This window comes from Hoplias malabaricus, unplaced genomic scaffold (genome assembly GCF_029633855.1).
Source record: "Hoplias malabaricus isolate fHopMal1 unplaced genomic scaffold, fHopMal1.hap1 scaffold_264, whole genome shotgun sequence".
In the NCBI taxonomy this organism is placed as follows: domain Eukaryota; kingdom Metazoa; phylum Chordata; class Actinopteri; order Characiformes; family Erythrinidae; genus Hoplias; species Hoplias malabaricus.
Window position 1 is genome coordinate 1 of NW_027100794.1, and position 50551 is coordinate 50551.

Genomic DNA, 50551 nt, shown 5'->3' on the forward strand with positions numbered 1-50551 from the left:
TACCTAGTTCTGTTGGAGATAAACTATGCCCTTTTTTTCAAAACACAAAGGCTGCATTTCCTACATTCGCCTTCCCACAAAACATCTAGATCCCCCACTTTCTGGTTTCCGGCCTGCAGAGATGTGTACTTGGGAGGAATCAGGGAAAAAAGACAAGTAGTGCTTGTACTCTGCAGCACCTCGCGGTGTTTGCAGTCTAACGTCAAGTTTATTATTGTTTCTCCCGTTTATATATATATATTTTTTTTAGTGATACTTTCTTGTTGAAGCTATACGACACCGCTTCGGCGGTTGTGCCATTATGGCATCTCACAAGGCACATAGTGAACGCCAAGTTAAATACTGGGTGAAAATCACCTTTACTGGTTTAGGTGAACCTCCTAACAGAGACTTTGTTGGCGATTTGATATTCCAGTCTCATTGGCTCCATGCAGAAGATATTTATTCTTTCATAAGCCTTCCAAACAGGAGAGATTTCGAGCTGTGTTTCAGAAATGAACGAGGTATTCGTATTTTTCTTGAAATCTATGGAAATAACCCAAAAAAGTGGGAGGATTTTCAGATTTTCTCACCTGTAAGCCTTGATGTTAAAACAATCATTGTCAAGTTTTGGACGGGGAGAATTTCAGACGAAGATGTTGAAACATACTTGCATCGTTTTTGTGATATTTTGAAACCTGCAGTCAAACCAGTCGACAAGTTTGGTTTATGGTATGGCATCAGAAAGTATCAAGTGAAACTTAAGAGAGACAGTAATGGCAGAGAATTACACATTCCTAACTCCATATCTTTGGGCCCCCACAATGGTAAAATATCATATCAAGGCCAAGTGGCAAGATGTTTTATTTGCCAAGAGGAAAATCACCAGGCCAAAGATTGTGGGAAGATTAAATGTTGGCAATGTGGTTCCTTTGGCCACAAAGGAAAAGAATGTAGAGAAACAGCTATATGCTCACTATGTGGTGCGGAAGGGCACAATTTTTTTATGTGCCCTAAATCATATGTAAATCGCTCTAAAGCAATGTCAAGACTCTCAGATATGGTTACTCAAGAACAAGAAAATATACCAAGTGAGATGGAACAAGAAAGAGTTGCAGTTGGAAGCAAAGACTCTGAACAGGAACAGATACCATAAAATGCTGATCAGAACGCAGAAGGAACTTCTCATATAGAAGAGTCTGGTCACATCCAAAATCAACAGGTGAATGGAGGAAATGAAGTCAATAGCAAAGTGCAAAAAGCGGATGAAGATGGAAAAAGCAACAGTGGATCTTCAAATGATGACAGTAGTAACAGCAGTAGCAGCAGCTCTTCGTCTGAAAGTTCTGATGAGGACTTTTCCAGATCAGATAAAGACTCGAGTGGAGACCTCTCTTCTGAGAACGTAAAGGTATCTCCATCTTCAGGACAAAACATTCCTATTGATCCTGCTTCTACAATGTTGCCGACAACTGACTTTAGAAAATCTTCAATCTGCAATCAAGGACAGGACACCAATAAGGGAAATATATTACAACAGAAAAAACGCAAATTGTCACCAAGAAAAGTAGGTAATGCAAACAAAAAAAGTGTTCTAAAAAAGAAAAGAAATCAAAATCCATAATAAAATATGTCCACTGTAGGTATTAGAATAGCCACTTGTAACGTAAGAGGAATTCAGTCTAAATTAAACAAGGAGAGAAAATTAGAATCCTTAAGTAAAGAATATTTAGATTTAGTTTGTATTCAAGAAACAAGATTAGCTACATTAGATGATATTAATGAAACAGGAAAACTATGGATTAAAGGACCCTCCTATTTTTCTGTTGGTGATTGCAAAGCAGATGGTATTGGTTTTCTATTTTATAATAATTATTTCCAGATTATAAGAAGTAGAGAAATTATTCCTGGAAGACTAATGTGCATGGATTGCTTCCACAGTGGTAGAAAAATGAGAATTATTAATGTTTATACAGCACAAAGTACAGTAAAAAAAATCCAGCTTTTTAAAAAATTGAAAGTGTTATTGTGTACAGGTTTTTTGACAATTGTTTGTGGTGATTTTAATACAATAACAGATGATATAGATAGAATAACAATAAATCCAGCAGCTATACGAAGAGAAGGTCCCTTTTTAAAAAGAATGATGTTAGAACAAGATTTTTCTGATGTTTTTAGAATACTATACCCTAATAAAATAGATTTTACCAGATTTAGTACTATTTGTAAGACCAGAATTGATAGAATTTATATAAATAAAGGGTTAGAAGTTTATACTTATAAAACAAAAATGATTATTGATTCTGATCATTTAGCTGTAATCTGTAATTTAAATGTAAAGGGTGAAACTAAAAAGAATTATTGGAAATTAAATACACAAATTTTAGAAATTCCTGCAGTATTATTAGATTTAAAAGGAGAGATTGATAGAATAAAATCTTTAAAAATTTTTACTAAAAATGATCGAGAGCTGTGGGAAGTTCTAAAAACACAGATAAGAGATTTTTTTAAAGGAAAATGTCGGACGTACAATAAGGAAAAAAATGACAAATATAATTTAACAATGATGCAATATATTAAATTAAAGTGTACAAAGAGAAGTGATGAAGATGAAAGTATTATGTCAAAATTGAGGGAACAAATAGATTCAATGAATAATGATCTATATTCAAATCTACAAACTCTAGCAGGTGCTAATATGGAGGAAATTCATAATAAAGCTAAAATTATGTCTGTATACACAAAAAGGAAACAAAGCTCTTATATTGGATCAATCTATTCAGAAAAGGGTAAAATTGTTAATCAGCCTGACGAGATTAGAAAATCTATTCAAATATTATGTCAAGAGATGTATAAAGAAATTAAAATAGATAATAAACATTTTAGAAAATACTTAAATTTTGAATATAATAATGAGTATGATTTTTTAGCTGACAAAATAATAGAAAGTGAAGTCATTACAGCAATAAAACAATTAAATTTAAAAAAGTCTCCTGGAAAAGATGGGTTACCTGCTGAATTTTATAACAAATGTATGTATGATATTTCCCAATTATTAACTAGAGTATTTAATGAAGGTGTGGAACAAGGATTTATGTACGACACCTTTTATGAAGGTGTGATGTCACTATTATATAAAAAAGGTGATAAAAATATCAATAATTGGAGACATCTCACTTTAATGAATATTGATTATAAAATTTATGCAAAAATTATTATGAATAGGTTGCAGGATGTTCTTGATGGAATTATCACCAAAGAACAGACCTGTGCTATTAAAGGAAGATTGATGTGGGATAATTTAGGTATTTTAAGAGAGTTAGTTTGTACTAAAACCAATGAATCCTTTTACATAGTTGCTTTAGATCAAAAGAAAGCGTTTGACTATATCTCTAGAGAATATTTATGGGAAGTGTTAAAAATGTATAAATTTCCATTAACTTTTATTAGAATGATTATGTGTCTATATGTTGAGTCTAAAATACAGATTAATGTAAATGGACATTTAACTGAACAGTTTAAAATATATAGAGGTGTTAAACAAGGTTGTCCACTTAGTGCAGCACTTTATGTTTTGGCTATAAGTCCATTAATAATGAACATTCAAACAGACCAGAGGCTTCAGGGTGTTAAATTAGGAGATAAAAGAATAATAATTACTGCATATGCTGATGATATAACAGTTTTTATTAAATCTCAATCAGAGTTAGACATTATTTACGATCATTTTAAAATTTATGAACAAGTTTCGGGGGCACAATTAAATGTAAATAAATCAGAAAGTGTCTGGATAGGAGATCCAAATAATAAATTCAAAATCAACATTCCTGAATTCCAAAAAATAAACATTTTAGGAATTTATATAGATAACACAGGTTGTGTAGATGCAAATTGGTCTCAGAAAACAGAAAAAGTTCAAGAAGAAGTTGAGAAATGGAAAGATAAAAAACTAAATTATAAGACTAGAATAGATATTACTAAAACATTTATTCTATCAAAGATTCTGTTCTTAGCATGTATTTTCCCTCCACCTGATATATGGTTAAAAAAAATTAATAAAATATGTGTTAACTTTATATGGAATACTACGGAGCCCCTAAAGGGACTGGGGGGAAAATAAAAAAACACTATTGATTTTGCGTTCCCTCGCAAATAGTTTTGCGTTACCTCGCAAATGTTTGCGTTCCCTCACAAACATAATTGCGTTCCCTCGCAAATCGTTTTGCGTTCCCTCGCAAACACAATTGCGTTCCCTCGCAAATACTTTGTGGGCTCCGTATGGTACAGTACTGTGCTTACTTTTGATTGTGTGCTTGCTGTGTGTGTCAGGTGAACTATGGAGCAGCTCGCTGAATTTTACTTTGATCTTGGACTGAAATATAAAGACATTGCATCTCTTCTCAGCGGTAAACATGGATATGTTATTGGGGAGCGCCAACTGAAACGTTTGTTGCGGTCTATGGGACTTTCTAGAAGGAAGGATTACTCTAATCTACATAGTGTTATTACTTTCGTTCAGTCGCAACTGCAGAGCTCGGGACAACTCCATGGATACCGATGGATGTATGCTAAATGTAGATTAAATGGGCTTCGAGTGAGAAAGGAGGATGTCCGTTTGATTCTCAAGGAGTTAGACCCCAGAGGGGTCGCACTCAGAAGAGCAAAGAGGCTGTGTAGACGGAATTATTTTTCAAAAGGACCAAACTTCATCTGGCACTTAGACTCCTATGATAAGCTGAAGCATTATGGAATTTGCATCAATGGATGTATAGATGGGTTTTCCAGGAAAATAATCTGGCTGAATGCTTATACTACCAGTAGCGACCCAAGGTTGGTTGGAGGCTATTACATCCAAGCAGTTCAGCGTTTGGGGGGCTGCCCAGAAATCGTGAGAGGAGACTGTGGGACAGAAAATGGACACGTACGTGATTTTCAATTTTTCCTCAGAAGGAATCGCCATGGAAGCATAGAGAGCTATCTGGATGGAGCAAGCACAGCCAACCAGAGAATAGAAAGCTGGTGGGGTTTCTTAAGGAAAGAATGCATGCAGTTTTGGATAGCTCTCTTTGCTGACCTCAAGGAAAGGGGGCTCTTTGATGGAGAATTTCTGGACAAAAGCCTTCTTCAGTTCTCCTGCATGGGCCTCATACAGGTGAGTTGATGAATTAGCTATTTGATGGGTGTTGATTTGATAAGTGCTAAGATGGTGTTTGATTAAAGAGGCTGAACAGTTTATACAGACTAAACCATATCCTAATCTGTTAAACATAGTATAAATTCATTAATTCATTCCTTCATTCATTCATTATCTGTAACCACTTATCCAGTTCAGGGTCACGGTGGGTCCGGAGCCTACCCAGAATCACTGGGTGCAAGGCAGGAATACACCCTGGAGGGGGTGCCAGTCTTTTACAGGGGTTGTTAAGCTGGTTATTTTTTTTTTATTATTTATTTTAGCAAGGCTATAAATAAACAACAAAATATTTCTAATTGTTTGTGTACACCCCTTTTAATGAATACATTCAGCTACTTTAACTTGCACCAATTGCTGACAAAGATGTGCCAATGTACACAACTTGTCTAGTCCCTGTACAGAAGTATTGGCAATAGAATAAGACTCTCAGGAGCAGATAAACACAAACCTGTTGTCACCATAAATAAAGCCATATGGGAACTAGAAGCATATAAAGCCCCCAGCATTGAGTTCTGGAAATGTGTTTTCTGGAATGATGGTGTCCCACCCAGTACTTTTGGGATGATTTGGGGAGTTGTGGATGAGGCAGGGTGCTGAAAATCCAACATCCTTATTTCACTGCATTGCTTCAAATCATTGTTCCAGTAGACAACCTTCTCTGTTCAGTAGTTCAGTAGACAGTTACTTCAACAAAAGCAGAGAGGCAGAGTCTTTCAGAACTAAAAATGGGGACTAATATATATATATATATATATATATATATATATATATATATATATATATATATATATATATATATATTATAAAGCTGAATAATAAATATACAGGTTATGGAGTGACTGGAAGGACAGTCCACATTCTACATGTCTCCTTTAGTAAAGAGTCCAGGAGCTAAATTAATCCAGACCTGTTACCCACTGAAAACAATTATAACAGACACCCAAACTGTTAAGCACCTGAAATCTTAGCAAGAATGGTGAAATTGTTATTTCACAACTACAGAACTTGGTCTTCTCAGTTCCCAAGCATACAGCGTTTTGGGATAAAACACAAAATGATGCAGCACATAGGTAAATATGCTCTCATACCAAATTTTCTGTAACCCTAAGCTGGCATCAAATTCAAAATAGGTGAATGATTTGCACAGCATCCCCACATTTCTGGAGATGGTGTTTGTCATTACCGTATATTTAAGTTATATTTAAATTTAATAAATGTGCAAAGTTGGCGGCACGTCCTGGAGGTTGTGTGTTTGAGTCCCGCTCTGGGTGACTGTCTGTGAGGAGTGTGGTGTGTTCTCCCTGTGTCTGCGTGGGTTTCCTCCGGGTGCTCCGGTTTCCTCTCACGCTCCAGAAACACACAACGTTAGGTGGATTGGTGACTCAAAAGTGTCCATAAGTGTGAGTGTGTGTGTGTGTCGCCCTGTGAAAGACTGGCACCACTTCCAGGGTGTGTTCCTTCCTTGCGCCCAGTGATTCCGGGTAGACTCCAGAACCACCGTATCCCTGAAGTGGATAAGGAGTTACAGACAATGAATGAATGAATGAATAGGCAAAGTTGGCACTGGAGATGTTTGTACGTTATGTTTATTGGTAAAAGTATATGTGTCTAATAATTGTACTTTGTATTTTAAACATTGTAGTAATAGGGACATTGTTAGGGATTGTAATACTGAAATTAATTTTGGTGTTTTCTGGTACATCTTTTAAAACCTTTTTTCTAGGATGAGCTGGATGACACTGCAGACGTGTGGGATTCGCACACCATCAGACCATCAAAGAATGACAGTGTTCCTAGTGGCCGGCCAAACACAATGTATGGACTGCCAGAACTGTATGGAACCAGAGACTTTCTTCATTCAGCTGAAGATGAGGACATTCATACATGCAAAACTGAATGTACATTTCGCCAGTCAGTGCCATGTGATCCAGATGTATATGACCTTTGTAATATAATTATGGCTGAATCCCAGTTGACACTCCCAAGAGATCCATATCAAGCTATTGATTTGTACATATTTTTGAGAGATGTTATAAAATCATCTATGTAGTCGTTTTGTAGTGGTGACACATATGATCATAAGAGCAACATTTTATTCTTTTCATTTCTTTAAAGTAAGATTAGTGTGTTAAATACAAAAGCATGTCTGATAGTCCTCAGTGAAATAATATGATAGAAAATGTTTCTCTTTTGTTTTGTTGTTAAATGACATTCGAAATTTGTATACAGTCTGTACGCATATTCTTTTCACATACTTACATTCGAATGAGACATGTTGCCTTTTTGGCCCAAACTGCAGGATCAAAAAAAAGAAAAATCCTCAGAATAAAAATATGTGCCTTATTTTTTTTTTTACTAATGTAAATGTTTAAATTCTGTAAGAGACACACTCTAAGGACAAAATATTGGGAACTCTTAGTAAATTCAGGTGTTTCATTCAGTCGTATGCTACAGGTGTATACAATCAAAAACCTGCCCACAAAAAAGCAGCCCACATTTACAAACATTTGTAAAACAAGTTATTCTAAAGAGCTCACTGAAATTGAGCATTGTACTGATGTAATAGGATGCCACCATAGCAACAAGTCATTGGTGTAAGTGGAATCATTTAGGAACCACAGCAATTCAGATCACTAGATTAAAATCACTGTCCATTTTATCAGCTCCACTGACCACACAGGAGCACTTTATAGTTCTACAGTTACAGTCTGTAGTCCACTTTGCATAATTTGTTTGCTCCTTTCAACACTGTTCAATTGTCAGGACCTACATAGAACCGGTATGATATGGGAGGTGGATCATTCTCAATGACACTGTAGTGGTCTGCAGTGTCTGTAATTGCAAAAATACAAAGTGCTCTATTGTCAGTGGAGCTGAGAAAATGGATAGTGAGTGTAGAAACAAGGAGATGGTCATGATGTTGTAGTAAACAAACAGAAAAATATTTGAGTTATAATTCCATTTATTTAAATGGGAACATGGCTTTAAAAGATTCCATCCAACAACAAATATCAAAATTTGAATATTTTGTAACTTAAATATATACTATATATATATAAAGGTACATTAAAAAGGGACATAATGTACATTGTAAATTGTTACAGGCTTTATAATAACTAAAGCCAGTTTATTTTTAGGTATATTAAAACACAACCTGACACAAACGTGTGTATTTGCACTTTTAACAATGCACTGAAAAAACAAAACAAAACACTTTCTTAGCAAGTAAAACCATAAATCATAAAATAATAAATCTAATAACAAAACACCTTTCTCATTTTGCGATTGCTGTAGGCTTATTTAGCTTTTTATATGTTTGCATGTTTATTATTTTTATGATAACTTAAAACAATTTAAAAATGAAAAACATTAGGTATTTGTTGTAGATTTAAAATGGTTTCACATATCAAGATATTACTTTTGAGGCAAGGTAAACAAATCTGTGTAGATGTGCAACATTAGGAACAAATATAACTATAATAACATTTATAAGTCTGCATGTGCAAGTTTACGCCAGATGTCCAGCAGATGGCTTTTTTATGTCTTATGGACAGTGTTAATTCCAGCAATGGAGCTTAACTGAATAAAACTCATTTCATTTAAATTATTGGTACTACCTTAAAATAAGAATACATGTATCTAATATGTATACAGGTAAACTTATTAATGACTTTTAATGCATTAACAACATTTAATAATCATTAATAAACAGATTTTAAATTATGGATAAACCTTTATAAGTGTATTCTTATTCTAAAGTGGCACCAATCTATTAATCATTTTATAGTATGTCCATGGAAAAAAAATCACCAGACAAGATGTTATCAAATTCTGTGCGAAATTCTGGATAGGAGCTATATGTTGAAGGAACTTCGAGTACAGCTCCACAAGTATGAGCTACAGGCCTTCGGCTCAAACCAGATACAGCATTGAAACTTACATCTATCTTCTCTGTGCAAATTACAGATGAACCAGTGCAAAAGCGTAAGAACATCTCTAGTTTACGCTGATCAACATTTCTAATGTAGCGCTGCAAGTAACTGAATGTTGTTTGCTCCTTTTGAGATAGAAACACAGAGGATGTTTGTAACATTTCACAAACTTTTTTGCTTGTTGGCCTTTTGCATGCATACAGATGCATCACACTCTCTTTGTCTGCCAGATTCAGCTGTGCACTGGTAAGACTATGAGAGAAACAGTCCATTATAAATTTTGGCTCTTGAAGAATGGCTTTATGTGCCATTGTTTCAATGGCAATGCGTGTGTTTTCTTTGCAAGGAAGGCTGTGTGACCCCATCCTTGAGAAAAGGTCAAGCAAGTCTTCCTTGTCATCATCTCCAATTCTGCCTTTAAGTGCCTTTTCAACAACTGATAGCTCACTAGCAGACAAATAGTTGAAGAAAGAAGACATAAGGACATCTTCATCCACTGCATCAATTCCAAATATGCAAGCTAAAATGAAAGCCTTTGATAGTCTCACTGGAATTATACCATGATCAATGTAACCCTTTGCCCAGATTCTTCCAAGTGCTTGCCACTGTGCTTCAGAGAAATCAGGTCTCAACCTTGGCACTCGCTCTTCTTCACCCTCACACTGTTCCAGAAATTCTGTCCAGAAAGCAGTGTAAACCTCCCTTGAAACTCCATTGTCATCCAGGGCCCGCTCATTTTTGAACTCCATCTTTAGACCAACTTTCATTATTTTGCTGTCCATGAATATGTCTAAAAGGTCATCCACAACGTTAACCCGACGTATTACAGCATACCGTTTCTCAACCACTGATTCTGCAGGTGCAAAAGACTCCTCTTGTGTGCAAGAAATTTCTATGTTTTGCTGTATAGAAAGATAAGGAAATTCATAAATAAAACTTTAGTGAGACAGCATTACTAATGCCCAAATTTTGTATGTAATTATTCTGACACATACAAGGCACTAATTCTCACCCTGATTCTTCTGGCCAATGCTTTCAACTTTTATTATTATAAATAAAAAAAAGCATAACTATATACATTAATGCACAAATAATATCTTGAATCTATTTCTATATTTACATAAATTAACTTCAATTTGAGCTATATCTGTATTCATATTTATTTATTCATACATTTATTTTTGTATTTCCACATTCAACATTTGTTTATTTACTTCACTTTTTCTGCATATGTGTCTTCCTGTATTTCTGTCTGTATGAGGGCCGTCCTAAACTTACTCTAAAGCAGGATTGGTCAGCTTGGCATACTAGTACATGGCTCAGTGGCTCTTCTGTCCTGACAGTATTACTGACAGATTGGGAACACAACAGAGACATGCTGCTCATACAGTGACTGTATAAAACGGGGTAAAAGCTCTCTCCATTCTTTTATCTATACATTCTATCCATGCTTGGCAGAGGCATTGCTAGATTTATGAACGGGGACTAATCTTGCAGGAACACAGACAGCTGAGGGACAGCAGCAATTCTGTCTGTCTCAAACAAATCATCTTAACTATCTGTCTTTATAGTCTTAACTTCAAAAAAAAAAAAAAAAAAAACACATCTAAAGTGTGAATAGAGTTGTTTTGACCTGTTTTAACACAGTCACTGTGCTGCTGCACATCTGTACATATCGTTCATGTCTCTGTTGTGTCCCCAGTCTGTGATATGTGATAATACTGTCCAGACAAAAGAGCCACTGAGCTGTGTACTGCTTTGCCAGGCTGACCAATCCTGCTTTAGGATATTAAACATAGACATAGAAATACAAGAATAAATAAATGTAGAAATAAAGAAAGATTTAAATAAATATAGACATATAGAAATAGCTCAGATTTTACTTCATTGTGTAAATACAGAAATAGATTCAAGACATTTATTAAAGTATCTGATTTTTCTTATAATTTATTTACTTACTAACATGCATACTTATTTATCATGTAACTTTGGTCCACAATCCTGTGGGCAGGTTATTAATTATGCCCATTTTGGACACACAAACAGTTTAGCATTTTATGGTACACCAAGCATATAGACTTCTAAGCAAAATATTGTATTCTCCTAGACCAACAGCGTTTTAATTTTCTAAGTGAAAATAACAAAGTCTACAAGTTAATTTCTTAATTATGACATTCTCTTAATATTTAATTGTGTAGTTCTATTTATTGCCTGAAATTAACTAAGCAGAATAATATATATTTAAAATTTGCCTTTTGCACATATTTCCAATATGTTTCTGTGAAAATGAAAACCTTTGCATTAAACTATGTTAGATACATTTGCTCATTGCGATAGTAAATTATACTAAATTCAAATAATCAACTTATTTTGCCACTTAATCACTGGATTAGGAAAACATTATTTGTATTTACACTTGTAATCCATATTACCAGATCAACTGACCACACAGGAGCACATTATAGTTACAATTACAGACTGTAGTACACCTGTTTCTTAGAATATTTTCTTGTCCCCCTCTCCCCCTGTTCCTCAGCGCTCAGGACCCCCACAGAGCAGGTGTGATGTGGTGGTGGGTCATTCTCAGCGCTGCAGTGACACTGACGTGGTGGTGGTGTGTTAGTGTGTGTTGTGCTGGTGCGAGTGGATCAGACACAGCAGTGCTGCTGAAGGTTTTTGAACCACTCTGTGTCACTGCTGGACTGACAAACTGCAGCAACAAATGAGCTACCGTCTCTGACTTTACATCTATAGAACTACAAAGTGCTCCTGCATGGTCAGTGAAGCTAATAAAATGGACAACGAATGTAGATACAATGTATGTGTTCCTTATGCAGTAATCATTCAGTGTATAAGTTGATGACTACAGTAATATGTGAAAAATAATTTTACAAAATAAAGCCATCAAGTCCATGCTAAGAAGGTTAATGAAGAATTTCAGCTAAAACTTTAAACCAGAATTACCCTTAATCTAAATAAATAAATAACATTGATATTGTATGAGTCACCTGTACATGTTGTAAATCTTCTGCATTAACAGGACCCACTGATGATGGTGATGGAGGGTCATTTTCTGTAGATACCACATCTTGGACTTCATTCCTCTCATCATTCTGTAAAACAAAATTAATTAAACATGTGAATATGATATACAAACTACTGGACCAACCAACCAAAAACAGCGACAGACATTCCTTCATTGTTATTACCTTTGTTATATCCTTGTGGTTATACTCAAAATCCCACTCTATTGTTGATGCAAGCTCATCAACCGTTTCATAATATGGGTGTCCAACTTCTATTTCTGAATCTTCTGGTATCAAAATCAATTGTTGCATTTCATTGTGTGCTTGATTGTTGAATTCAGGCACCTCATATTCTCTAGGAGTGTCCTGGAGTTCATGTGAGGACTGCACTATGCCAGTTTCATTCAGACATTCTTCTGCATGAGACGAAATGTGTATTATATTCTCATCTTGAAAGTCCTGGGTGGAGTGCATGACTGCATAGCTTCTACCTTCATTTGGTGTTGAATGTAGGTAATTTAAAGGCCCTGGGACTTCATCAGCTAAGGTCTCAGAGGGTGCAGCACTGCTATGCTGGTTCTGGCTGACATCAAACATCTTTTGTCTTTTGTGTCTTTGTAGTCCCTGTTCTTTCAAAATCTGTAAAATATTAATTGAATGTTAATTCTCAATATATTCAATAAAATAAATTCATTTCATAACGTGCTGCTGACATGTATTTGCACCATTTACTTTAACTTAAAAACTTAAGACAGATTTTTTAAAATAAAAAATAACAACCAAAATCCATATGAATATTTGTCATACCACCTGATTAAATTATTCCTGAAACAGGTTTTATCAATCCATTTGTTTTGTTGACAATTTATAAAGACACATATTTTCTGGCCATTGTCAATGCATTTCTCCCAGTTTCCTAGTAATTGTTGAGGCAGCAATTCAAAAGCACAGAAACAATAAAACTTCAAATACCTCTTCAGTGAGAGATCTGTGAGGTAAACTCTTTGAAGAAGGCCATTCTGTGTTGTCATCACTGTCTGAAGATGTTTCATGGATCATGACTGAAGAAACTTTTTCTTTTGTGCAGATGTAAAGTCTCAGCATTTTCAGTTTACATTCTTCATAGAGCTGGAAGAGTGTGCTTTCCATAGAGACTTGATTTCTTTTAAAATCACAAATTGTAAATGTAAAGTCCTCTTCTGCTCCTTTAGGTGAGTGGCCATTTTGGAAAAAAAGATTTTTTCCCATTTCCATAATCTGAGCAACTGTTGTATATTTATCAAGCAACATATGCCTTGTTCCACCTCCATTCCTTGTCCTCACTTGATGATAGTCATTTTTGGAAAAGTGAAGCCACCCAATTTCGAGTCTTCTTGAGCTTTTTTGTGCATTCTTATTGTTATGTCTTGACATCCCGTTTTCCAGTGTGGTTGCTATATCTGGCTCGTGTTGTTTTGACCCAGTTCTTCTTGCAAAGATTTTCTGTTTCAGTCTTTCTAAAAGAGTTCCTTTGTCAGCACAAATATCTTTCTGTTTGCAAAAGGAAATAACAGCCAGCCGATCACCGTATGACCTAATATACTTTGCCCTTTCTTCATCTGTCATAATGAGGAGGACAGACCTGTCAATCTACAAATACAAAATACAAACATTACAGATTTGCTTTATATCAGTAGAAATGCAAGTAACACACCTGAATAGACAATCTGGATTACAGATATACAACAGAGAACATTTATATTCTACAAAACAAAGACATATATTTACTACAGTCAAACATTTACAGATATTCTGAATATCTCTGAAATTCCACTTTGACTGTAAAACTCAAATATCAGACCCCAGGGTTTGGTTTAATGCCAAAATCTTCATATCAGCTATAAAATAATTTAAATGAATAATCAATACATAGTGTTGTAAACTTGCTTCTGTCTGTGATTTAACACATGTGGGCTTATGCTGGCACCATACCTTGTGGAGTGCAATTATATTTGATTGGACAGTGACGATATACGTCTGGTTTCATTTGATGAAATCCAAGACAGAATTTCTTAGGAATGTGATGACTGTACCTTGTCCCTTTTCATTTTATCCAGGTCCTCCTCTGACACTCCTCTTGACCTCAGGAAACTTTCAAGGTCCTCCTCCATTTCTAGGTCATAAGATTAAAATCAGAATTATCAGCTTCAGGTTTATTCCATTCCAGTGATTGTTTCTAAGCTCTCGATCAAAGCCTATACAATTCAGACATTTAGCTACATACAAAAGCAAATCAAAATGTAAATGATTGAATCACCTACATGCCCCTGTGCTGATTAATAGACTAGAACATCTATGTTATAGCCCAAGTACAAGATTACATTTACAGATTCGTTGCTAGAACCTACAATTAGACAATACAAGTACAGCTGTGAAATACAGTGTTATCAGTATAATCTGGCAGCATTATATATAGTGCAGCAGCTTAAATGATACTGAAAAGCTAGCAGCTAACCAGTGTAGTACGGAATGTGGACAGAGTCATAATAAGTAACAGAGTTGGATGGATTTGTTAATTGCTATGAAATGAGGATGAGAGAATTTAAAGTGCAAGCGCATGGACAAAGGTTATGTGAACAGTACAGAGATACAGACAATAAACAATGTTTCTAAACAGTGGGAGTGAATGGAGAGTGAACACCTAAATAAATGTTTAGCTATTGGTAGTGTATTGGAGTAATGTGTGTATGTGTGTAAAAGTCTTTTCTGGCAGACAATTGTATCCCGTTTTTACAACTCCCAAATTGTATTCCGTTTTTACAACTCCCAAAGAAAAACAGAATTCCCAGATAAAACGAAACGCATGGTGTAGGGACCGGCTCGCTAGCTCCACAACCGTGTCTGGAGCCGGCGCGATGAGCCACGTCTCTGTAACAATCAGTCCGCAACGTGTCCTGAGATCTCTGTGTTGAGCCACTGCCTTACACCCTCCATCTTGTTACTGAATCACCGTATTTTTGTGAGACTTTGCTTGGTAAAGGCTTTTTATTAAGATTCTTAGCTTGAACCCTGCCCCAGTGCGCCGTCCACATTTTTTCTTTCTTTCACGAAGCCGCCTATGTCTCATACACCTGTTACTATGGTGATACTTGGAGCTTCGGCGTTCTGACTAGCACTTTCAGGATGAACGTATATAAACTTGTTGTTCACAACTTCCTCTGATGTTAGGCAGTTCCTTACAGATGTATGAACGAGTCGCACTGGCAATTTATTTAGCTTAACTAACTGTGTTTGTAGAGATAAATAAATACATATATAATATCTGTTTCAATTGGCTGGATTTACCTGGAAACTGCAGTGTCCTGATGTGTTGAATGAGCCCCAAAGACAATTGTGTATAATTTGCGAGGGAACGCAAAACGATTTGCGAGGGAACGCAATTATGTTTGCGAGGGAACGCAAAACGATTTGCGAGGGAACGCAATTATGTTTGCGAGGGAACGCAAAACGATTTGCGAGGGAACGCAATTGAGTTTGCGAGGGAACGCAAAACGATTTGCGAGGGAACGCAATTATGTTTGCGAGGGAACGCAAACATTTGCGAGGTAACGCAAAATCAATAGTGTTTTTTTTATTTTTACCCCAGTCCCTTTAGGGGCTCCGTAGAATACAACTAGAGAAGTTACTAAAAGACAACTGATTTATAAAAGACGTGATTTAGGAGGCTTAGGTGCTATTGATTTCTCTATTAAAACAAAAATTTCCTTTTGCAAAATTATTCAAAATGGATTTCAACGACAAGTAGAGTGGATAGGAGATTTGACAAATTGGAAATCTAAAGAAGGTAAAGCTAGAGGGTCTATTCCATATTATAAATTAATCTTTTCAGATTTTATACATAAATACAATGATTTGAACATTGATTGGATAAATGCTTCAAATAAAAGCATATATAAAATAGTGAGTGATAAAATTTATGGACAGAATTTTGAATTTAGAGAACTAAATAAAGAGGAAAATAAAATATGTCTAAAAAATATGCTTAACAAAAATATATCTGAGACTATTAGAGATACAACCAGGTTAATAGCAGTAAGGAGGTTACCAGTCAGACTTTTAGTAAAATGGAGTTGTTTTATTAAAACTATAAAGTGTCCAATGCCATTATGTCAAGAGGAAGAATCTCTGGATCACTTTTTATTAGAATGCTATAGGTCTAAAGAAGTGTGGGAAAAAGTAAAGGATATAGGTTTAAATTTTGATGTAAATATTAAAAGTATCTATTATGGCATTTTTGATTGTAATATTGATGAATATAAATGTCATTTTATGTGGTATATTATATGTTTGGTAAAGTCTAAGTTGTGGAAAACACGATGTAAAATGACAATAGAACAGTCTTTTGTCTCTAGTGATGCGGTTGTGAAGAGTATTAGGACTGAATTAAAAAAACAAAAGACTCTTAATATACTTTTTAAAGACTCTATTCTTTGGGACACTCTAAATATATGAGACTGTGCTCGTTTGTATGTGTAATTAAATGTTTGGATGTATGAGTATATAATTTATGTAAGCTGGAATTTTGGAAGGACTGTACATATATTTGTATTAATTAATAAAGTTTATTAATAAAAAAAAAAAAAAGGAAAAAAGAATTTCGTCTCTACGCCACACGGGGCAGGAGATATAGGGAGATATAGCGCCACCTTCAGGCTGATCGGGCTGATTCTTTGCGCCTGAGTAGCGGGAGGGTTTACTACCAGTTGATCAAACGACAAGTCTGTAGGACCTACGGTTTGGGATGCCCCTCGCGTTTCATCGGAGAAAAAGAAGAAAAAAACAAAAATAAAAGAAGAAAAAACGGAACAAAAACTGGGACTTTTTAAAAATTATTTCCGTGTTAAAATCAAATAAACAAAAGTGAGGAACCCAGAGGTAATTATACGCCTCATGTTTGTAAGCGATACCCTGCTCCGTTCAGTACGATTACTCACGTAGAGGCTCCGGCTGCGTCCCAAATAGCGGTATACACCACATAGCACTTCAGATAATTAGATCACTACACGCAGACTAGAAGGTACACTACTTCGACGCGGAGACGTGAAGCACATAGCCAAATACACGTTGTTTTTAAACCTGTCTCCAGAGAGCATTATTTTATGACTTAAAATGTGCACTACCTAGGGTACTGGGAGATAAGTTAACTTCGATGTCTGTGACCTGCAAACACCACCAGAGCTCTGACATCTCTCAGAACTTTACACATTTTCAGACACTATTTAAACAGCAGATGGAGATTATAAGTCTTTAAGAGACGTGAACATTATATTTTCACCTTCAATTCTCTTTAAACTGGAACTAAATAAGTGTTTAAATGAAATAAACAGTTCTGATGATGAACAGATCACAGCGAACACAGCTCTAGATTTTCTGATCATGAAACACACACATTGACTTCAGCCCCCGAGCCGACCTGTGACAGGTTCTGATATTAACCCAGTGCTGAACACCCTCTCTGGCCATGTACTAGTCACAGAGGGTATCTCTTCTTCTCTCTTCTTTCTCTCTCTCTGCAGACCCAACTGCATCTGGGTTTTTTTTTAAAGTCACTCAGTAGTGCACAGAAATCTGTTAGTGACCAATGTAAATGTGCTTTATCAACAACACCCAAAAAGATGTAGCTCAATTAACAAATCTCAAAGTAAAAAGTAAAAAATTAGTAACAAATCTGCTTTACTGACTGCGATTTATCAAGTCACACTGATCACATTACTTGCTTTGTCAGAATCCACAAATCTAAAAGGACCTTAATGTCCAGACAGCATTAAAGGTGTTAACAAACATCTGCTCAGTGCCAAAGACGGTGGAACGGAACATCTTTATCTTGTTCACTGCATTTTGAAAACATCCCACCATAAGATTAGAAACGGATTCATAAAAATGTTTAATCAAAAGTTATTTAATTTTCTCAATCCATTTATGAACTCATAAGGAAATACTCATTTATATTAATTTACAAAACAGAGTTAAAAAAAGCAAATGTCATAAAAAAATATAGACAAAAAAATCTGATAATAAAATTTATTTTTTTTTAAATTATTTTTTTCTAATATTTTAAGTCCATTCAAAGCGTTTGAGATAGGCCTCCCAGCCCGCTCTCCTGTACTCCTGTGCTGCCTTCACTCTGTCCTCACTCTTTAAGATCCCACGGCCCACGATGATGATGTCTGAGCGTCTAGAACAAATGACATCATCTGGTGTAATGTACTGCTGCCCCAGACCATCACCTGGAGGAGAAACCAACAGGAAAGTCAGCAAATACAACACCACTTCTGCATTAACTGGGGAACGCATTGTGGTGCATGAACCTGAATGTCCAAATGATCAGTAGAGTGTCAGTACAAGGTGAGAGTTTCTGATAAAGTGGCCAGTGAGTGTCAGTAGAAGGGGGGTGTTTCTGATAAAGTGGCCAGTGAGTGTCAGTAGAAGGGGGGTGTTTCTGATAAAGTGGCCAGTGAGTGTCAGTAGAAGGGGGGTGTTTCTGATAAAGTGGCCAGTGAGTGTCAGTAGAAGGGGGGTGTTTCTGATAAAGTGGCCAGTGAGTGTCAGTAGAAGGGTGGGGTGTTTCTGATAAAGTGGCCAGTGAGTGTCAGTAGAAGGGGGGTGTTTCTGATAAAGTGGCCAGTGACTGGAAGTACAAGGTCAGGGGTCTAAATGGTGACCAGTGAGTTTCATCCTAAAGATTATTCCAGAGCTACAGCGCCATCTGGGGGTTCATAAACGAGCTGCAAATTCCAGTTCTTGTGCAAACAGGAGCTCAAAGAGATGGATGGTCAGTGAGAGATGGGATGGTCACGTACCTCCGCTCTGTAACTGCACCCCTGGAGTCATGTGGATGTGCTCTGGTTTACAGCTGACCTTGGACTGGCTGATAAACCCGAACACAAATTTCGGGAAATCATCTGCCATCTTCACCTGGGAAAGAAACGGAACAGCATCATCAGGTTCAGGTTCAGAAACGGAATCATCTCAAACCACACAACAGAAACAAACAAGACTTCACAGCTGAAAACGTCCAAAAAAAATAAAATACAATGTCAGTGCATCATTGGTGTCATGTCTTTTTAATGTCTCTGAACTGCTCCACATCTGTCTCACACCTGCACTCACATCTGGATTCTGTGGCTGATGATAATCTGACCCACCTTAAAAGGTACATATTGTACCACTGTATCCACAAGTGAACATAGTTCTGTTCTTGGCAAAACAGGGCTTTTTGTTATAAACCACAATCTTCCAAAAGTTAATACATTTCGGGCCTGATTCATGAAACCTTCGTAAAAAAACAATAGTAAACTACGTGAATTGTACGAAGAAGTGGACATTCCCAAAGAATTGGTGCCAGATTCATGAACACTACGTAAACAGCAGATATTTTTAGTAGAACGTGTGTATGTTAGTGAATACCCAACGTTCGCAAATTGGGAGGATGTGCACATTTCTTTGTCGTTAGATTGAGGAGCCGCTGAGAAAAGCCTTACTCTCCACAGAATTTTATTTACTGTCAAATCTGCACTTTTTAGTTTCTTTCTATGTATATTTTTGCTCATTTATGGGGAAAGTAGCAAGACATTTGTCAGATTAAGATTAGTTATAGTACTGTGTAAAATGTTTAGTTTGAGAACATTACGTTTAAGAAGCCATTATCTGAGCAGTAAGAGAATATTTGCTCAAATAAAAATAAAAATAAAACATTATTAGTGATATTCTGTGTTTCAATGTATGGTTTAACCCTCAGCTTCTCTCCGTGTGGCAGTGCAGTTTAATTTGAGGTTATCATTTTGTTAAATAAACTAAAATATTTGCAGACCCCTGCACATTCACTTAAGCTTGTCCCGCAGCTGCACGGAAGGTAAAGGTGTTTTATTCTTGACACAAGCTCCTTCTATGAGTTTTCCCTCATCTGACTCTCTGTGGAGTCTCTCATAGAGGGATAACTGCCTGTGGATTTGCTCCTGATTTACAAGAGTTCCTTTAAATGTGTTTGTTTTGATGAAGCATGTTATAAAACATCGGTGGTGCACGACCACACAACACTGCGATTGTAACATTTTACCGCGTCAAATATAACATTAGTTTAAAATCCCTGGGATGACGCTTGGATGATTGGAACAGCACAGGGTTGTAAAATGTTGCATTGTTGGATCTCGATAGTGAACTGACCAGAGACATCACTCAGATAATAAACTATAAACCTGTGTCATCTCCAAAGACGTTGAAGTTCTGTTAAATCCAGCAGCAGCGCAACACCAGCCAATTACACGGTTTACAGACTTCAAACTCGTTTATATTACAATGATCCACATTAAGTAACTGTCTGACTGCACGAGTAACAAAATAATTCAGCGAACAATAGCCCTTTAGCTACTGGAAGTCGCTCTGAATGAAAGGCCGTGTTCGGAAGAGGACTGTTTTGTGAAATTTCATTTGATTATTAATTAATTTATTGTTTATTTATTTAGTTTGTGCATTTTTATTAACCTTTATTTAAAGTTCAGTCATGTAGCATGATACTTTCAGCATCTTTCCGACAATTACGCACACTGTGTTTTCAGGAGCAAGTGTAAATTTAGTTTGTTCCTACGAACATTTACAAAAAAAGTGATTCACCGACGAGTTACGTGCAAATTCGCTCTGCTCACGTTTCATGAATAAGGTCCAATGAATCCCTCAGTTCCATAGAGCTCTCTCTTTGGTTAAATATTAAATGTAGAGTCTCACCACAGACTGCGTGTACTCTGTCGTGGCCAGACTGCCCTGAGAGCTCATCTCAGCGATGAGGAGACAGCCGTGGCCGAGGGGCTGACCCACAGCTTGTAACCCCTTCACCACACCTGGACCTGGCACAGCGTGGGCATTCACCATGTGACACCAGGACGAGATCTTATACAAACCTCCTGAAAAAAAGAGAAACACACATGTTTTGTCACAGTAAATTAAGCTGGAGCCACACATCAAGCAGCAGTTAAAATTAAACGTAACAAGCTCTTCTCTCCACACAAACCTTCGTACTGGAGTTTGACAGTGTTCCCGATGTCTGCAAACTTGCGATCCTCGAAAATGAGGAAATCATGTTTCTGTGCGAGCTTCAGCAGCCTGCTTCCCGTCTCCGGGCTGAAGTCCTCAAGGATGTCCACGTGGGTTTTCAGTACGCAGATGTAAGGGCCGAGAGTGTCGGCCAGCTCCAACAGCTCTTTGGATTGGGTCACGTCTGCGGACAGGCACAGATTACTCTTCTTCTCATCCATGAGGCGCAGCAGCTTAGAGGCCATTGGACTGACCCCAGGGAGAGTGGCTCGTTCCCTGTAACTCAGCTCTTTACACACCCTCTTCTCCTTCACCTCTGGGGAGATGCTCCTTCCTCGTTTCGAGGCCCTTCTGCTGGTCCCTGGAGGTTTAGTGAAGGTCTGGTTCCCCTCAATAAAAGTCTTCACTCTCGTGCGTGTGGCTGCAACAGGCAACATTTATTCACACTTTAATAAGAACTTCACAACAGAATCAGTTTATATTTACTATTACTTCTACAAAATAACATTCAACCATAACTTGTTCATTAATAAATAACTAGTGAATATATAACTCAACTTGAAAAAACTGAAAGTAGACACTGACTACGAGTTTGTATTTAATTAATATTTAATAGACAATGAACAATAATTTTTTTAATTTCTTATTTTGCAATTGATTGTAAATCCTGAAAATGTACTGCACTTAATCAATAACTGATATTTGTTCATGAATTATTGATAACAGACACTGAATAACTGAAATTAAGATATTTAAAAATAGAAAACCCATCATAAACAAACAATATCAGATACTGTGCTAACATTAGCACTGAGTGTGGTAATTAGAACGGAAGAGAAACTGACCTGGGTCGATGCGTCCGGCGTCCAGCAGTACATCCAGCAGGGTGGAGATGTTAAAGACCGGGTGGAGGGTGATCCCCTCGGACTCGAGCATGTCTCGTCCTCCCTGCTCTCGGTCCAGCAGCACCACGGCGTCCTTCACCTTTAACCCCTCCTCCTCCAGCAGCCGAGCCGTCTCCAGCACACTGCTGCCACTCGTCACCACGTCCTTAACAATCAGACACACGTCGCTCCTCACCATCCGCTTCGTCCCTGAGAGGACAGAGAAGTCTCAGATCAAATAAACCAGCATTTCACTCAGAACCAAAGGTATACATTTGTCCTCAATCAAAACTATGTGGTGCCTCACATCAGAGGGGTTTACGCTTGAACTATGACGCTTGCTTGAAGAGTTTAATTTGGAGCCGTTGCCTATTGGTTAGAGAAGAGGGCTTAGGGCTGAAAGGTTGTTGGTTTTATTCCCATGAATAACAGGAAAATTGGGGACGGTGGAAGTGAAGGAACAGCACTGTCCTCCTCCCTTAATCCATGGCTGAGTGGCCCTTGAGCAAGGTACTGAACCCACAACTGTGTCCCAGGCCTGGGGATGGCTGCCCGCCACTCTGGGTGTGTGTTAACAACTTCTAGTGCACTTGTGTGTGTGTGTGTACGCGCGCTCACTACCGCAGATGGGTTAAATGTGGAAGACATTTTCTGTATGTTGTACAATGACAAATAATTGCACATTATAATTTTCATTAATGTATCGTTTGTCAACTACACAATTGGGGCGGCACGGTGGTGCAGCAGGTAGGTGTCGCAGTCACACAGCTCCAGGGTCCTAGAGGTTGTGGGTTCAATTCCCGCTCCGGGTGACTGTCTGTGAGGAGTGTGGTGTGACCGTATGTGTGAGTGTGTGAGTGAATGTGTGTTGCCCTGTGAAGGACTGGCGCCCCCTCCAGGGTGTATTCCCGCCTTGTGCCCAATGATTCCAGGTAGACTCTGGACCCACCGCGACCCTGAACTGGATAAGGGTTACAGATAATGAATGAATGAATGATGAACTACCCAATTATTATTAATCTTCGTTTAATTATGCATTATGTCAGGACATCATGTTCTTTTACTTCACTTCCATCTTAAATTGTGAAGCAAATACATTTTGGCACCTGATGCTACTGCAACATTTAAAGTGAAATTGAATGTTTTAAACAAAAAAATCTGTCAAATATGCATCTGAATTCAGCTCCCATCACAGTCCCAGGAGTGTATGATAAAATACTCTGATATCACTGCAGACTGGCAGAGCTGCTTACTAGCCTTGGCTCAATAAAGGATTTTTTATAGAAAACTGTGATAAATTTCAACCAATGAAGATAACATTTTTTTAAATTACTGTAATCTGTGATAGTCAATATTAAAAATGAAGACACACAACAGTAAAGAAATATATAACAGTAATTTAGCAGTCATCAACCAGTCTATTGCTCGGTGCACGTTGGTTGATTGCCCCTCATTTAAATAATAAGCCTTTTCCCACATAAAAATAATTAACCCCTAATATCAGTCCACACTCACTGGTGACTATGTGGAAGTCTGACCCCATGACTTTAGACACAGGAGCAGATAAACTTCCTGTTGTAGGAAACACAGGGTGTTAGTCCTGCATGTGTCAAAAACAGACTCAAAGCATATCTTTGCTTTTTACATAAGCTTTTACCACTGCTGTGCTGCACGCGGCCGGTGTGAAAATCTATGCTGATTAATATAGAGGTGTATAGCAGCGTGGTAAACATGTCTGTTGTGCCGATAAATTCCATAGGCTGCAACAAAAATGCTCACTTGCCTTTCACAAATGAAAGGCCTTGTAATGCACACATGGGGTACTTGACTTATAACACAATATATTATCGGTTCTCACAATAAGTCTGGAGAACTTTCTGGAAATTCACATTACTGCCCAATCCTTCTACTTAAAGAGCACAGATCATAACCTGGGAATGAAGCACTGTTCTTTTCTTTGTGTTCTGATGTTTTCTGTTTCTCGTTTCCCAACATGTTGCTTTAACCAGGCTGTTTCCATGTCCCAAACACCTCAAAGTGTCGCACTGCCACAGATCAGATATGGATCAGATGTCAATACCACATATGAATGTGGAACAAATCTGATTTTAAAATGTCAGATTCAATGTGATTTGTGCTGTTCACACAGTGCCCACCCAGAGAGCAGAGTAGAGTGCCTCATTGTCTCGCACTGTAGAAGTAGAGTTAAGAGATGAATGATTACCATTGTCCTTGGTATTTCCAGTGCAGGTGAGTACGGGGTGGTGTTGGTTGGTGGTGTATGGGTCGCTCCACACATGTTTGGACTTCTCTGCAGCATCTACAGCATGTTTATTCAGCATTTCGTTCACCTGAGTGGAACAGGGTGAGAGTGTGTGTTAAGACACAGTAAATGATTTCATCATGAAACAATATATATGAATCTCTGGAGCACTTGCACACGAGCTTAACGTCACCCTTGCCCAATGCCAAGTGTCAGCTAGAGGAGTATCCATGGGTTACAGTCAGATTTTGTTTTCTTTTTTTGCTATGGGCACCATATTGGGGAAATCTCTAGTTTCAGAGCGCAGTACAAATGTAAACAGATGGGAAAGACAGATACATTTATCTCATACATGTGGAGAGTCTCACAACACTTAGAAGACCATTACTTTTTTTTTTGTCCGTGAGGTAAAGGATCCCACAGTGTTGCATAAGTAGAAAAAGACAATTATACAATTAGCCACATTATCATTTTCTTTACAGAATCTAAAGAAAAACTGGTAGAACTCCAGACTCGAATGCGTTTCTCTGGTCTTCTGTCTGAATCTGAGTGAACTATTCACACACAGATCATATGCAATATCAGTAATTGTCTAATTTCTCTCCTGTGTTGTTTTAGTGTATAAGAGACTACAGACACAAGCCACATATTGCTTTGTCTCAGTCTTTTCCTCATTTAATCTGATATTACTGGTAATCCTAAAGTTTAATATATAATATAATAGTGATCAGTGAGAGTGGTTTCCACAATATTGTGCACAACCTTAGGCCGAATCCCAACATCTCACTACACCCTGTGTATGGAAAAGTAAAGGTCATAAAATATTATATATTATATATTCTGCACTCATAGTGCACTATATGTTTAAACTATTGTTTAGTGAGCTATAAGGTTCACATATCCAGGTCGAATTTGTTTCTCATTACTGTCTGGGTGCAGTATTACTAGTTTTGTCATCTGTGATGTGCACAAAGTGTAGGAAGCATGGTTCAACATCAACAACCCAATCTTCTCTACTCACTGACAGACCAACAGAGCAGTGTTTACAAACGTGAGGGGGATAAATGAATGGGTCACAGATCCATTCTTATATTTCTTCAATTATAACATCTAAGTGAGGACAAAAAGTGTATATGTAACGTACATGTGAATGTAATAATAAAACAATTTAAACATCACTTTAAATACGACCTAATAAATATCAAAACACAAATCTACAATAGAAGAAACGGAGAAGTTCCCTGAAGAAGAGGAACGAGGTACAACACAAGCTTTATGGGATATTATGCCTCTTCCATATCTGGCTAAGACACCTCTAATCACGCCTGCAAGGCAGATGACGCACAGTGACGAGGGTAGGTGGGCCCGCCCCTCACCTATAACCTCTGGACACTAGCGTATCTCTTCAGTTCTTATGCTCTTCACCTCGCTAAGAACACCTTACACTTCTCTGCTAATCTAGCTAGCTAGTTAGCTCTTTTCCTTGGCAAAGATACTACAAATAGCTTACTGTTCCAATAGGAAAGAACGGCAACAACCTTACGTTGGTGAGTCGTCTTTCCGCAGAGCGCTGTTTTGGAACGTCTTTTGCCTTCTTCTCTTGAGCTCGCTTTGCCTAGTCTCGGTGCTAGCCCGTTTAGTTTTGCTAACGGCTATCTAAATGAGTTCGCAAGCAGGTACCCGCCACGGCAGGAAAGTCCCTCGCCCTTGTCCTCAAGGGTGTGGGTTCGCTATTCATGAGAAGGACCTGCATGATGCGTGCCCAGTTTGCTTGGGAATCGTTCATGCTAGGAGGGCCTTAGTGCAGCCTGAGGCGTACGAGTTCTGTCACCGGCTCAGACGTTCTACCCTGGAGTGCAGGGTGTCGTTTGTTAAGAAAATTCTCGGACAAGCAGCTTTGGACCGTGAGGATCCCGTTTTCCCAACAAGTTGAGCCTTCTCACTCGGACGCTGAAGAGGCTGAATCAGTGGGTGAGTCGTGTATTAGTTGGTCTGAGCACATGGAGAGTCTGGGGGACGTGTGTGAAATGGGTTCGCCATCACCGGCTCACCTAATGAAGCCCCGGATCCCCGAGCCCGCAGCTGAACTCGAGGACGACGACCCTTTTGATCTCGGGTTAGATGAGCACGGTCTCTCCGAGGACGAGCAGGAGGACCTACCGGCTCCTCTCGTTGCAGCGGCTTCAGGGGGGAAACAGGACGAGGCGGACATGTCCTTTATCTCCCTTTATCGCCGTGCTGCTCAGAAATTGGACGTCCAGTGGCCCGCTCCTTACACAGCCAAAGCAGCTACGAGATTCTCTGGGTTTTTTCTTTCCCCGGTCCCGACAGCGGTGAAACACCGTCTCCCGCAGTTTCCGGACTTCATCGCCGAGCTAAAGTCCTCATGGGCTAAACCACTGTCGACCCGTATGACGGCTCCGGGTTTTGCTCCATTTCTCGACATAGAGGGGGCGGAGGAGACAGGTCTGCTGAACGCCCCTCCCATGGAGCCTTCACTAGCAGCTTATCTCGACCCATCACACAACCTAGGGGTAGCAGGACCAGCCGTGCTTCCCTCTAAGCCCTGCCATTTTTCCTCCTCGCAGCTGGATAAAGTTTACCGCGCGCAGGCAGGCACAGCTAGGGCTATGAATTCAGTCATCCTTCTCCAAACATATCAGGCGATGTGTTTGGCCGAGCTCGGAGAGCAACTGCCGGCGGAGAGCCCGTTAACCGCCTTGCTTAACGAGGTCAGAATTGCCTCGGATTACATCCTGTGCATGTCCCGCTGTGCTGCACTGTCGCTGGGCAGAGGAATGGCGTCAACGGTGGTGGCTCAGCGCCACTTGTGTCTGACTATGTCCGATATGTCGGAAAGAGACAGAGTGTCTTATTTGGACGAACCAGTTTCATCTGCAGGTTTGTTTGGTCACTTTCTCGAAGCCATTCAGGCTAAATTCAAGATCAGGAAAAAGCAGACAGAGGCACTATTCTGCCAAGAAGGGAGGCTAAGCAGAAGCCAGCGTGGGTCGCTCGTAAGCCTGCCACTCCATTTCTCGCTGGGAAGAGGTCTGCACCAGCAGTTCTTCCGGGGAAGCAGCAACCACAAAAACAGGCCCTGCGTCACTCCGCCTGGAGCAGGGGTCCTCCACCTGGACTTCAGAAGGATTCAGCGGTGAGGAGGAAGAAGCCTAACTCATCCTAACCTTCAGTTCAGTCTCCAAGGCTCGGAGACGCTGCAGCCTCTCCCCTCAGGCCCCTCAAGAAGCGCCACCCTTCTCCCGTACCGGGGCCCAGGCCAAAAAGTACACGTTCTACCCCAGTATTGTTCACAAAGCACCTGTTCTGCCCAGACACGTGTGCACAAACATCCCCTCAATCCTTTCCCAGTTCTCAGGGGTGGGTGGGTTTCCCTCAATGTTTACAAGCCCCCAGTTTGGGTGCAATAAAAGAGCATTATGTTCCTCGATGTGCCTTAATAAAGTCTCATTTTGTACATCAGGAAATAAAGGTGTCTGTTTCAAGCACAATAAAAGATCTGGCGTTAGTGAGCCCGAGGAAGCATTCTGTGTGCTCCCCAGCTCAGCCACAGGAGGGCCTCATTTCCCCACAAATAGGCTGTTATCACGGCCGACTCGCAGCTCATGCAGCAGAGTGGCGCGCATGCGCAGTCTCTCCTTGGGTAGAAAGGACCGAGTGCGTAGGGTACCGTTTACAATTTCGAATTCCCCCTCCCTGTTTTCCAGCATGGTGCTCACCCGAGTATCGGGCAGTGCTGCAGCGGTCCTCAAGGAGGAGATAAGAAATCTCCTCAGCAAAGAGGCAATAAGAGTGGTGCCTCAGACCGAATCACGAATGGGCTGGTACAGCCGTTACTTTGTTGTGCCGAAAAAGGACAGGGAGCTCGCCCAATTTTGGATCTGAGAGTGCATTTGAGCAAGCATTTGAGAGTTTTCACTTTCAAAATGCTAACTCTGCGCCAGTTCCTTCGCTCGATTGGCCCGGGGGACTGGTTCACGTCCATAGATCTCACAGACGCATATTTTCATATAGCAATCCATCCAGATCACAGAAAGTATCTGAGGTTTGCATTCGAGGGAGTGGCGCACGAGTGGCTCGTTCTCCCGTTCGGGCTTTCTCTAGCTCCTCGCACTTTTACGAAGTGTATGGAAGCAGCTCTCGCCCCACTGCGGGGGCGAGGAGTGCGCATGCTCGCGTATTTGGACGACCTCGCTATAATAGCGCGGTCGAAAGTGAAAGCTCGGACAGATACAAACGCTGTGCTTTCTCATTTGAAGCGGCTGGGCTTATCGGTCAATTTAAAGAAGAGCTCTCTAATCCCCAGTCAGAAACGTTCTTTTCTGGGGTTAGAAATATGCTCGCTCTCCGGCCGAGCATGTCTGTCAGAGCGCAGAATATGTGACCCTTCTGTTGTGGAGCAGTCTCCACCTTCTGTCACTCAGGGCGATGCATATATACCAGGTTACCTGAACCTGGGGGCAGACCTCCTCTCCAGAGAGGGCCCTTCAGCGCGGGAATGGTGAATCAGCCCTCTGGTGGCAATGCAGAAATGGGATCGATTTGACAAGGCCAACGTAGATCTCATCGCATCCAGAGAAAACATGCACTGTCCTCTGTTTTTCTAACGGACCACAGCGCGCCCCTGGGAGTGGATGTGCTGGCACACCCGTGCCTCCAGTATGCGTTGCCTCCAGTAGCTCTTATATTGCCAACACTGGAGAGGGTGCGCCAGGGAAACCTTTCCCTAATTCTGGTAGCCCCCTGCTGGCCATCGAAACCATGGTACGCAGAGATAGTCAGTCTCCTTGCAGGGGACCATTGGTCTCTCCCTCTTCACAAGAACCTCCTGTCTCAGGCAGGTGGAGAAATAGTTCACCCTCGACCGGAGTTGTGGTGTCTTCACGCTTACCCGCTGAAAGGTCAATGTTAATGGCTCGTGGCTTACCCTCCAATGTAGTTGCCTTTATTCAGAGTGCAAGAGCAGCCTTTACAAGAGGTCTGTATGCATTTAAATGGCATGCATTTGAGCTTTGGTGTTAGGAGAGGGAATTGGTCCCTTTCCAATGTTCCAGGAGTCTGTGGACATCAAGTTCGTTTCATATAAGACTGCTCTACTCCTAGCTTTAGCATCTGCAAAACGGGTGGGTCAGTGTCAGTGCACCCTTCTTGTACCCAGTTTGCACCAGGGGACACTAAGATGACTCTGTGTCCTAATGCCAAGTGCTAGTGTCCAGAGGTTATAGGTGAGGGGCGGGCGTGATTAGAGGTGTCTTCAGCCAGATATGGAAAAGGCATAATATCCCATACAGCTTGTGTTGTACCTCGTTCCTCTTCTTCAGGGAACAGTGGTTATATGCATAACCTAACGTTAAGAGATTTTAGATATTGAGTCGTTTAGCTTTCCTCCTCACTATAAATATTTCAGTTTCAACTGTGCGAGCGAGCTATCCGTTATAAACTAACTGACCGAACACTTAAAAGCACTTAAAGTCTGTTTCGAAGGATTGGCGAAGTACGGCGCTATGATAGACACCAAATTATTATTTATATTTTAACATATCTCAATAAACACTCGTTTATCACAGTAAACTAGAAACAGTCCCCTTAAATCAATAGCTAATACTCCCGCTCCGTTCGTTTACATTCAAACTGAGAAGCGCGGGAACTCCAGTGTCGCGATACAACAGACGCCAAGGGAGACACAATATGACTTAAACATTTATAAAAGAGAGATTTATGAGATTAAGAGGGGGTATTATTTTTAATATTGTTTTTCCCTAGATTCAACACAATAAACGTATTATAATAAAATAGTGAAAATAACTTAAAAATCGTAGTTATCACATACATTTCTCCTTTCCCCCTCGTGGCACTGTGTAACACTGTATGGAAATTAACGCTTGATGTACGCGTATCCTTAGTTCCTTCTTTATCGTATACTGTACCAAACGAGGTAAACATCGAGTGGGACTCGCACTTGGCCCAGTTTCAGAAAACCGTAATCAGACCTAATGCGGATAAATGGAACTGACCGTATGTTTTGTTTTCCGGAACACCTCGACCAAACTCGGACCAGACATGCCGCGCCGGCTCCGAGTCCATGCCGAGTCCCCGAGTCGATACCAGACCTGGCCGGAGTCCACCGTGTTGGCTGTGTGTAACTGATTTGTGTGTATCTGTGTTGTGTATGTGTGTGTTTAACTGACCTCATTGCGTAGATCTGGGTTTGAGTCCATGACTTGGAGGTCGATGTAAATTGGAGAGAGGAGTCCACTCTTCAATTTAAACTGCCCAAACTTCACTGCTTTCGCATCGTGGAGCTTCAATATCAACTTATCAGTAGCCATCGTCTTCAAATAACTAAAAATAATACACACTCACTCAGTCCTCTTACTTTACCCTCACACACTGCTCTCGCGTTAACGATGAATCGCACAAAGAGGCTTCAGAACATGTGGCAAGAACTGTATGAAGCGCGTAAAGAGGTTGGTTACGTTACGTTACGTTGCCGTGACGTCACCGATAGCGCCGGAAGCGGTTTGAGTTTGCCGGTGTGGAAGCCAAGCACAGTGGAAAAATGGTGTTTCTTAACAAAAATTAATTAAGTCATAACTGTCGCATCTTTGGTAAACATTATTGTATTTATTTAAACATTGACTAAAATCATACTGACAAGTTTTTTGACCTCTATCACCATTACCCTCACATCAAAAACAGATTATCTGGGTGGATGAATGAATGAATGAACCACATAAAATCAAATTAAGGTGTTTTTATTGATATATTTGGCAGTGATTATTCCCATGCAGACACTGTTGCATGAGGCCTTCACAAATATTTATTTATTTATTTTGTGCTTCAAGGCTTTATGAGGCTTCATTGGGCCATCGCTCTGAATTCATATTGAGAGGAGACGATTTACACTTGTAGACAAAACAGAGATGGTTTATATCGATATCGGAATTATATAATATCGACTGAAATTTAGAAATATATCGATATATATAATTTTTGGCCGTATCATCCAGCCCTAATCGTATAGGTCGCAACTACATCACAAATTTTTAAGAGCAAAAATAATATCCATTATCGTTATCTGACTTATGCAATGGCATCATCCAGTTACCCGTATTACATCATACGCTCTTTACCTGAGTTGCTTTGACACAGTGAAGAGCTCTGAGGTGGAGGAATTTGCTCCAAAAAATTGGAGTGACTTCAGTCGTGTGGAGGGGGTGTTGTAAGAAAATATCAGATTTACAGTAAAGCATGGTGTTACATAAATGAAAGAAGTCTTTAACAACAGAAAGGGTAAACACAGCTAATCCGTTTCACCTCCTCAAGCAAAAACTCCGGCAGAGGAAGAGGAAAATACAAAAACGCTGTTCAACAGCCACTGAACCTCCACTGACTCTGCCCAGACACTACACTGTATTGGTTATTTACACTGAAGTGTTGTTACTTTTTGTAAACTTGATTACATTTGCTGTTTGTACACACACACACACACACACACACACACACACACGAGTTCGGCACTTTGGTTTATTTATTTATTTGAACAGTGGGCCATGATATAAACTATGTCTTTCTTTGATTATCACCCCTCACACCTATCCATCTAGCCCATCTCCCCCTTCCTTCGACCATCAAACCTTCTCTTCACACTTACCCCACCTCTCATTCTTCTCCCGATTATCATATTCTTCATCCCCCTCATTCTATGTACTCCTCCTCTCACTCCTCGTCTTCCTCCTGCTCCTCCCCCAACCCGATTATCATATTCTTCATTCCCCTCATTCTATGTGAAAAATAAACTCCAGTCAACGCCGAACTCCAGTCTCCTGACTCTTCGATGCCGAATTTCTAACAGCCATAAGTGTTACTTAAGGGTTTACACATTTAAACTGATTATAATCCAATACTGTGCTGAGTACAAAACAGATACAGTCCTATAATTCTGTAATCAAATTAAAATAATGATTGTAGACATGAGAGACTTAGTGGATTTCATAAGTCTGCAGTTCACCCCATAATCAGATTAACACAAATATATCATTAAAATATCAGGAGTGCTATGTATTTCATTTTCACTGAAACGTAATGTTTTAAACTACAACTAGTGGAGGGTACCTAGTTCTGTTGGAGATAAACTATTTCCTTTTTTTAAATCACAAAGGCTGCATTTCCTACATTCACCTTCCCACAAAACATCTAGACCCCCACTTTCTGGTTTGTGCCCACGTGCTGCGTACGCCCCGCTCATTTGATGGCCTTCGGCCTGCAGAGATGTGTAGTTGTCTGAATGTCGTCTACCGAATTTGAGCAACTTCAAAATATATTGTTTGAATTTTTTTATCTGAATTTATTAACCCTTGAATAATAACAGTGAAAACGTGTTCTTGAAAATTCGCGAGATCTATTCAAGAGCAGTTATATTCAGATGCAGAATTTCAGTGCAAAAAGATTCAGTGCTACTACAAATTCAAAGGTGGTAATATTTCAAAGTCTGATGAGACTTCCATAGAGAACCGATTCAGAAGCTCTGAAGATTGTAACAAATCTTTGTACAATAATGAATTAATTCAGTCAGTCAGTCATCTTCTGGACCTAATTCAACCTGAACATTGTTGTGGTCGGTCTGGATCAACGAATCAATAAATGAATCAATTAATTGGTCAATGAATGTCAGCGTCACCGGTGATGACCTTTTCACCTGAGAGTAGTTTTTCAGCCCGTTACGTCCTCATTTAGAAATAGAAATGGAGTCTAATCTAGAGTTGTGTGTGTGTGTGTGTGTGTGTGTGTTCAGTCAATAAAGCACCTTTGTCCTGACTGGTGTGATTATATTATGGTTGTTCAGTGAGTGAAATAGAGAAGGGTTGATAGTTCGGATTGTGACAGAAGAGGTTTATCATCACGGAGATTACAGCAGCAGCTTAAAAAACAGCTCGTTTTACATCATACATCTATAAAAATAATGATAGGATGTATAGCATTTATATTTATTTATTTTCAAAAGTGCTTTAATACAGAGCCCCTGAAGCGACATGGTGAGAATTTCTTTTTAGGGAAAATTCTAGTAAGCACCACTTAGTAAGTCGTGAGCAGCACTTTGTATGTTTTTCTGTTTCTACAATGTGACGTGACTCCAAAAAGTTAAATAGGTCTTTGTCCATGATGGAGGAGTTACAGCACATCCTCTCCTTTCCTGCCATGTCGCCAGACAGAGAGACAAAGTAGTGCTCACGACTTAGTTAGTGGTGTTCACGAGATTTTTCCCTAAAAAGAAATTCTGACCATGTCCCTTCAGGGGCTCCGTAGGATTGTAACTGTAAACAGTGCGCTAAACACTGAGAATGTATTTACAGTTAACATCCAGGATTTTTATCAGTCCTTTATTAAATTAAATATGGTGGTGCTGGACATATTTAACAAACACGTGATGGCTCTTGTGCAGCGAGGAATCAGGAAACAAACATGATCCACACACTGTATTCTTCAAAACAATATGTCAACACATTTACTAACAGAGGCCTTTCACAAACCATCGTGAATTAGAATCCTTAACGTAACAGGCCTTTAAAGATAATATAATATAAATAATATAACAGGGGCTACAAAGTTGTGCGACAGGTAGTGTTTCTGTCACACAGCTCTGTCACACAGCTCCAGGATCCTGGGGTTGTGGGTTTGAGCCCTGCTCCAGGTCACTGTCTCCAGAGTTCAGAGAACGGATGCAGCTCATTAATCCGCTAAGATATCTGACTGAGAGGTGTTAATACACTTGTTCACAGGTGTTCCACAGTGTGACAGTGTGGACTTTACCATGCGTCAGTCAGCGTTGTTTTTCCACACTAAGGTCTGATGTTACTTTAAAAACTTTGAATTTACACTCCTTTACACTCCATGTGCACTCGCTGGATCAGCCCAGTCTCTGTGTGCCCTTACCCCGTGATTTAAAAATGAAGCACTGCTCACCTCCACTAGTGCATTATTAATGTGTTCACTGCCACAGTTGAGTTACAAGCAGAAGATATATTTTACACAATAATAAATGAATTAAAGTGGTAATGTTTTATTTTTTAACTAATCCCTGATAATCTTACAGGCATCAGTATCTGTAAAGAAACACCGCTGAAAACCCCTGACCATTCTTCGTTTATTCAGCAATGTTACTGTCCCTGTAAGAGCCAAGCCCTATGGCGTTATTTTTGTGCCACAATTCTGCACGCGCGCGCGCGGATATTTCGAACGAGCAAGAAGGTTTCTGCGCGCGGATATTTTTGAGTGAGCAAGAAGGTTTCTGCACGCGGATATTTTTGAGTGAGCAAGAAGGTTTCTGCGCGCGGATATTTTTGAGTGAGCAAGAAGGTTTCTGCACGCGCGATGTCTCTGATCTCTCGATGTCTCTGGCGCGTATGTCCTTCCCACTTGGCGGTCAAACCATCCAATCAGAAATGTCATTTGACGTTTCTGATTGGCTGAATCTGAGGCACTTTGTAATTGGCTGTAAGTGGGTAGCGAGCGCGCAGGTCAAAGACATCGAAAGAAACCTTCTTGCTCGTTCGAAATATATGCGCGCGCGCGTGCAGAATTGTGGCACAAAATTAACGCCATAAAGCCCCACCCTCAACGATTGGGGGGGGTGACAAACGCCCGCCAACACGTCTTTTATATGAAATGATGCGGGTTAGCTAAGTGTTAGTCATTTGAGGATGGAAGGTGTTAAGAAGTTGATATTGAAGCTCCACGAGGTGGAAGCAGTGAAGTTCGGAGAGTTTCAACTGAAGAGTGGACTTTTTTCTCCTATTTACTTCGACCTCCGAATAATCGTCTCTTACTCAGAGTTACTCCGAGAGGTTAGTAACGCACACACACACAAACGTTAGTTCGGTCTGGACTACTAGAACTAAAGGATTCCCTTTATGTAATCGCAGAGTTACTAGATAGCTGGAGCGGTCTCCAGAGGACAGTTATAGCACGAGGAGCCGCTGTTCAGATGAGTTATACCCTACAATACTTTGGGAGTCGGATATGGATGAGAAACTCAGTTTCCCAGTACCCAGAGCTCAATAGCACCACTTTAAACGTATATCACGACACAGCGAGGAAAACACAATGGTGAACTAGAGGTCTGCATTTACAGGAGGAAATGCGAGATGTTGCGCCGCTGAAACCCCCGTCCCCCAATCCGCGTCTTTCCCGCTTAAAGCGAGGTCGTCGGTACGGAAAACCTGCGTGGGTCACTAGGCGACGCTATGGTGAAGGTGTTGACCGCTAAGCTGTTGGTAGTGGGATTTTAAGAGAGCACTCTTCCGCAGCAGTTTGCATTGGACTCTATGGAGCTCCGTAGGCCGTGAATGGAAAACGAAACATTTTGAATTCCATCTTTAAAACAATTCCACCTTAAGAAACCCAGAATTGTAGTGAGATGTTCAGATCGCAGGCCAAAAGAGTCTTAAAAGCAAAAAAAGATGGCCAATACATTTAAAATACCACATTAAAAAAATTTCACCTTAAGAAACCCACAGTTGTATTGAGACCTCCACCTTTAAAAATGACCACTTGAAATAAAGCTTAAAATGTTGAAAAGACAGCCAGTATATTGTGAATGAAGTATTGTAAAAACAATTCCACCTTAAAAAACCCTGGATAATTAAGACGTCCCCCTTAAAAATTACCTTTTAAAGTGTTAGAGACTGCCTACGTCATTCACACCTCTCAAGTACATACCTCTTCAGGCCGGAGGCCCGCAAGTGGGAGGGGCGTACGCAGCAAGTGGGTAGAAACCAGAAAGTGGGGGTCTAGATGTTTTGTGGGAAGGCGAGTGTAGGAAATGCAGCCTTTGTGATTTGAAAAAAGGGCATTGTTTATCTCCAACAGAACTAGGTACCCTCCACTAGTTAGAGTTTAAAATATTACATTTCAGTGAAAATTAAATACATAGCACTCCTGATATTTTAATGATATATTTGTGTTAATCTGATTATGGGGTGAACTGCAAACTTATGAAATCCATTAGGTCTCTCATGTCTACAGTCATTATTTTAATTTGATTACAGAATTATAGGACTGTATTATCTGTTTTGTACTCAGCACAGTATTGGATTATAATCAGTTTAAATGTGTAAACCCTTAAGTAACACTTATGGCCCACTGTTCAAATAAATATTTAAAGCAGCTCCTTTCCATTAATGGACATGGGAGAAAATGGTGCTAATAATTTGTAAATAATCATAATATTCAGTAAACCTCCCATGAGTACTCAGTCATAGTGGGTGTATATGACACTAGAGTCAGTGCCTGTAGCTACAAGGTGAACTTAATAAGATGGAAACTCACTGTAATGTAGTTATTGTTTAATGAATTCTGAGATAGTGGTGCAATCTTTCAGGAAATTTGGCCGTAGCTCGAAAACTTTACCGTACGACAAGGACAGTCTGGCGCTCGAGATGGTGTAAACATTTTTGCACTTTGAGCGAGAATTGATGGTGTAATGACGAGTTAAAAACAGGCAAAGTTGAAAATCTGCGTGCCGAGCCGCTCTTAAAATACATTGAGCTCTATGGGAGTAAAACCATCCCAAGTGTCAAACAAAAGTTCATAACTCAAGAGTGGTATTCTCAAATGGTCTGATACTTACAAGTTTGAGAAAGGGCAAATTTCTCTACCATTTAAAATTCAAATGAAGTCTGTAGGTGAAAGTTTAAGGAAGTTATGGTGAAATGTTCGGCAGAAAATTGAAAAACAAATAAAATAATTTCAGTGCATTCCTATGGGAGCGTACCCACCCTCTGAACAAATGCTTATAGCTCGGAAAGATTTCCCCACATCACTTAACCACATATACCGTTGCTACAAGGAGAGTATGGGGATCGATATGGTATAAAAAAAATATGCAGATTAAGTGAGAATTGAGCATGTTATGACGAGTTAAAAACAGGAGAAAAGTTTAGAAACCGCACTCTGAGCCGCTCTAAAAATACATTGAACTCAATGGGAGCCGAAACCGTCCCTAGTGCCGAACAAAAATTCATAACTCAAAAACCGTAATTTCAATAATGCTCAAATTTACAGGTGCTAGAAAGGACAAGTTTCTCTACCATTTAAATTTTTTTAGAAGTTTCTAGGTGAAAGTATGAGGAAGTTATGGCGAATTGTTCGGCTGAAAAGTGGGGAAAAAAAAAGGTTTTCGGGCAGAGATCCTTCAGTGTATGACATCACCCCACTCTAAGAGCCTCCTATTTAAATGAATGGATGGATGGATGGATTTTGAAGGAGGGATAGAAAGAGAAGGATGAGTGCAAGAGGTCTGAAAACGGACATGATGGGACCTGGTACGGTAAAATTATGCAGGTTCCTTACAAATGTGGCACCATTTCAAAGGGAATTGAACACGCTCCAACGGTAGAAGGTTTATTGCCAAAAAGCATTGTTACAAAGAAATAACCTACCATTCACAATATATATATATATATATTTTTTTTTTTTTTTACTTTTTTTGTGCCATGTTTATATTGTTTCATGCTGAAATTGCTCTAAGATGTGCCTTTAGTGTGTTTTTACACTCTTGTTCACACTCTCACTCTTCCTCTCAGGTGTCCAGACTGCTGTATGAGCGCGCTGAAGAAGCTGAAGCAAAGTTCGACTGTGTGTGTGGCGTCCCGTACACAGCTCTGCCGCTGGCCACCATCATCTGCGCCAACCACAACCACCCCATGCTCATCCGCAGAAAAGAGGCCAAGGACTATGGTAATCATTCATCTCCTTATTATACTTCTACCGTGCAGAGACAGTGTGAGACGATGAGGAACTCCACTCTGCTCTTCCCTCATCACACAGCGTAGTCCAGGCCAATGTGATTATTTGTCAGATTTACATTTCAGCATTTAGCAGACACTCTTCTCAAGAGCATAATTTCTCAGAAGCATAATTTTAATATTTTTTCCCCCGCATCTTGCCCTTCAGGGCTTTCGTAGTCCTGTCTCTCATTCATGAGAAAATAGAACTCTTGGAAATTTGTATTAAGTGTTTTTATAAAACAAACAATTGTTATGGAGGCCAAAGCTGCTTTGAATAGTGGCCTTCATCTTGTCTGCATTGTTAGGTCTTGTGTCATCTTTCTCTTGACTATGCCCCATAGATTCTCTGTGGGGTTCAGATCAGGTGAGTTTAATGACCAGTCATTGGTGCCAAGTCCTACTTGAAAATGAAATCCACATCTCCACAAAGCTTGTCAGCACAGGGAGGTATTAACTGCTCTAAAATGTCCTGGTAGATGGCTGCGCTGACTTTGAACTTGTAATAAAACAGTGGACCACCAGCAGAGGACATGGTTCCAAACCATCACTGATTGTGGAAACTTCACACTAGACTCAAGCAGCTTGGACCGTGCCTCTCCACTCTTCCTCCAGACTCTGGGACCTTGATTTCCAAATCAACTTTCATCTGCAAACAAGATGCTAAGCAACAGTCCAGTCTTTTTCTCCTCGGCCCAAATGAGACGCTTCTGCTGTTGTCTCTGGGTCATGAGGCTCTTGACACAAGGACTGCGACCTGTGGTGGCTCTTGAAGCACTGACTCCAGCAGCAGTCCACTCCTTGTGAATTCACAATCCTTTCAAGTTTTTCCCAGTTGCTTGTGCACCTTTTTCTACCAAACATTTTTCCTTCCGTTCCACTTTCCATTAATGTTCTCGGATACAGCAGGAAGGTGTCAACGTCTGCCATCTGTCCTTCAGCAGTCTACCCCATGATCGTGGAGCCTACTGAACCAGACTAAGGGACAATTTTAAAGGCTTAGGAAGCCGTTGCAGGTGTTGTGTTGATTATTCTAATTTTCTGAGATGACTTTAGGGTTTTGGGCGGCACGGTGGCGCAGCAGGTAGTGTCGCAGTCACACAGCTCCAGGGGCCTGGAGGTTGTGGGTTCGATTCCCGCTCCGGGTGACTGTCTGTGAGGAGTTGGTGTGTTCTCCCCGTGTCCGCGTGGGTTTCCTCCGGGTGCTCCGGTTTCCTCCCACAGTCCAAAAACACACGTTGGTAGGTGGATTGGCGACTCGAAAGTGTCCGTAGGTGTGAGTGTGTGAGTGAATGTGTGTGTGTCTGTGTTGCCCTGTGAAGGACTGGCGTCCCCTCCAGGGTGTATTCCCGCCTTGCGCCCAATGATTCCAGGTAGGCTCTGGACCCCCCGCGACCCTAAACTGGATAAGCGGTTACAGATAATGGATGGATGGATGGATGGACTTTAGGGTTTTCATTGGCTGATGGCTATAATCATCAACATTTAAAAGAAATAAACACTTGAAATGGATCACTGCTTAATGAAACAGAGTTTCATTTTTTAATAAAAATTAGAATATCAAAAAGTTTATTCAAGGTGCAAGTTTGGTGTGTTCTCCCTGTGTCTGCGTGGGTTTCCTCCGGGTGCTCCGGTTTCCTCCCCTGGTTCAAAAACACACGCTGGTAGGTGGATTGGAGACTCAAAAGTGTCCGTAGGTGTGAGTGAATGTGTGAGTTTGTGTTGCCCTGTGAAGGACTGGTGCCCCCTACAGGGTGTATTCCTGCCTTGCTCCCAGTTATTCCAGGTAGGATCTGGACCCACCGCCGCCCTGAACTGGATAAGGGTTTACAGACAATGAATGAATAACTTGAGATGCACATGTATGTCAGGCACGTGAGCGTTTTATTGCAGCCTATAGGAGTGATCAACACAGTCACGTTTTACCAGGATGTTTCTATATTAATCAGCGTACACACGTGGACAAAGTTATTGGTACCCCTTGGTTAATGAAAGAAAAGCCCACAATGCAATAGGGATAATCTCACCCTGGAGAGGATTGTGAAACAAATCCCATTCAAAAATGTGCAGGAGATTCACAGAGACTGGACTGGAGCTGGAGTCAGTGCTTCAACAATCACCACCACGCACAGACGTATACAAGACATGGGTTCTGCCATGTATTTCAAAAGTCAGAAGCAAAAAAAAGAAAAAAGCAGAAACAATTTCACTTTTATATAAATCTTTTTAAAAGGCCATGTCGCCCTCACACTTCACTTACACTAAATTAAACACTTTAAACAATGTCATAGTTCAAGCGTAAAACCCCTCTGATGTGAGACACCACAGGTACATAGTTTTGATTGAGGACAAATGTATACCTTAGGTTCTGAGTGAAACGCTGGTTTATTTGATCTGAGATGTCTCTCTCCTCTCAGGGACGAAGCAGATGATCGAGGGCATTATCAAGGCAGGTGACGTGTGTCTGATTATTGAGGACGTGGTGACGAGTGGCAGCAGTGTGCTGGAGACGGCTCGGCTGCTGGAGAAGGAGGGGTTAAAGGTGAAGGACGCCGTGGTGCTGCTGGACCGAGAGCAGGGAGGACGAGACACGCTCGAGGCCGAGGGGATCACCCTCCACCCGGTCTTTACCATCTCCACCCTGCTGGATGTACTGCTGGACGCCGGACGCATCGACCCAGGTCAGTTTCTCTTCCGTTCTCATAGTCCTGGACCTGCAGCTCTCATCATTAGTGAATCCAGCTGTTATTCTCCATAGAAAACATGAGAAAACACTGGATGTTCTGAAGCAGCTGCACATGAGCCTGAGGTCACCGTACTCAGTGCTGTGTGTCAGCTCAAGGGGCAAAAAACCCTCAAGCTCTGGGGTGTGGGGCAAATAATAAACCCTCGATAAAACAGCAGCACCGTGAATAATTCAGTGTTTACTTTATAAAATACATCAAATACAATCAGTTATTCAGAATCTAATATCAGTTTTTATATGTTTAAATATCTAATATCAGTTATTCAGGATCTGTTATAAATCATTCATGAACAAATATCATTTATTGATTAAGTGCAGTGCACTTCTCAGGATTTACAATCAATTGCTAAATTAAATCTATTCTGTCTTTGTATTATTTTTTAAATACAAACTAGTAGTCAGTATTTACTTTCAATTATTCAGTTATATTCACTCTCATTAGTTAATTAACCCCTATCAAGTGTTCTGCTGTAAATAAGTGCTATTGATTACTCAGTATTAGTTATGACTGAGTGTTATTTTATAGAAATAATAGTAAATATAAAGTGATTCCTTTATGAAGTTCTTATTAAAATGTGAATAAATGTTGCTTGTTGCAGACACACACACGAGAGTGAAGACTTTCATCGAGGGAAACCATCCATCCATCCATCCATTATCTGTAACCGCTTATCCAGACCTTCACTAAACCACCAGGGAACAGCTCCCCCAGAGGCGGAGAGGAGGAAACGAGAATTTAAAAAATAAACAATTAAGTTAATGTATAAATAAAATGAAAACCCTAACAGAAATTAGCTGTAGAATAGCTCATATGACCAGTCTAAAAGAGAGCTGTCTGTATGTTGCAGTGAAATGACCTGTGTAGGCAATGATTTCTGTTTTTTCTGTATTTATATTCAACCACATAACACAGAATATTCCTGCTCCTGTGGGAGGAAAAATGATCTAAAAATGTGTTTGTGTGTGCAGCAGTTTCACTCCCATCCTGTCTGCTGATGTTTAAATGAAAGTAACACACCTGTTATAGTCTGTGTTTTCTACAGAATAATGCTATAAATTGGTTTGAATCTATTCATTTGTCCGTTATTAGATTAAAGTACTCGTTATAGTGGTGGAGTCCACAGGACTAGACTCACTGGCTCCTAGAACCCCCCTGAAGTTTTCTTCACAGTGAAAGAAGCACGCAAAATATCTGGTTCTCACATTTCCGTGGTCACGTGTGTATTACAGTGCCTGTATATGACCTTCCACAGCTACTGCAGCAATTATTGGTGTTTTTTTATTTTTTATAATATTCTTCAAATGATGGAGTCATATCTGTTGACTACCTGTGATGGGCAGTGAAGATTGTTTAACTGTTTTACGGTGTAAACCTGTCATCACACATCGCTGTGCTTACCAGTGTGCCATACAAATAGTGAGACTGAAAAATTATACAAGTTAGTTCCGGTAGAGCACTCTGATTCGCGATAAGAGCACGTTTTTTTCCCCCCACAAACACTGTATCAGTCCGCTGAACGCCGTTGCTAATTCTCTACGGTGCAGCTCAGCTGTCGTTATCACATTTTTCACCGTTTAATAAGCTTCAGTTAATGTTTTGCTCCAATAAACTGTCTTCATTGTACTTCGAGAATAAAATACCGATAAAAATATCATGTACGTAATTATACTCAGTTGTTATTAACACGTTTAACTTGAAATAAATGGAGAGTGAGGGCAGTGACTCACTGAAGAGCTGTAGAGTTCGTTACTGTGACGTAGCAACATGCTACTTGTTGAGGAACTACAATTTGGTGGAAGGATTTACTTATTTCATAAATACTTTTGACATAACTTTTATAGTTTATATATTTACTGAACTGTTATATAAAAGCAGTAGAACACTCGAGGTCGTGTGTTATCATGAAATAACCGCACGGCTGAGATGGACTATTTTGTGCCGCATCACAGCCATGCTGTTTATATAACGCTTTTTACAAATGATACAAAGCAGCTTCACAGAAATCCAGTAAAACCAGGGGCGACAGGGGTAAGGAAAAAATCCCTCAGAGATGAAGAAGAAACTTTGAGACGAACCAAGGCTCATGAGGAGGGACCTATCCTCCTCTGGTCAATCTACAAATTATTGACAAAAGGTCCCTGTACCATCACAAAAGTCTGCTTTTCTGATCATGTGTACTGACAATAGTAATAGTAGATAATGAAAGCAGTGATGGTGGTAATATGTAATTATTTGAGTGACCATTGTGAGTTTTTCTTTCTTTAAAAGAAGGGTATCAATTTTGTCCACGTACATGAAGCGATAATGGACACAATTCCTATATTTTATTTGCATCTTTGCTCTTTACGGTCAACATTCATTCATTCTCAGACAGACTTGCCCCAGTTAGCAACAAAAGTTAATTTATTTCAGTAATTCAGTTAAAAAATTAAACTGTATATTTACAGGAGGCACGGTGGTGTCTATGTCACACAGCTCCAGGGACCATCTTTCCTCTGTCTATTGAAGCTGCTCTAAACACAGTGCACACACCACTATAAAACCATTTATCACTGTCAGAATCTTATAATTGTTTAATAAGTGGATTTGGGCTGTGTATATCTCCTGTTGAGGTGACAGTATTCTAGGTGTTTCCATGTGAAAATAAAGTTAATAATATGAAGATTTCCAGTTTTTCTGTTACAGTGATGTTTTGTTTCTAAAAGGTATGATAAAAGTATGTGTACCACTTTAGTAACAGGAAATGAGATTTAAATTGGGAATAAAACATTAGTTAATTGCTGCTTACGGTGAAATAATAAAAATGCATTCAGATTGTATGGTTTCGTAATAAAAGTATACACCATTCTAAGTTTGTACTTGATAAAGTCGGGCAGTGTATTTTAATTTTAAATTTTAAATGTGTTAACTATAACGCTAATTTTCAGCGCTGGGTGTTCTGAGGTCAGCCCTTAGTTTCTCTGAATAACAGCGTAGCCTTGTGGCCACAGCAGTAAATTACAGCTGACCGTTTGAATTCACCGACAAACTAACGGCTCGACTCAGATCCCTAGTCCTTGTCAGAGAACGACTACATCTCTGTCTTAGGGCTATAATCTTTACTAAAAACAACAGAACTGCAGGTGTGACGGACCTTTTGATTAATACGGAATATAAAAGTGTGTGTGAAGAGTACTGAATAAATGCAGTTTGTACGCTGAAATAAGACACGTAAACTGTTTTTATTCATAACTTGTTATTACATTAAAAATGATATAAAGTATTTTAAAACTGAAGACAGCATACATTAATAAAAACTTTTTTTTTCTCATCACATTTCTCATGTCCCATGATGAAAGGTCAAAATAATTAGTTTCCTGAATAAGTGAGTGTCTGAGTTCCCTCTCACTGTTCCCTATATAGTGTTCTACACAGTACAGTCTACAGTCTAGTGATCAGTGAATGAGTGAACAGGTGAATCATTTCAGACACACCCCAGTGTAGCTGCCGCATTGAAAATGAATAACTTCCGGTCGCCGAAAACCCTTTTTCCACTTTTTAGCTGAGCATTTCGCCATAAACGTCCTTATACTTTCACCTAGAGACTTCTTTTTCAATTTTAAATGTTAGAGAAATGTCCCCTTTCTAGCTCCTGTACATTTGAGACCGTCTGAAAATACGGGTTCAGTTATGAATTTTTCTTCGGCTCTAGGGAGTGTTTATGCTCCCATAGAGTTCAATGTGTTTTCAGTGCAAAGAAAATTGTCTGCGATTAACTCGTTATGACATGACTAATACTCGCTCAAACAACAAAATTATTACACCACATTGAGCGTCCTTGTCACAACCCTACAGGTGTCTTACCCAGTGTGTGTGAGACAAAAAAAAGAAAGATAAAATTAGGGTGCAAGATTGATCCAAGCAGCACAGCCATTTCATGTTTCCTTTAGGAAAGGCAAGTTTCTCGTTTTATTTGTTGTATTCTTTATGGAACAGGGCAACATTCTTCTGAATCAAATCTGCTGTTTGTCAATTGTTTTCTCCTCACACATCATCTCCTTCGCCTCTGGGGGAGCTGTTCCCTGGTGGTTTAGTGAAGGTCTGGTTTCCCTTGATAAAAGTCTTCACGCTCCTGCGTGTGGCTGCAACAGGCAACATTTATTCACTCTTTAATAAGAACTTCATAAAGGTATCACTTTATATTTACTATTATTTCTATAAAATAACACTCAGTCATAACTAATACTGAGTAATCAATAGCACTTATTTACAGCAGAACACTTGATAGGGGTTAATTAATGAGACAGTGAATATATTGTAACTGAACATGAACAACTGAATAACTGATATTAGATATTTAGAAACATAAAAACTGATATTAGATTCTGAATAACTGATTGTATTTGATGTATTTTCTAAAGTAAACACTGAATTATTCACGGTGCTGCTGTTTTATCGAGGGTTTATTATTTGCCCCACACCCCAGAGCTTGAGGGTTTTTTGCCCCTTGAGCTGACACACAGCACTGAGTACGGTGACCTCAGGCTCATGTGCAGCTGCTTCAGAACATCCAGTGTTATCTCATGTTTTCTATGGAGAACAGCAGCTGGATTCACTAATGATGAGAGCTGCAGGTCCAGGACTGAGAACGGAAGAGAAACTGACCTGGGTCGATGCGTCCGGCGTCCAGCAGTACATCCAGCAGGGTGGAGATGGTAAAGACCGGGTGGAGGGTGATACCCTCGGCCTCGAGCATGTCTCGTCCTCCCTGCTCTCGGTCCAGCAGCACCACGGCGTCCTTCACCTTTAACCCCTCCTTCTCCAGCAGCCGAGCCGTCTCCAGCACACTGCTGCCACTCGTCACCACGTCCTCAACGATCAGACACACGTCACCTGCTTTGATAATGCCCTCGATCATCCGCTTCGTCCCTGAGAGGAGAGAGACATCTCAGATCAAATAAACCAGCGTTTCACTCAGAACCTAAGGTATACATTTGTCCTCAATCAAAACTATGTGCATGTGGTGTCTCTATGACACTGTTTGAAGAGTTTAATGTAAGTTTAGTGAGAGGGCGGCAGGGCCTTTTTAAACTGAGCAGATAAATTAATTTTCCTGTTCTAGTTCACAGGATCCTTTTTAGTTTCGTGCACACAGAAAATACTGCTGGTATGAGGCAACCGACTGTTGTCTTGTTAGACAGCAAATCTTATATTGTTCGATGTGAAGTTTCATATTTGTTTGGAGGTTCACTTCACTCGAAATGTCCAAGTATAAAAGGAGTCTTCAAATGGTTCTACAAAGAAGAAAGAAAGAGATTGATTTTTTTAACTTTAACTTTTCTAAATAATATTTGAATACTTGACTAAACTGACCTTAAGAATAGACAAAGTTGTGGGACTCTTTGTAAAAGCCAGCGATAAAAAGCTTGATAAATATCAATAAAAATAAGGAGCTAGCTGCCATAAGTGAAGAATTAATGTAAATATAAGTGTCTTCATTCTATCTAATGCTTACAGGCAGTGATGAAATCCACTAAACAAAAAGGAAATATAATATATATATATATATAAAACAAAATGTTAAAATTTTTATAATTACCAAATGTAAATACAAGTGTATGGACTAGGGTCAATAGTGCAGCAGAATCTGTCAACACCAAGTGGCAAATAGGACTGTCACAATCATGAAAATTTAGATGATGGTTATAGAAATAATTGTGAATAACTTTTCTTGCCGTGTGGTCCATGTTCATGAAGTTCATCAGAGTAGGAGTGTTGACTTAAGATCAGATCCATCTCTTATTTACTTTGACTTGCATCAAGAAATCCTGAAACTCACTTATATTAAGAAGCTTGACGAATACTGACCAATGTTGCCAGCATTAAAATACCAGCCCAGTTTGGCTCACTATTATCATCATCATCATTAAGTTATACTGTTAAAAAAATTAATAAATAAAATGTGTGTGTGTGTGTATATATATATATATATATCCATCCATCCATTATCTGTAACCGCTTATCCAATTTAGGGTCGCGGGGGGTCCAGAGCCTACCTGGAATCAGGCAGGATGACACCCTGGAGGGGGTGCCAGTCCTTCACAGGGCAACACAGACACACACACATTCACACCTATGGACACTTTTGAGTCGCCAATCCACCTACCAACGTGTGTTTTTGGACTGTGGGAGGAAACCAGAGCACCCGGAGGAAACCTACGCGGACACGGGGGGAACACACCAACTCCTCACAGACAGTCACCCGGAGCGGGAATCGAACCCATACCTCCAGGTCCCTGGAGCTGTGTGACTGCGCCACCGTGCCGCCATATATATATATATATATATAAAAAATAAAAAAAAGAAAACATATGTACTGTACATGTACTAGGGATCTGCAAAATAATTTTCTGGTATTTTGTTGATAAGGTATAAATTGACTATATTTTTGCATTATTCAAATATGTGAAAAGTCTTATATGTTACTAGCTTGCATTTCTAAAAAGATATGAAATGGACTAGAAGTCATTTATCCAAAATGTCATATTAATAATGCATGCTTCTTACCGTAAATAAATAAGTGAATCAAGGTTGTGTCTGGAATGAAGAGTTTATAGGAAGATTCTGTAAGAGGTCTGCCTGGGGCTGGGGCGAGGCTGCCTGCTAAGGCACCCCCAGTCACTAGACGGAGACAGAGGCACTCTTAATTTGGGGCAATTGGTTCCACCTGGGCTACTCCTACTTAAGGGAAGCCAACACATGCCTCAGTGCTCAGTCTTGGGTTTCTCTTTTCAGAGTGCCGTGCAAGTCTGGCCGGTATTTTGGTAAAGGCTCCTGAGTTTTCTCCTGGGTCACTCTATCTTCTTCTTCTTCATCTTCTTCTTCTTCTTCTTCTTCTTCTTCTCCTCCTCCACCAGAGCTTTCCCTCTGGTTTTTCTCTTGGGAAAAACCTGTGAAAATTTTTTTTAAAAGTTAAAAAGTTAACAGAGGAACAGTGTCAGGATCACGAATTACTGTTTCTGCATGAAAATTGCAACGGGTGGAGCTGGGGAATTAATGGAAAATTAAATCAATTTCCACATTCAGAATCTAATTAATGTAAATCTTGCAAATATTTATTATTTTGATGTTTCTTTTAATTCTGGTCATTCCATTTTAATTTTGTTAATGTCCTGGTGTGTGTGGGTGTAGTGTCCCTTTTAAACTAACGATACTGAGCTGTAGTCATGTGATTCTGACCCATCCAATCTGCCACATGGAGGCAACAGAACCTAAACACCGAGAAAACTGCTGCGTCAAAAATATAGCACATCCTGTGTCTGTCAGTTAGTTCACAATTCCAATGTAAACACTGACAAAAACAGTTTAACACAGACATATTTCATTAAACACTCAATTCACCTGAGATGAATGTAGACTAAACACACACATGTTAGTTGAGTGCTACAGTGACTTGAGTGCAGCATGATTTGGTGGAATTATTGGTCATTGTACGTGTTATGAAATGTGCCTTCCACATTTAACTCATCCGTGACAGTGAACAGAAACACACGCACACACTAGGGTCAATGAACACACCTGGAGCAGTTATGTGCCTTGCTCATGGGCACTGCACATGTGGATGGTGATGTAGGAGGGCAGTGCGGTTCCTTCACTCTCCCCATCCGCAATTTTCCTATTGGTCATGGGAATTGAACCAGCAACCTTCTAGTCCCAAGTCTGCTGCTTTTTCTGTAAACACAACCATTCACAGTAGAAAAAATCTTCTCTGGTTACTGTTCTACTGACTGTGTCTAGCAAAACTAAAATGGGTAAAAATGTGGCTATGATCATGGAACCATAGTTTGAACAGCATCCTGACATCAAATATAACCACAGAGGGCTGCATGGTTTTCATTCCAAGCAGGGGCACAGGCAATTCCAGTTCTTTTAATAAACTGGTTTCCAACAACTGATTAGGTGATGCTTCTACCTTAACATAATAAAAACCTGCAAGACCTTTGCAATAAGGACTAAACACCTCTGATCTATAATATGCTGAGAGTAAAAAATATAACTTAACTGTCCTTCTTTAACACATTTGACCTGTAAAATCAGTACATTGACCACGACATTCTAGAATGTTGACTGAGCCAATGGACTGTGAGTAGACTATAAGAAAGGACCAATAAGCATCCAACAGAAGTATTATAAGACCTGGATGAGTAACTGAAGGATTTCTTCAGAGGAATGCATGTAAGTAGCAGCACAGCGGTAAAAATAAATAAATAAATTAATTAACAGGCTGTTCAAAGAAACTAATATCTCTGAATGAGAAATCAAATAGATAAGGGTAAGTTAGATAATCAGAACTCCTGGTAACCTGCAATTTATACCAACCCCAAAGCGCCCCCCCCCCCCCACACACACACACCGGTTTTCATTTCAACAGCGAAATTGAACAGCTTATTACCATTAACAATCAATATATTCTTTAACAAATTTTTATTTAACAATTTTACTGAGTACTCGATTGCGTTAGGTATAATTTTCTAATTGTCATTTTACTGTAACTGGAAAAAGTGCCGTTAAACGGCTCTGACAGGACACTCGCGCGAGACCACAGCGCGAATACTGCTGGCCCGTTAGCTTCTTGGCTAACATTACAATTTTCCGTTCCACCTTAAATGGAGCAATAGTTCCTATTTGCCGTTTAAGGTGGAACAGAAAATTCACCTTAAGAAATTTTCCAAGTTCACTTCCGAAGTGCTTGTTTCACAGTACAACCACATCTGTGCCATATATGGCTAAAATAAGCCACTAGATGGCAAAATAACAACACAACTTCCATACAGTGGAAAAACTACACGTTTAGCTTCATTCCGCGAAAATTATCTCTTTATTTTCAAAGTGTCTCAAAAATATGGAAGGCTCACTGAAGACAGACTATTAATATCCTGAAGATGAAGAAATTTTACTGTGGAATTTTTTTGTAATTGCCCTGTGAACATAGCACTGGACATGATAGAATGTGTGGAGAAATTGCACATTTGGCTTAATTCATTTGATATGATCTCTTTATATTCAAAGTGTCTCAAATCTGAAAGGCTCATTGAAGACATAATATAACAGACTATTAATATCCTGAATATGATGAAGTTTTACTGTGGAATATTTATATAGCCAACTTCAGCATCGTATGTTGCACTCGATGAATTTCCCGTTCAAATTCACATTCATTTCAGAAAAGTCTGATTTTTTAAAACAATTTTTATTATTTCTAAAATAATACATTCAATAGTATCATTTCACACTTATCTCTGTCGTGAAATATAGATCCTATATAGATCTGTTTCTCAGGCCAATTATAACCAAGAGAAATGCACCTTACATTAAATATTAATCATAATAATCAAAGATCTTCTAGCATTTGTTAATAAGCATGAAGGTCAAGAAAGACAATATTTATAGACAGTTAAAAAGCCCTGTCCAAATCTGTTCCTCCATAATCAGACACAATAAATGTGGATAAAAGTTCTAGCTAGGAATACAAATACTACATTGTAATTATTATTTAGGCACTACGGGGGATCAGTGTTTAAGTTCGAGGAATATTTATAGACTTGGTACCTTAAAGCATCAAGTAGGAAAAGATTTCAACTATACAGCGCTTTTAACCCAAGTGGTGCACCTGTGT

General features: G+C 39.6%; 5 protein-coding genes across 7 annotated transcripts; 2 read left to right on the plus strand and 3 right to left on the minus strand.

The window, feature by feature from the left end:
- The first annotated feature begins 870 nt into the window (after positions 1-870).
- On the plus strand, positions 871-8017 carry LOC136680220 (uncharacterized). 2 transcript variants are annotated; one of them, XM_066658564.1, is made up of 3 exons: positions 871-1546; positions 4309-5131; positions 6897-8017. In XM_066658564.1, exons 2-3 carry the CDS (start codon positions 4316-4318, stop codon positions 7221-7223), a joined length of 1143 nt encoding a protein of 380 aa, XP_066514661.1. In that variant the 5' UTR covers positions 871-1546; positions 4309-4315; the 3' UTR covers positions 7224-8017. The 2 variants fall into 2 exon arrangements, with proteins under 2 accessions (XP_066514661.1, XP_066514662.1); XM_066658565.1 differs by lacking the exon at positions 871-1546 and having other exon boundaries at positions 4184-5131.
- Positions 8018-8954: 937 nt separating this feature from the next.
- On the minus strand, positions 8955-14785 carry LOC136680221 (uncharacterized). Its single transcript, XM_066658567.1, has 5 exons — positions 14204-14785; positions 13104-13760; positions 12315-12770; positions 12114-12218; positions 8955-10007 (listed from the first exon to the last, which is right to left on the minus strand). Exons 1-5 carry the CDS (start codon positions 14279-14281, stop codon positions 8955-8957), a joined length of 2349 nt encoding a protein of 782 aa, XP_066514664.1. The 5' UTR covers positions 14282-14785.
- A 3407-nt stretch (positions 14786-18192) lies between these two features.
- On the minus strand, positions 18193-30884 carry LOC136680217 (uridine 5'-monophosphate synthase-like). Its single transcript, XM_066658560.1, has 7 exons — positions 30554-30884; positions 24306-24432; positions 22043-22291; positions 21175-21618; positions 20892-21067; positions 18971-19085; positions 18193-18397 (listed from the first exon to the last, which is right to left on the minus strand). The coding sequence occupies exons 1-7, from the start codon at positions 30692-30694 to the stop codon at positions 18225-18227; spliced, it is 1425 nt and encodes a 474-aa protein (XP_066514657.1). The 5' UTR covers positions 30695-30884; the 3' UTR covers positions 18193-18224.
- A 4100-nt stretch (positions 30885-34984) lies between these two features.
- Positions 34985-42959, plus strand: LOC136680219 (uridine 5'-monophosphate synthase-like). The gene is made up of 4 exons (XM_066658563.1): positions 34985-35209; positions 37949-38102; positions 40567-40830; positions 41495-42959. Exons 1-4 carry the CDS (start codon positions 35066-35068, stop codon positions 41581-41583), a joined length of 651 nt encoding a protein of 216 aa, XP_066514660.1. The 5' UTR covers positions 34985-35065; the 3' UTR covers positions 41584-42959.
- A 1683-nt stretch (positions 42960-44642) lies between these two features.
- LOC136680218 (uridine 5'-monophosphate synthase-like) lies at positions 44643-48627 on the minus strand. 2 transcript variants are annotated; one of them, XM_066658562.1, is made up of 4 exons: positions 48454-48627; positions 47443-47825; positions 45541-45804; positions 44643-45017 (listed from the first exon to the last, which is right to left on the minus strand). In XM_066658562.1, the coding sequence occupies exons 3-4, from the start codon at positions 45791-45793 to the stop codon at positions 44920-44922; spliced, it is 351 nt and encodes a 116-aa protein (XP_066514659.1). In that variant the 5' UTR covers positions 45794-45804; positions 47443-47825; positions 48454-48627; the 3' UTR covers positions 44643-44919. The 2 variants fall into 2 exon arrangements, with proteins under 2 accessions (XP_066514659.1, XP_066514658.1); XM_066658561.1 differs by lacking the exons at positions 47443-47825; positions 48454-48627 and having other exon boundaries at positions 45541-46280.
- Positions 48628-50551: the final 1924 nt, after the last annotated feature.

Excerpts from the sequence above, each read along its gene's own strand:
- LOC136680220 (XM_066658564.1), top strand. The coding sequence starts at position 4,316 with ATGGAGCAGCTCGCTGAATTTTACTTTGATCTTGGACTGAAATATAAA. Across the intron at positions 5,132-6,896 it reads CCTGCATGGGCCTCATACAG|GATGAGCTGGATGACACTGC; the intron begins GTGAGTTGATGA and ends CCTTTTTTCTAG.
- LOC136680221 (XM_066658567.1), bottom strand. The coding sequence starts at position 14,281 with ATGGAGGAGGACCTTGAAAGTTTCCTGAGGTCAAGAGGAGTGTCAGAG. Across the intron at positions 13,761-14,203 it reads ATAAAATGAAAAGGGACAAG|ATTGACAGGTCTGTCCTCCT; the intron begins GTACAGTCATCA and ends TTGTATTTGTAG. Across the intron at positions 10,008-12,113 it reads AAGATTTACAACATGTACAG|CAAAACATAGAAATTTCTTG; the intron begins GTGACTCATACA and ends CTTTCTATACAG.
- LOC136680217 (XM_066658560.1), bottom strand. The coding sequence starts at position 30,694 with ATGGCTACTGATAAGTTGATATTGAAGCTCCACGATGCGAAAGCAGTG. Across the intron at positions 22,292-24,305 it reads TGGAAATACCAAGGACAATG|GGACGAAGCGGATGGTGAGG; the intron begins GTAATCATTCAT and ends CTGTCCTCTCAG. Across the intron at positions 18,398-18,970 it reads GGTGCAGTTACAGAGCGGAG|GTGATGGTCTGGGGCAGCAG; the intron begins GTACGTGACCAT and ends TTTCTCCTCCAG.
- LOC136680219 (XM_066658563.1), top strand. The coding sequence starts at position 35,066 with ATGGAAGGTGTTAAGAAGTTGATATTGAAGCTCCACGAGGTGGAAGCA. Across the intron at positions 35,210-37,948 it reads ACTCAGAGTTACTCCGAGAG|GTGTCCAGACTGCTGTATGA; the intron begins GTTAGTAACGCA and ends TCTTCCTCTCAG. Across the intron at positions 40,831-41,494 it reads CGCCGGACGCATCGACCCAG|ACACACACACGAGAGTGAAG; the intron begins GTCAGTTTCTCT and ends TGCTTGTTGCAG.
- LOC136680218 (XM_066658562.1), bottom strand. The coding sequence starts at position 45,793 with ATGATCGAGGGCATTATCAAAGCAGGTGACGTGTGTCTGATCGTTGAG. Across the intron at positions 45,018-45,540 it reads CGCCGGACGCATCGACCCAG|CCACACGCAGGAGCGTGAAG; the intron begins GTCAGTTTCTCT and ends TGCCTGTTGCAG.